Below are 60,948 nucleotides of genomic sequence, written 5' to 3'. Positions count from 1 at the left end.
CAATAGCCACGTGAATAAAAGCACGGGATCATCCAGAGACAGTACATTTAGATGTGAAAGCAGCTCACACCAGAACAATTCAGTGGGGCAGCACCGCATTCAAGGAGCGGCCGGAGGGGAGCATCTGCGCGGGATCTGGCTGCAGGCAGCGTCCTGGTCTGAAAAGGGCTCTGAGCTGCTGGATGCGGGGCTGCCTGCAGCCCTGCTAATCACCTCCAGGCAGCAGGGCTCGGGTTGTCCACAGGGTCAAAGGACCCAAGGATACTCGAGCCTCTGAGTTAAGAAGGGGACAAAGTTTGGGGAGTGGTGGTGGCTATCTTTCAGAAGGAATGAGCACACGGACAAAGACTTATTTGCAAACCTGACAATCGCAGAGCCCAGGGATGGTCATCTGACATTTCCTAAGGGCAGCCAAAGGACTAACACAACGCACAAGGGCTTGGTTCTTTGACCCCAGAGGCCAGCTGACCACGAAAATGACAACTGGCTGAGGCAGCCTGCTGGCTGGCTGGCTGCTTTTGAGCGCACAGCCAGTTGCTGAGATCCCGTCTCAGTGACAGACCCCGTAGAAGGGCACCCTGCACTTGTTCTGAGGCCCACAGCGAGCCAGCTGAGGGCCCTCTTGACTTCTTCGGGTGATCACTGCGCTTTCTCCGCAGCCTGGGAGAAGTGCATGCGCCCTCTTCAGCTATGAGGCCGACAGCACCTAGGGCCTTATCATGACTACGAGACTTTTGAAGATGGGGGCTCTTTGGGGGAGACTGGCAATCACATCATGCTCTTGGGGGAGGGGGGCTGTCATTAAACAAATAAGTCCTCCTCTGAATGAACAGCTCTGCCGCATCCTGCCTTCACGCAGTAGGGAAGTGTTAGGAACTAAAATGTCTCAGCCTCCATTCACCCGGTGAATGTGTCTCGTCTCTGGTGCAGTAGACAATGACTGCTGATAGATGGACCATATGGCCCTTGGACTCCAGCCTGCTTGCCTGGGGTGGGTGCAGAGCAGAGACCAGCTCTTCCTCCACCGAAGAGGGCATGGCCCTCTCCTTTGGAGGCAACTGCCTATGAGAGGGAGGTACATCTGCACGTAGGCAAAGAGCAGCTTGCTACCACGGGACACAGGTTGTCCCAGATATCATGAAAAATACCCCAGTGGCACAAGGTTGGCCAACTTGGGCTGAACCCAACCAAGAGGTCATAAAAATGAATTGGTCCAAGCTGTCAGAGGGCTGAGGTACAGGGAAGTTAAGCTTTTCGGGGTAGCAGAGAGTCCCATTAAACCTTTGGGGGTACAAATGTGGTGACATTGTGCAGGCCTGGTTGTGGTGGCCCCCAAATTTCCAAGCCCCCAATAACTTCCTATTCTAGCCCCCCATGGAACAGATGTCCCAAGCTTTTCAGAAGATCCCAGTCCCCCGGAGAGGTCTGGCCTCGGCCTCCAATCAGCAGCAGGGCAGGGTGAGGGGCGCCGAGGCGGGGTGACTCTGCGTGGCCAGCTCAGCCCCTGCCTAGGATCCAGAGAGGAAGAGAAACAAAGCCATTACACCACCGCCAGGGGAGGGGGTCAGGGACCAGGAGAGCAGGGCCCCTCCCTCACGCCCTCCCACTGTTCTCCCACCCCATATCCCCATCCAGACACCACGCCTTTGCTGAGGCTGTCAGGCCAAGTCTAAAGGCAGAGCTCCTTGCCCCGAGAAGCCAACCTGTGGTCGTGCTGGCCACCGTGCTCTTTGCAGACCTTCGTGGTAGGCTACAGACCCAGCCCCCACGGGACACACGTTGGAGGGACTCTCGTGAAGAGAGAACACGTGGGCTACTTCAGCCGGAGCTCTGACTGTGCCAAGAAGCTGGCATCGCAGTTGGGAGCTATGTGGCTTCTGAGGAGCCCTGCCACTCGTTCTGTCGCAATCCATTCTGAAATGAGTCATCGTAGCAGAAATCGGGGGTTGTCATGTGATGAATTCTTCCCTCTCAGAGCTGTGTCTCTCGAATGTTAAAATGTGCATGTGAGTCCCCGAGTAAAACTGACGACACTGATCCAGCAGGTGTGGGGTGGAGCCTGAGAGTCTACTGGTCCTTATCACGTCCAGGTAGTACAGAGTGCAGGAACCAGCATGCTGATACGATTCCACCTGTATTCCCTTGTCCTTGAAGAAGCCGAAGGCTATTTTATACCACGGGCTGCAATAACTTTAGAAACAGGCAGGTCATTTGTTAGAAGAAAAAGCCCACTGAATTCTAAGTTATCTCCAACATTACTTCTTTCCAATAGATAGGATGAATCCCAGGGGAATCATAGCCCAGTATGGTCGAATAAATCTCTTCCTGAGGTCTTGAGGTGCACACAACTCCCATGGGGGTTCCCATGCCTTCTATAGTGTTCTTCCCAACTTCCCCAGAAGGTGGCAGAAGACAACCAGCCACATCAAGGACACCCCAAGTCACCCAGGAACTTGCTTTTGCAAATCTGCCTCTGGACTTGCAAGGCAATGGGGCCAAGGCTTGAGGGTGGGAGAGTGTGTAGGGTGGAGGGTGGGGTGTGGGGCAGCAGCACAATCCACAATACAAAACAAAACAAAAAGAAATCCAGAAGCCTTCTGATAGGTTAGAACAACTCAATGATTTTATTTCCCCATTCTCCACGCACACAGAAAAACACATTTCAAGTACAATGATATTCACCTGATAGAGACCAGAATGCCTCAAGGACTTAGGTTCCTGTCTTTCAACAGCCTCTCTTTCTTGGCTTTCTCCCCCAGCTCGGGGCCACTCAACCTGGTGGTGCTCAGCCCACCTTCCTGCTCTGGCTCCTGCTCCCTCCCCTCTCTCCCCCCTGCAAAGGGCAAAGCTCCAGAGCAGTCTTTTGGTTTTGCCACGGACAGCAAAACCGGGCTCTCTCAGAATGAGGTGTTCTTGGTACTTCCACAGTAACCCAGTTCACCAGGAATTCAAGAGCAAAGAGCTCGGCATGCGCAAATGCTGGTCACAGAGCTCCTATCAGAGAGCTCTGGGGAAAACATGCTTTCACCAACTCTTTGCATCAATTTTGGAAGACAAGTTTCCCTTTGCATCTTTCATTTGTTAGCTTAGGAGTAAGTCCGAAGGCCTGGCAGGCTAAAAGCCAAACCAAACCAGCAATAGGATCCAGTGGAATGCTCCAATCCCTAACCGGGAAAGCTGAAAGATATAGAATGTTCCGGAATGAACAGCAAGACTCACGCCCTGTCTAGGAGAGGGCTGCAGGAGACAGCTCAGACAGAAGTAACCACTTCAAGCTGTGAACGAGCATTCCATTCCCCCAGCTGAGTTCATGAAGTGCCATACAAGAAAAGTACAGTGTTCATCTGTTACAAAATCATGAGGATGTGCTCTGGAGGTGCATTAAAAATCACAACGCCACTTATTAAAACGAATGTCTACTGGCAAGCCAGTGTTTGCAAACATGTGGAGTGCTTAGTTCCTTTCTACAGAGAGTTACAACAAGGTGCTCACACCACAGGGCGGTACCAGTAGATTACCATCGGAAGACACGCAGAGTCCGTCAGTCAGCCAACAGAGTCCCGTCAGTCACTTGGCAAAAAGTCAATAAACAGATTCATGGAGGTCTGTGTCAATCAGCATAAAGACCTTACTAGAGTGTTAGACAGTCCGCATCCAGACACTACTCACTACTAAACATATAGATATGACTTATGATCATCTTTGGAACACTCAAGAATCTAAATTAGATCCCTGGGCATACTTCTGACATCTGTGTCATCAATAGGATATATTACAGATCTGTTGTGCCAATTTTGTAACCTGTCTTAATTGTCAGGTATATATATTAAAGATTCAGATGCAAACCAATCAAAATGCATACTGGGAAATCTGGGAGAGTTATCAAATATCTTGACAATAAACCCGGTGTGGCTGGAGAAGCTTGGCAGAAGACAAGGCCAATGAAACGCAGACACAGTTCCCTCGATTACAAGGTCCTTTCCCCTTATCATTTGGTTATCCAAGCACCAATGTCTTCTCTACCGTTCAGACCTCCTGTTCACAGGAAAACCAGAAGACACATTCCTAAGCAGTTGTATCTCTTGGCTCCCCAAAGCAACCATGCTCTGAAGACACTGCAGAGAGACATACTCAGAAATTCACAGGAGCAATTCAGCCATTCAGACCAAGTACAACTATAATGTACACACACACACAAATAAACAAATCCAGAAACAGTGACACAGGAGAGACACCCTAGCAGGACGCATGTTTTCAAAACATTTTCTCTTATCTTGCTTTCCAGTCTAATGCAAAACCATCCCTTAAGCAGAAGCATACAGTTAACAGGAATGAATCCACTTGGGAGGGTAGGGACCCGGAGAGGAAAGGGCTTCTCTAAGGGGCTTGAAAGTCCTCCTCCCAATCTGCCCCCTGACTTCCTCCTTCTGCTTCCAGGCAAGGGAAAAGAGTGTGGTGATTTTCCTTGCCTGTCCTCGTCATACACCAGCAGTGTCACTGCCAACATCGTCACCAGATTCTCCTGTGATCCAACTTAAAGTCTCAGCAAAGGGTGCTCTGCATCCACCCTTCCTCTGGGGGACTGTGATAGGGGCACAATCACAGTCGGGTGTATGTACTTGCAGTTGAAGGGGGGAAATGGGGAGAGAGGGCAGGGGGGGAAAGCTGGGAAGGGGATTTCTTCAGGACGTGGAGTTCACAGCCATTCCGTTCTACATCCCCTTGACTTGTCCCTGACGAACCTTCTCTGAAGTACTCGCCTTTCTAAGAACTGAAGATGCTGAAACTCGAGCTGTTGATGAATTCCGGTTTTCTCAAGACTGGTGGCACCACACATCACTAGGAGTTGGCATGGCCTCGATGGCAGCAAGCTGGGTTTGGGTTTGGGTTTGGGTGACACAGCGGTGACAGGCTTGACTACTAACAGGTGAGTGGCTCAAACACACCCAAATGGGTTGTGCAGGTGAAAGACCTACATCTGGGTTGTGCAGGTGAAAGACCTACATCTGCAAAGCACACTGGAGGGGGCAGTTCTGCTCTGCCACATGGGGTGTTGTGAGTCCACAGCACCCAACAATCAGAACGGCAGTAGCACCTTCGGAGGAGCTTGGAACCCCCTCGGAAGTTGCTGGAGGGGCAGGAGGGTAAACTAGCACAGAGGGAGGAAAATAATCAGCAAGCTGAGAGCCAAAAGCAACCTCTCCATCCGTGGCCCCTGACACTGGAGTTATAACAGGGGAACACAGTGCTAGGGTTGGAAAATCCTCCCCACTCACTTCAAAGAAGGACATCCTAACTCCAAGGTCCTTGGATTAGATATGCCTCTTCTCTTTGATTGACTCTCAGTTCCTCTCACCTGACAGCAGAGATAGGACCACACCCATTTGGGCTAATGAGGTAACTAGCTAATGAGAGCTGGTGAAGGTAGCCTTCAATGAGGGGGCCCACTTAGAGCTCACTCTGGACCATTCCCATCTCCTGCCTCACAGTCTCCCGGCCTTAGGACACAGACGGCAGCAAACCAAATCGCACTCCACTCCAACATCAGCAATTACCGGCTCAGCATGCTGCTCTTTTGCAAACATTCCCGTGTTATAAATGGCAAGCCCTGTGTCTAAACTATCCTCCCCTCTGGGAAAGGTGATTTCTTTAAACCACCCCCCCAACACCCCTAGCCAGCCCTATAGACCCACAAACAGGGGCTCTCAGGGCACCTTTTATAATGGTTAAATCAAAATACCAGATCACTTTATGCTCGGGCACAACCTGAGGTAGTCTAGGTAAGCCAGCTTTGGAAACAGGTTGAGTTGTCTGACTCAGGGTCTAAGAGTCAAGACCACAAGGCCAGTGCCAGCTGGCTGAGGGGAGGCCCTTTCTCAACCTGTAGGCTTCACCCCAGCAGTTCTCCCCAGGCCGCTTTCAGCCCCCAGTTATTTTCAAGACAGTGATTTGTTCAACAGCATATGGCAATGTTGGGGTGAAGAGGAAACCAGAACAGCCCTCTCAAGCCCAACAGGCAACCTTGTAAGGAAGTATGTCATTGAACAGAGGGCTTGGTCCAAAATCACATTCCAGAGAACTGTCCTTGGAGAACAACTGTGAATCCCGAATTCCTAGATTGATGTTTTGTCCAAGTAACTATAATTCCAAATTTGTTCCACACGAGTTCATAAAGTGCACTTCCCAGCCTGGGCTGTGAATCTGACATCAGGCAGGTAACTTACACGCATGTCCACATTGTACAAGCAGAGATTCTGAGTCAGTACTAAGACAGGGAGACACAGACATGGGCATGGTTCAGAAGTTCCACAGATGATCCTAACAGGTGTTCTTAGAGGAGAACCACTACTAAAGGTCCTCTATCAGAAACAAAACCCAAACCAAACCAAACCACCAACCAACCAAACCCTACTTTTAGAAAAATAGTTGGCATATATTAAGTTACCTCTGAAAAATAAATGTCTAATTTCAGGGTAGGGGGATCACCTCTCTCTATAGAAACCATGGGGGAAGGAAAACAGTGGTTGGTGTAAGATATCAAAATAATAACAATTTATAATATATCAATGGGTCACCGGGGGGGGGGGGAATAAAGGGAGCTGATACCGAGGGCTCGATAGATAGTAAATGTCTAGCAAAGAATGATGGCAACACATGTATAAATATGCTCAACACAACTAATGTATGGATTGTTATAAGAGCTGTAAGAGCCCCCAATAAAATGATCTTTTGATAAAATAAAAAAGAATTTCCCCTCTCCCCCACCAATCAGTCACACACTGCACACACAGTGACAGGGAGAGCTTAAGCCATTGCAGGCTCCTCAGGGGTTAACAATCCTTGCTTTATAAATGACTTGTTTCACTTCATAAAGAAAATAAAAGGATGGGGCTTCACACCCAGGGGCTAAAGGAGGAAGGAATCAATACAAATGGTTGAAAACTAGATTCCAAAGGGTCTCAAGACTTCCCTGGGAAATCAAAATGGTGGCATTTTCCCGAGGAACAAAGAAACAGAGAGACTAACCCAGTGAGAAACCGAGTGTGCTGTATTTGGTTCCTCTTTTTAAATTTCACTTTAAGAAAAAGGACTATGCCGAAAATCACAGGAAGATGATCAAACAGCTTTAGGGAACACTTCTTTTAAGGCCTTTTTCCTGGAGCAATTTGCACATCAGTGGTGACCCTGGCCCTCCCTCCTTCCTGACTATGGCCTCTGGCCTGGCGTGGCCTGGCCTGGCATGGCAGGGGAAATGCTGTGCGTGGCCAGGAAGCTGGGAGCCGCTGGGGAGAAGGTCCCTGTGCAGGAGCCTGGCAGAGCAGAAGCCGCCGCCATCCTTTCCCTGCCCACAGCGACAGCACTCAGAAGGGTTTATGCCAAGCTCCTCAGAGACACCAGACGTCCCCACCAACTCAGAGTCAGCTGCACCTAAGAAGCAAGAACCTCACTTGCATGCACCAGAACATGCCATCCATGGTCTGTCGCCTTGGAGGCCCCTGCTAGAGGAGAGGGGAGAGACGAGAGAGACTCCCGGTCTGCTGCTGAGTGTACTGACTGGAATTCTAGCCCTCTTCTTGCCAAGCACAGGCTCACGCCCCAATGTCATGCAGGACACCGCACCATCAAAGGGCAGATGCACAACGAGGGAGTGGGGGTGGGTGGGTGAGGGGTGGACAACGGGCAGGCGGGGCTGAGAGTACAACACACATTAGAGAGACAGAGTAAAGTGAGGGGGCAGGAGCTTGCATGGGCTCCTCCCCCCACCCCACTTCACCCACACAAGACATTCATGAGCGTGGCCACAGGAAATGGAGAGATGAATCCAGGGGACGGGACAGGTTTAGCCTCCGCCCTACTCGTGCCAATCAGCCCCTGAGAACATATCCCTCTTTTGCTCCTCCACGGAGCCTGCCCCTCTGCCCTAAGCTGCCTGCAGGTAGGGAGATGCTTGCAGCTGGAGAATTCTAAAGTTGGTCTGAAGACACACAGCCTCTGGGGTGAGGGGGTGGGGGGCGGGCGCTGGGTGTTCAAGGACTCCGTGGTGATTAGTGAGGAGGACAGGAGGGGCACCCAGGGTTACACCACCGGAATGCTGACTGGGCTCTTCGGCTGGTCAGCCCCTTCTTGCACATCCAGGGCACGGAGCGGGCTGAGGGGCTTGAGGGGCCGGCTCCCAACACTGTAATTTCTCGGGCGCCTTATTGTGTCCGCACTGGACAGCGGTGTGAAGCTGTTCCTTCTCATCCTTACAGGGGTTTGGTTCTCGGGGAAGTTGTTCTGATCGGAAACGGAGGGACACCACACAAAGTTCACTCGTAAGGGTTACACCGCGCTGCCGAGCACAGCTGCACCCTACCTTCCTGCCCCTCTGCAGATAGAGACCCTCTGACCACACGGCCCCGGCTTCCCGCCCCGGGGGAGCTGAGATGCTTGGAGAGGAAGGAGCTCCGGAGGATCCAAAATGGAAAATCCCCCAAAGACAGGAAGGGCTTCATCGTTAGACCACAGGGGTCACCAGAGACCTCTTCACCCCACTATACAGGCTCGGCTGGACTCTGCTACCTACTGGAGAGCTTCGGGATGGGTGTGTGGGGGGGGGCGGAGGGCAGGGTTTGCATTTCACTTTAGTCAAATGCTTTCCATATTTAAGTGACTGTCCAGGAGCCAACTCTCAAGGTGAGAGCACTCATGAAAGAGTAACTCATTAAAAATCATCAGGCTGACGTCGCTTCCTCTCGGAAGCAAACAGACTACAAGGACGTTAGCTCTGGATCTGGTTTTCCTTCTTTCTCTCTCTCTTTTTTAACTTAAAAGAACCCCCCTGGTCTCTCAATGCCAAAAGGTAACAGACTCAAGGTGGCAAGGGGCCTGGCATGTTCGCTGGTGGGTGCACACTTACAGAGGGCTTGTCACGGTGAGTGTTCACAGCTTCCACATTAAGTTTAATGGTTTCCATCTTGCACCCTGAGGAGAGAGAAGGGGCCTTGATGGGGAGGGGGAAAAAAAGCCTGCAGAAATATTGTTTCCTTTTGGCATGGGCCAGAGCCCACTGCTGTGGAAGTAACTCCCACTCCACAGACCCATTTAGAGTCGATCTGCTCTACCGGGTCACACTGACTGTATGTCTTTACAGGAGCGGACAGCCTCGTCTTTCTCCTGTGGGGGTGATGGTGGATTTAAACCAGCGACCTTGCAGCTGGCATCCCAATGCCTACCCCACTGAGCCCCCAGGGTCTATAAAAGTAACAATGCCTTCCCAAGAACATACATACATGCATGCATTCATCCGTTCAAAAGGAAGACACCGGCGAGACTTCCCAGGCACAGAGAAATGCTGGAGTTAAGCTTCCAGACAAACTTCAGAGAACACTCAAAGGTCCTGCCCCAGCTCCATGACCACCTCCCACCCCAAGCCCCCGGAGTTACCGTAGGCCACTGGAGTGAGTTTGAAGATGGTGTGGAGAGGGCACCTCAAGTACGGGAGCTCATCTGAAAGCAGAGAGGCGAGGTGGTCAGAGGAGCCACTGGGTTTTGCGGAGGGAGGTCGGGTTGTGGGAATGAGTATCTCAGGTGCTCCGAAGGGGTTTTCTCCCTCACCCCTCCCCAGACACCATGCAAAATTGTACAACTCACCCTCTTCCCTCCAAACCCAACAGAGCTTAACAAGGCCACCCAAGAAGTCACCCTACCGGTTATGTGCTTCAGACAGGAACTAAGTCTATGCTAGGCCCTTCCACGCGGGAAAAATAAGACTAAGCACTCCAGCCACGGTGGCCTTGCTGTAGGGACAGTGACTCGTCTGGGTACAAGGGAGCCCACGCTGGCTAATCTGCTGGCTGGCTTCCCCAGCAACTGTGTTCCATAGGAAAGGGAAGAGAAGGCAGCAGTACTTCCCCACCTAGGTCAACCTCCCTCCAGCACCCTCTGGCTGAATCCCAAGAATGCTGGTGCTTCTAACCACTCCCTCGTCATGGCCAAAGGCACAAGGCGGGAATGCCCATCCCCTTTTCTCATGCTGCCAGGCCGATCCACTTGATGGCGGCCCTTTAGCCAGTCCCCGGGAGCTGCAACTGCAGCCCCCCTCCGTTGTTGACTCCAGAACCAGCTGAGTTAAATTCAGCAAGTGGCTGACTCTGAGGCTGCCAGGAACCCCAGGGCACACCATTCTGACCATAAGAGGGGAAGGGCTGGTGGCCACTGGTCCTGGTGACCCCAGGGCCTCTCCTCTCTCCCCAGGCATGCCTCTCTCCCCTCAGCTCTGCCTTCCCATGGCACCTGCGTTCTTATCCAGGAAGTAGGCCAGGAGGCAGCGCATGACAGCCTGGTGGGAGATGACGAGGACGTTGCCCTGGCGCTCCAGCTCCATGATGACCGGCTCCAGCCGCTGCACCAGGTCCTGGTACGACTGTGGGGGCAAGTGGGGCAGGCTGGGAGGATGCGGGCTGACACTGGCAGCAGCGAGGCCATGGCTAGGCCCCACCATGAAGAGGTCATTCTGCCCTCTGTCCAGCTGGCTTTCCTCCCAGACGCTCAGCAACTGTGTGTTCCTTGCTAACTCCCCCCAGCCGGCCAGCTCTTGAGAATACTCAAGACCTCTCAAAAGCAAGATTCCAACTGAGCAAACCACGGGCCAGACTTTCTGGTGCCCCAGGCGCTAGACCCAATACCCCCTGCCCCACAAACAAGGCCCTGAGATAATCCTTCAGCTGTGACCCACAGCTATCCTTGGAAAAGTCTTCTTTATAGCAAGTAACAGTTTGGCTTATTAGCAAACTACGCCTGCCATAAGCCCCATGCCCTTTGAAAGAACGCCCTGTGTGTGATAAAGTCAGCAATAGCAGCTGGTGGAGGACAGGGGTACTGGTTGAATGCCTGCAGGGCTGTGGAATTGTGTGTGCAGAATGGCATGTTTTCAATGTATGCGCCCTCACCAAAATATATCCACGCATCCACGCATACATACACAAGAAAAACACATGCACGCACTACAACAGCAGCAAAGGAGAGAAAAAAGAACTCCAGATTGTTCCTCGCACAGATTTATAGGCAGTGTGGGGCCATGAGAGGTCCCGGCATCTCCCCTGGCCTGTCGCCATTCTGCTCTATAGACCTTTGCCTTGCGGATCCTCAGGAGCGTGCATGAAGCCACACGGCGACCAGGGAATAACGGACCTAAAAGGTGGCAGGGGGAGGACTGCTATCTCATACATCGACTCGCAGCGTGGACGGGTGCGAGCTAGCAGCAGTGGAGGCCCAGGTAAAAGAACTGCGATGGCAGCGCCCCGCTGTGGATGTCATTAAAGCTACCGATTGGGACCCTTCCAGGTGGCTAGGTGGCACGTTCTCCGTGGTTTAGGTATGGAAATATCTTAAAATGATATGCGCTAACTTGAAAAGCTCCTACTGCTTCTCCCACACGTCCTCACCGACACTCCTCCACCTGTTCCTGGGAGATCACAGATGGATGATGCCAACTATGCAGGGTGAAGGGCAAGATGAGATGAAGGCCGAAGGACAAACTACATGCCCCCTACGACAGCCTTCCCTAGACCCTAGACCCCTGACTACCCTCAATCTTCCTCCTCAATTAAGGTCCAGTCCTCAACGAGGGGTGGGGCAAAGGCACCGGGTGAGGGCCGTCTCACCTCCCCTCCGGGGTACCGGTACAGGTATTTCTCTTGATCTCGCAGTGCAAACTCCTCGGGGTACTGCTCCTCGATCTCGGCGTAGCTCATCTCCTCGCACACGCCCTGCAGGGGGTCCCCAGGAGCTTGAAGAGGGAGACAGTCAGCACCGGCCCCACCCAAAGAAGGGCCAAGCCGGCAGTGAACCACGCCAGCCTAGCTCTCAGTACCAAGCACCGTGTGGGCTGGGTCCTCTCGCACATGACCACCGACCGGCAGGAGAAGTGCCCAGGGCTCAAAGGGTGAGGGTCACTACAGAGAAGAGAGGACTCAGAGCCTACATGTCACTGTCTCCCACTACTGTGGAGAACCCTAAGGCCCAGAAAAGCCCATGGGATCAAGAGAGGAGGAGGCCAGGGGCAGACAAGGGAAGGAGGGGGAAGTGAAGGGGCTGGAGACTTGTTGGAGGAGGAAATAAAAAGGAAGAGAGAAGAGAAAAGGAAAGCCCTGCCCTTATGTCCGAGGACAGGGAAAGCCAAGAGAAACCTTAGAATGGGCTTTTCCAGAAAGGCGGGCCCAAATAGAAACGTAAAGGCCTGAGCACGTAATTTTCCCTTCCCCAGGAAGAAACTTAAAAGTCCAGCGAGTCCTTGTAGCTTCACCGCACTACTTAGGCACCAGAGGGAGGCGAGGAAAACTGGATTAGAGGCCATCCTTGCTTGGCACAGGTACTAGAAGGAAGCCGGAAGCCCCACTGTGGGTGTAATTGTCTGGACTTCTTCCCGCAGGGCCTAAAGTGGCCTGAGATTCAAACTTACAGTGCGGTGGTTTGGATCTTTTAGATAAGTTGCCCAGACTGTGCTGCTGTGCGCGTTCTGGCCTGACGGGGGAGCTCTGACTTGCTTTGCAGCCCGCGGGGCAGAGGTCCTACTCACAGCGTCGATCTCATTCAGAATCTTCCACTGCTCATAGGTCACCCCCAGGGACTCCGCAGTCTGGATTGTCCTCTTCAATTGGCTCGTCCACACTTTGAGCTCCACGATCTCCTGCTCTTCGAGAAACTTCCTTAGTGCCTGGGCAAACTGGGGTTTAAAGATATGTGTCTTAAAAGAAAGAACACGCGTGCGTGTTACTGCTAACCCTGCCCATAAAGGAAAATATGTATGGCCACAATCAAAATCTGTCCGGTGCTCCAGAGTTATGATCAACCCAAGAAGAAACGAACTTCAACTGGAGCGCCCTTGTACCGTGCTGAGGACCCATGACGTGCCCAGTAAATGCCCAGTTGGTGAATGGTCCCAGCCCAAATGGCTCCAACTTGCCCAGTTTTCAGTATAGAGCTGGTATCAGTGAGCAAGGAAACATCTGTAGCATTTGTTTGACTACCTCAGGCCACAGGCAGCAGCTATCACATACAATGGGCTTGATGGATCAAAGAGATGACCTCAGCCATGCCCTCTGACCCCTAAGCCTACTGGCTAACTTCTCCAAGACAAAGACCAGACTGGGCTTTCTGTTCCCAGAAAGTTCGTCTCAGAAACCCGCAGGGGGCACTTCTACCCTGTTCTGTAAGGTTGTATTGAGTCAGCATTAACCTAACAGTAGGGAGTTTGGGTAATGACTCACCTGCTTTCCTCGCACGGAGAGGCCAGAGTCACCCCCGATCTTCCCCAAGAGATTGAACTCACTCTCGCCATGCCGGCAGAGGTAAATGGTTCGAGGCTGGACGTGGATATTCATGAGGTAGTAGACGATCTTGCTCTGGATGTAGTCTTGGACCCGGTTCACCAGAAATCGCTGGCCCACATTTATCACCTTGATGAAAGAAAGATCCCTGAGAAAAGCAGAGGGGGACAGATATAAGAAAGAGACCCTATGTCTGAAATGCTATAGGCTGCTGTTCGCCAAGTCTGACTCATGTCGGCCCCAGCTGTGCCCCATGGGGCTTGTGGGCTGCGAGCGTTCAGAAGCACATCACTGTGCCTGGCTTCTGAGGTGCCCCTGGCTGAGTTCAAACCGCCAACCACTTGGCGAGCAGCTGAGAGCTTTAGCCACTTGCACCACTTCCGTTCCACTCCACTATTCCTCCTGGTCTGGGGATATGACTTGGAGGGGAAAGGATTTCTGCTGTTCCTCACAGGCTCATCCCAGTTCTGCCTCCTCGCCTGTCATGCCCAACCCACATTTCCAGAAATGTAAGAAATGAATTCTTCCTCAAGACTATAATTATGTCCAATCTCCTGACCTTCTAATAAGTCAGCGCTATAGAATCAGTGCCAATACGGGGTCATGCAACCTAGGTAAATACGACATGGAGAATCCCTGCTTCTTGTCAGAGGCTAGACAAGATTTGTGCCCAAAGAGTCTGCTGAGCCCCAAATCTGTTGGCTTGCACAGCTCCCCTCTGAGGTAGCCAAGGTCTGGCCCAAACCTGCACCACCAGCAGTGAGACGAGGGGAGGGGAGAAATGGCAGAGCCACGGAAAGATGGGGTGCATCCAATCGAGCCCTGCTCAGGGGGACTTTGGGCACACTATTTACTTGGTGGCCATCACTGACTTTTTCCCGTGAAAAGAATAGAAACGCTTACTAACAAAAATACCCAGGGCGAGAGTGGAGGCAGATAGAATAATCCGAAAAACCTGAGACCAAAGATAGCCTCTGTAGCCACTTCGACACACATGCAGATTCTTCTAGTGATTCTCTACACGGGATGTTGAGCAATAGGAAGGTTGGCCTTTTATGCAATCCCCAGGGAAGTGTTGATCAACCTCTATATTAAGACAGCATTTCCACCCACGAAGTGCCGGGCAATGCACTTGAAGGAACTGAGAGGCTCAGACCATGGCAGCTGCCGTGCCCCATGCCTGTCCCGCAGGGCTGCTTCTTCATCCGATCTGTTTCCTGGACTCTCTTACAGGGCCACATTCTCAGACGTTTCCAGGCGCGGGTCATCTTCCCTCGGCATGGGCTCTGTGCTTTGTGATGGTGTCAGACCTCACACACAGCAAGCTCATCGGGACTCTGCACCGCACCGATGGCTTGCAGTGATGAAGACATTTCTCAAAGCCATGTGCATTCTTAAGGCCATCACATGATATAAATACAGTACATGTAATATATATGATAGGCTAGGTTATGTGACATAATGTATATTACACGTATAAACACGTATATTTATATAATCTTTGTATATGTATACAGAAAATTTTACATTATCAGCCCCCAAATGGTGACACGTCCCTGAGGGGTGCCCTACAGCCCCTTAGTACAGAACTCCTGGCTCTTGGTAGATGGGAACGTGGTCCCCCAGGGACATATTTGGCAATGTCTGGGGATGTTTCTGGTTGTCTGATGGGCAGACGCCAGAGATGGCGATGTAGGCACAGGATGGCTTCTCACAAGAAGGAATTCTCCTTGTTCACGATGTCCAAGACAAAGACCTCGGAAAAAAATCTTTCAGGAGGAGAAAAAGATAGAACTGAAAAACTAAACACTCCAATATCCAGTAGACTCGGCAACCCACGCAGAAATCACAGATCCTCTGGTGTTATTCCTCTTGGACAGTACAGCCACGACTTGGTCTGGCCTCCCAGTGGAAGCCTGAGGCCAGAGGGCTAAGAACCTTTCAGAGCACGGCCGGAGACCTTACTTGTCGTAGCTGTCTGGGTCCAGAGGCTGATAGGTGACTTTGTAACATTCGATTCTTTTCAGGAAGTCTTCCATCACATTATCCCTGTTCCTTTCTGGGTAGTCAGGACTGGACACCTTCACCTCCTGAAATCATGAGAACAGCAGGGCCTCACCTGAGGTCTGCCCTTAAAAGCCCTCCTGCAAATAGCCACTGCTAAAAAACAAGACGTCCATAAAAGTGGCCTTTCACTGGAGGACTGGTGGTTCCCTTTCATCAAGCACCCCCTCCCAGCCTGTGACCCTGGTAACCAGGATGTGAAAGACAAGTGGGCATCACCATGTGCTTTCCCTTGGCTGGAGAGAGCCAGTCATGCCACGAAAGCTACTGCCGGGCCCCCAGCCCCTTTAGGTCCACAAAGGGGCCAGAAAGGGATTCGACTGGCCCTCGTCACCATTCAGAGGAGGGGGCTTCACCGGATCCATGCCTGACTCAAACCAGATGTCTCTTCCCTAGATGACCCCATGTTCCCAACTTGCTCACACGTGACCGCCAGGAGACTATGCACAGATGTGCCCCCTCAACACCAAACATCCCATCAAATGGGGGCGCTCCTACCCCATTGCCCCACCAGACTTGAGTTCCTCAACGGAGACAGTGTTCATCTGAACATTAGGCAAGGGCTGGGTAGATGTGCATCCTACCTGGTGGCCTTGACAGATTAAAGAGTCTAATCTATTCTAAGGGCATACCTCCCTACCAGGGGCATAGCTACTGAAAACAGCTCTGATGAGACTGCCCATTGCCCAAACCACCAACCCTCCCCGCAACTCTCCCATCCCACCCAGGCACGCTCGTGGCATATTTTCATTAGTCCTTTCAAGCTGAAAGTACCAGGTTATACCCTGGGCTTGCTAACTGCAAGGTCAGCAGTTCAGAACCACCAGCCTCTTCGTTCTTGGGGAGAAAGATGAGGCTTTCTACTCCCAAAAAGATTTCGTCTTGGAAACTCACAGGGGCAGTTCTATCCTGTCCTTCAGGGTCACGATGAGTCAGAATCAACTCTGTGGCAGTAAGTAAGACCATAATATCTGCTCAAAAATACAGCCCAAGCTCAGGAAACATTGACTCAGCACATCCTGGCATTCCGTGGCCACCACAAGGGAGCGTCCCCTGCTTCCGCTTAGGAAAACTGGTCTGTGACAGGCTCTGTTGTCTTTTCCTTTTTCTCAGTTTCTTCTCAGCAGGCAGGCACGATCACCCAGACTGCCTTAACCAACGAAGGTGCCAAAGGACCACTGTAACTAGCTGAATGATCCCTCCCCGCTGAGGCTGGGAAGTGGGATGGAGAGCTGAAACCCTTGAAGCTGCGCCCTATCTGCCAGGACTTAGATATCTCTCCGCTCGCCACCCACCCAGCCCCCAGGACGTGAGGCCAGGACTTGGGTCTCCATGTCACAGTTAACTTATTCTCCAAACCATCGGTTTCCTCTCCCACGGCAAGAGTATGTTCATGTAGACAGAAAAGATCGGTCAGACATTTCTATGTCTTTCTCTCATTGCCCAGTTGTCTGCTCCCTCCCTGGCCGCCACCGCTGCTACCGCCACCATCGCCAACATAGGGTGCAAAGGATAACAAGGGGCTGGCATGTGGGGGTGTCACCCACCAGAATGTTGGCAGCAATGACATCAGGGTCGTCACAGACAGACTCCACAAAGAATACCTGGGCCAGGAGAGAGAAAGCAGAGACACGTGAGCCAACAATGAACAGGTGTGGCTGGCGACTGACGCACATGCTCCGCAGCGACCCTGCCTCAGCCAGCACGTCGCCCCTGATCTCCTTCACGAAGGTGGACTTTTAAGTCTCATCATTTTTAAATCACTCTTGCCCCCACAGTCTCAGACACACAGGCTCAGGGCCAGTGAGGGGACCTGAAAGACAGTGCTCCAGCCTGGGGTGCGTGCCCCAAGAGAAGAAAATCAGAGAGCCACTCACCTCCTCCCACCGTCCTCACTCCTCACCGCCACTCCCCCTGCGGCCCCAGCGGGAGAGTTAGATCCTACCTTGAAGGAATTTTCCTTTGCAAAATTCAGGATCATGTCCCTCCTTTCCCGGGTGGTATTGGTGGCATCAAACACCTGGGAAGATGGCACATGGGGTAGACAGGTGGGAGCGAGAGATGGGAGCCCACCCGGGCTCACCCAAGCGGGGTCTGAGCAACCACACTGCTGACAGGGTGGGGACGGAGCAGAGGTAGCTGTGCTGGTGCTCACCGCAATCTGCCCACTCTCCTCGGTGAGATATGCCTTCACATCCTGCAACGCCACCACAGCACACTGTCTGCCAGGAGAGGGAGGAAATCAGCCGGACCAGACAGCCAGATCACGCTGGGCCACAACCAGAGTGCTCCAGGACTTACATCGCTTCCCACTGGGCAAAATGTTTTCTGCCCACACTTCTCAGCTCCTCCCCTATTTTACATCCTCCACTGCCCCAATGCAATATGGTTTCACTCTTTAGACTTAGCCCACAGACCCCCTCTGAGCCCATTCTCCTCCCCACCTGAGCCCCAGGAGACCTGCCTGTCACCTAACTCCCACTTCAAGTCCCCAGGAGATGTTTACCGAAAGGAAAATTAAGCCCTGCCACATGAGTCCCGGGGTCCAACTATCCACCTGATGGCCAAGGAAGCCCCAGGGATCAGGCCCGGACAAGACGCTTACTTGCGTATCTTCATGGCCTCTTCATTGTCGTGCCGGAAGAAGTCATAGGATTTATAGGACTTGACTGCTTCACGCCGATACACCCCGAGATTAAACACTGCAAAAGAAACCCAGCCCCTTCATGAACGAACCGATACAATAAAACCTCGTGGCCTAATGCCTGGGTGGAGAGAGAGAGAGAGAGGTGGAGGTGGTGGAGGTGGTATGTGGTGGAGGTGGTATGTGGTGGTGGTGGTGATGGTGGTAGCGGCGGAGGCGGAGGTGGTGGTGGTGGCGGTGGTGGAGGTAGAGGTGGTGGTGGTGGTGCTGGTGGTGGTGGTGCTGGTGGTGCTGGTGGTGGTGGTGGTGGTGGTGGTGGTGGTGGTGGTGGTGGTGATGGTGGTAGCGGCGGAGGTGGTGGTGGTGGCGGTGGTATGTGGTGATGGTGGAGGTGGTGGTGGTGGTGGTGGTGCTGGTGGTGGTGGTGCTGGTGGTGGTGCTGGTGGTGGTATGTGGTAGTGGTGGTGATGGTGGTAGCGGCGGAGGCGGAGGTGGTGGTGGTGGCGGTGGTAGTGGCAGGGGGAAGCCTATTGCTATGTTGGGTAGAAGAGCAGATTCAGAGCCTCGTCAGTCGGGTTCCAGCCCTGATTTACGGGACCTTGCACAACTCTTAAACGGCCTTAAACGGCACAAGACTTCAAGTCCCTTGCCAACTATTTCAAGAGGGTGTTGGTAGCATCGGACAAGATGATGCACAGTCAAGTACTCTGAGAGTTCACATCCCCGTAGTCACTTGGTTATTAACATTCCTACTGAAGATATTCCCTCAAGACTAGCCCAGCCTGCCCAGACCAGGAGAAAACCTGCCTGGGGACAGGGAATCGATACGGCAAGTCAGAAAACCAGCCTGCTGCCCCACAGAGAGGTCTTGGCGCTCAGAGGTCTGTACAGCCCAGCCAGTGACCCTTGCCCATCCCAAGGAGTGGCTCGCACCTACCTTTGGTGGGCACCCCAATCCAGTTGAGGTAGCGTGTGAGTTTCTTGGACACATACGTCTTCCCCCGGGCTGGCAAGCCAATCATCACGATGAGAGTAGGCGAGTTGGTCATGTAGGAGGCCCAGGCTAAGGAGAAATGCAAGAGAGCTAGGTGACGAGAGGCTGAGGAAGGCGCTTGCCCTGGGCCAGGAAGGACAGTCCGTGCTGCTTTTAGTCTCCACCCAGCCTCGGGCTCCTTGAAGACAAATGGGAGAGAGACTGGGTAGACTTTCCTGAAACGGAGTCAAAGGGTCATACAGACTCTTTCAGCATGCCCAAGCCAAGATATCTCTTTCCCGTGTGCCTGAGATCAGAATGATCCAACGCAGAAAGATGGGAGACTAGAAAGCAAGCACCCATCTTTAGTGGTAGGCTGAAGGAGGGGCTGGCACCTGGCAGGTCAGCGCATCACTGAGTGGACCCTACAAGTCCTTTCCCACCTGAGGACCTCGGCCATCCCTTCACATCCATGGGAAGAATTAGCTTGTCCATTGCAAAAACAGTCTTGCCTCCATTTCTTTGGCTCTTGCACTAAGGTCTGAACTCCTCCTTAAGTCAGAATTTCTCAAACACAGTGGGAGATGATGGGGGGTTCTACTCCTGTAAAGAGTGACCGTCTTGGGAAGCCAAGGGGACACTTCTGCCCTGTCCTGCAGGGCAGCTGTGAGTCGGTGTCAACTCAGCGGCAGGGAGTGCTGTCCTGAGTGAATAGGCCAGAGATGCTAACAGACTCTGGAGCTGGTCCTCAGGGCATCCCAGCAGAGGACGAATCACAGCCAAGAGGGTAGTCATCTCAGTGGCCCTCGTGAAGGCAAGGCACTGACCAGCAGGAATGCCATGCCCTGCCTTTCTTCTGCCCACTTGCTGCAGGAATGCTCACTTATGGAGAGCGATCTCAAACTCTCACTCTGCCATCTAACCGGACCCAACTCATAGCCACCCTTGAGGGCCAGGCAGAAATGCCCCCTGGAGTTTTCTGAGGCCATAGTCCTTTATGGGAGTTAGAAGCTTCCTCTTTCTCCCAAGGAAAAAAAGTGTTTGGGTGAAGTACAGTACTCAGAGGCAGCAAGAGTCCCCCTGGGGGTCAAGGAAGGGTAAATGGAAAGACTGGGTGGGGGGAGGGGGGAGTACACAGGGGAAAAAGGACTTGACTTTTAGTCTTATGTCCATTATGTACACGGAAAATTCTGTTTCAGCTGGAGCATCCTTCTCCCCTCCCCCTAAGTACTTGGATGGTAACAAACATAAGGCACTTTTCCTCCCTGTGCAAATGGGGAAGTGGGGGTAGAGCAAACATCCTCTGCAGTCTCAACAGGCTTGAATGCTGGTCTCTAACCGCCTCCCAGGCAGACACTGCAGGGGATCAGGCTTCAGACAGAAGGTTCCTGAGTATGCACTTTTTCCAGCTCTCTGTCACCCAGCAAGCCCTGGCTCATTACCTGCTCCTTGGTCCACATCTTCCAGCCCATTAGGGAGCGCCCCCCACCCCTACCCCCAACCAAGAGGTCTTTTACTCTCCCCAAAGCTTCAAATCAATTGTTCTTGGGACCTCCGCAGGGCAGGGGACCAGCTGTTCCCTGTTTACCAGGCTGGATAGAAAGTACTGGGAACAAAAGAGAACAACCTGGACCATGGAGCAGGGTTGAGTGCCCAGCAAGCACAAGCTAAGGAATTAGCAGGTCAGCCTGTGCTTGCCTTGTTCCCTGGGCACTCTGTCCCTGTCAGCGTTTGTAATTCTGAGGAGGCTTAGGTTCCAGAGAGAAAGGTGCAGTGGGGTTGGGAGAGGGGCTGACGGCAGCCATCCCTAGGAGGAGAATCTTGGATGTCATGAAAAACAGTGAATTGTCATTGGGTAATCGAACACTGCACAAAGGACTCTCTTCCCATGGTGCCCTCTAGCTACACCTGACCAGCCTGTGTCTATCACACATGCGCGCGCGCACACACACACACATCAATATCTATCATGCACACACACCTATGCCCCCACCTGTATCCACCTCTCTCTCTCTCAAACACACACACAGGTGGACCTCTGCCACCTCTATCTCTCTCTCTCTCTCTCTCTCTCTCTCACACACACACACACACACACACACACACACACACACACACATACAACCTGCCCCACTTTAGTACAAATCGCACATACATCTGCCTCATCTGTGCCCTCCACACACCTATCCCCATCTGTGCTCAACACCCCCAGCCCCACCCCCACTCCTATCTGTCACAACCAGCACTTCTCATGTGGAACTTCTTATTTGGAAATTCTGGGGCAAAAAAACTAAGCGACATCTTCCTATCTCAAGTTACCACATCAGCAGAACCAGGAACATTCTGTCTTGCCTGTGACAAACACAAATCTCACCACTACTTTACTTTGAATAAATAATCTGCTCCACTGATTAACTTCAGAGACAATGTAACAGTGGTTCTCAACCTTCCTAATGCCACCACCCCTTAATACAGTTCCTCATGCTGTGGTGACCCCCAACCATAAAAAATTTTTTGTTGCTACTTCAACACTGTAATTATGCTACTGTTATGAATCAGCTGACCCTTGTGAAAGGGTCATTAGACCCCCAAAGGGGTTGCGACCCACAGGTTGAGAACCATTGATGTAACACCTCTCTAGAGACACAATAGAAAACTGCCAATCTTGAGATTATTTGAAATTCAACCCCAAGAATTTAAGCTTTGTCCATTGTCCCACAGTGAAAAATCAGGGTCAAGCCTCAGACCAGACTCCTAGTGTCATGCCTGCCCATCCAATCCCAGTCATTGGCTCGTGTGCCTAGTGCACTCGAGTAGACACAGCCATGGTGCTCTAATTCTGAAGATTGGTCTAGGAGGGTAGTGATTTGATGCACAGCCATCTCTCTTTCTCTATTTCTAGCTAGGTTACAGATTTGGAAATGGTCTGTATGTCATTAGTAGCATCTTTATTCGTCAGAAGTCATAAGGCTGCCAGCCATGTCCTGTGATTTGGCGGGCAGGCATGAAATAACCAGGCTCACAAGAATGCGACTCTGTGCAACGATGAAGCACACAACTTTCATCTAGTTCTTTAAGGCTTCCTCCTCCACCCCTCCCCCCACTATCATGATCACAATTCTACCTTACAAATCCGGCTAGACCAGAGGATGCACACTGATACAGATAGGAACTGGAAACACGGGGAATCCAGGACAGATGAACCCCTCAGGACCAGTGGTGAGAGTGGCGATACTGGGAGGATCGAGGAAGGGTGGGGTAGAAAGGGGGAACCTATTACAACCTATATCTACATATAACCTCCTCCCTGGGGGATGGACAACAGAAAAGTGTGTGAAGGGAGACTTCAGACAGTGTGAGACATGACAAAACAATAATAGTATATAAATTATCAAGGGCTCATGAGGGAGGGTTGGGGAGAAAGGGGGGAAATGAGGAACTGATACCAAGGGCTCAAGTAGAAAGAAAAAGTTTTGAGAATGATGAGGGCAACAAATGTGCTTGACACAATGGATGGATGGATGGATGGATGGATGGATGGATGGATGGATGGATGGTGATAAGAGTTGTACAAGCCCCCAATAAAATGATTTTAAAGAAAAATAGAATGCAACCCAATCCCGAGGGTGTTGGCCAAGCAGCATGCTGGAGTGAATGATGTCCTTTCCATCAAGCCTTTTGAAATATTAAAAACAGTTCCTGATGCAGATCTTTGGGGTGGGGCAAATTAGCAGTACTGATCAATGGTTCAAACACATCTATGTTTTCTCTTTACTGATTCTGCAGGGAAAGTTGCCACCACCAGTGTGTGCCAGGGTATGTTCCAGGATGCCCACTGAGACATGGGCTACAAGAGTGGAATGCTGGTAACAACTCAGATGTCCCCCAGGGGAAGGTTTGTCGAGCCACACAACTCAACAGGCTGCGGAATGAGGTCAGTCTGTGTTGGTTGGCATAGAAAAGATACTGGCAAGGGAGTAGAAGATGGAAAGAGCAGGCGAGAAATGGTGGCAGAACGGAATGCAAACAATATGAATGCATTTTCATTATGGATATACATTAAGATGGTTGAAAGATTCAAGACTTCAGAGAGCCAGGAAAGAGTGTGAGTTGTTTTTTGTTTGGTTCTTGTTGTTGTTGTTGTTGGTTTTACTATATATCTCGCTATAGTTTTTACATACTTTTAAAAACACTAATATGGGTTAAGTTCCAAATATGTGTGGGAATTCTAGCCGCTATAGCTGTGGACACAGTCCTGTTTGGAAATCTGGTTTCCTGAGTCATGTTAATTATATCTTATCTAAGTAAGGTGGGCTCTAAATCTAATCAGAACTATAAAAAAAAGGAGATAAGATACAGACACACACAGGGAAGACAGGTGTCACGTGAAGGTGGTCTAGAAACTAAAGAACCAAGAAATACTCCTGACAAGGAAATGACACAGCCAACCCTGAATCAGACCTCCAGCCTCCGGAATTAGAAGAGGATTTCTTTTGTTTAAACCCACCCCTCTGTGGGATTTCTGCTATACCAGCACCAAAATTTGGGACCAGAGAGTGTAGGCACCATGCTAACAGATCCTTAGAATGTAGAATTTGGGCGTTGGGGAGAGGTGGGTGCTAGATGATACTGCCCGAGGTTGTATTGAAGAGACTGCCAATAGAACAAGGGCTGCAAGGTGGATTCTGAGGGCTCAGCAAGAACTCAGGGGTGGGTGACGTTTCCATGACCACACAGTATGTTGCCAGGATGGTGGATGTTAAACATGCTCCTGGTGAGGCTTAAAAGGGGAATCCTTTTTATACACTGACAAAGAAATTGTCCGAATCATACTCCAATGCTCTGTGGAGGGTGAAACACTTTCAAGTGAATAATTTGTCTCAGGAGATTTCAAAGTGAAATCTTGATTCTTTGCTGCATATGATAAAATGCAGGAAGAAAGTCATTCTAGATTTGGTGATAAACAGTGTAAAGTCAAACCAGAACTTCAATATTTGGAAACAAACAAACAGTTGTACAAACTGAGAACGCATAGCCTGGAACTTCACTGGAGTATAGCTCAGAGAGACTCAGAACAGAAAGAGCGGGTTACATGTGGAGCTGTTAGCCATAGGGTCAGCTGTTCAAAACCACCAGCCACACCCAGGAGGAAAGATGAGGCTTTCTACGACTATAGAGATTTAGTCTCAGAAACTCTGGAGGACAGTTCTACTCTGGCCTATTGGGTCTCTGTAGTCAGAAGCAAGTCGGAGGCTGTGAGTCTGGTTGCACACTCATTTGCTAACGCGATTCTGCCTGTGACGGATGATAAATTGTATCAACTGACTGTGACTGATGTATAGTGTGGTGTCAGCGGAGAGAGGGAGGGATGGAGGGGAGGAAAATGAAGGAAAGCCATTCCTCCCCTGGAAATGCAGCTTAGACGCTGATGTGACTTTTAGCCTCCAGGACTGAGAGAGAATCGCTTCTGTTCTTTTGAAGCCAGGAACTGGTGGCCTTTCTTTCTTTGTGCAGACTTTGTATGTGAATCCGGTGGGGTTGACGGATCAGGTCATCATGTTGACAGTCAACAACTGGTTGACCAAACCTCCCACGGGCTCGGCCCGTCCCTCCCCACCCCCCTTTTATATCACTCATGGCATGTCCATGACAGCGGACACAAAGGCCACACACCACTGATTCTCTAACACAGGAAAAGTACATGTGGGAAACAGTCTGCTTCTTGCAAAATTCAAAATATTCTTTAAAAGGAGGGAGGGAAGAAGGAAGCAGCAAAGAAAAAAATCAAATCACTGTGAATGAGGGGGAGTATGGAGTGAGGTCCCAAAGCCCATGTGTAGACAACTGGACATCTCCTTATGGAAGGGTCACGGGGAGGAGATGAGCCAGTCAGGGTGCAGTGTAGCAATGATGAAACATACAACTTTGCTCTAGTTCTTTAATGCTCCCTACACACACACACACACTATCATGACCCCAATTCTACCTTACAAGTCTGGCTAGATGAGAGAATGTACACTGGTACAGATATGTACTGGAAACACAGGGAATCTAAGGCGGATGATCCCCTCAGGACCAGCGGTGATACAGGGAGGGTGGAGGGTGGATGGGGTAGAAAGGGGGAACCGATTACAAGGATCTACATGTAACCTCCTCCCTGGGGGATGGACAAGAGAAAAGTGGGTGAAGGGAAACGTCAGACAGTGTAATACATGACAATATATATAATAATAATAATATATAATTTATCAAGGGTTCATAAGGGAGGGGCGGGGAGGGAGGGGAAAATGAGGAGCTGATACCAAGGGCTCAAGTAGAAAAAAATGTTTTAAGAATGATGAGGGCAAGAAATGTACAAATGTGCTTGACACAATGGATGGAATGTATGGATTGTGATAAGAGTTATATGAGCCCGCAATAAAATGATTTCAAAATAAAAAGAAAATCTATACCATCAGTCCCCTCCTCCACTCTGAATTTCCCAGGACTCTGAAACCACTCATCTGAGTCCCCCTCTAAAGGGACCTTTGTCAGTCCCCACTGCCCTCCTCCTCGAACCGCTCTGGCCCAGTCATGTTCCTTGGAGGTTAGAGGTCTGGGCTCCCTGAAGTCATTTCTTGGGCCCTGAAGTCCTAGCCCAGTCACTTCTCAGAGTGGGAGTTAGCCAAGACAGGGGTAATTAGTAGCCAGGGGATAATGGCAGAGCTATTAATAAAGCAACTCTTGGTGTGAGCACTAAGGAAACAGGACATTTGCCAAGGTACAGGTAAATATAAAACAAAACAAACCCAATAAAATCTTACTGCACTGTCCCCCTTGGCTATGGTCATAACAGAGCCATGGTCCAGTCCCTGGGGCAAATGAATAGCCCTCTCACTGCTGCTGAGTTGATTCCAACCCCTACCGACCTTCTAGCGCACGGCAGAACTGCTCCAGGGGCTCTGGGGGCTGTAAACCTTGCCAGAGCAGGCTTTCTCATCATGATCTCCAGGGGCTTTGGGGTCGGAGTCTGGCACTCGACCCACCATGCCACCAGAGCTCTTGAAGCAGCCAGACCCAAGTCACTGTCTGCAGTCGATTCCAACCTGCGAGTGACCTCCAGGACGGAGCAGAACTGGCCTCGAGGAGGAGAAACTCTTTACGGGAGTAGAGAGCCTCATCTTTCTCCTTATGGGAAGGTAACTCACGTCCTCCAGGCCAAAAAATGGTCAAAGAGGAAGGAAGGTAGGTAGGGGAGAACCTCAGGGGAGAGAGAATAAAACAAAGCTAGAAAGTCTGACAATGGGGGCTGCAGCGGAGCAGGGACCCTCATGACGATCAGCATGCCTTTCTCCCCTGGTTCTCTGCCCTCTTTTGGATAAGGTGGCCCAGTAACCAGTTCACTTTGCTCTGAGAGGCATTTTCTACCCACCAATATGATGGTAAAATACTGGAAAATGAGAATGAATGACCCTTTACATGGGAATGAACATTCTTTACTGGAGAAACAAAACAAACAAATAAAAAAGCTTCACTAGGCTCTTTTAAATAGTGAGCACCGATCACAGCTTCACGTATAAATCAGCTTATAGACACTGCTTCAGGAATAAACATTACATGCAGCTAGAGACACCTGTGAGAAATAACACACATTAGCTATGTGCTCCATCTCCATTCAGTCATTCAATGCTCATTTTCTTACATAGGTAGGTCGTATTAGTATGTAGGAAAGAACACGTTGAGGCACGGAGAGGACAAACAACCTGTTAAAGGGCCCCCACTGATGAGCAGGAGAGCCGAGATTCAAAGCCAGGCAGTGTGATTCCACAGAGAGCGCTCAAACATCGTGCCCTCCTAGCTTCGCTTCCATGGCACACGTGCCCTTGATTCCTGGCAGAGAGAGGGCACGCTAATCATAGAGAAGCAGCAACCCCAGGATCACATCCAAACCAGCTGCCTCTGCTACAGTCCAAACTCCAACAGGCTACACTGGTGCTAGGTGAAGGGAGATGGTCATGAGTCACAAGACTGACAAGGGCATGACTTCAAGGTCCAGGTTCTGGGGAAGACTTTTTTGAAGGTGAGACATTTCCGGGTCTCATGCTGGTAGTGGTTAAGGGTTGGGCTGCTAATGATAAATCGGGAGTAGAAAATCACCAGCCACTCAGTGAGAGAAATATGGAGCTTTCTACTCCTGTAAAGAGTTATAGACTCGAAAACCCACAGGGGTATTTCTACCCTGTCCTATGGGGTGACCATGAGTTGGCATCGACTTTTGGGTTTGGAGGTATATACAGCCACTGAAGTGAGGAGAACTGACTGTCGAGGTTCCAAAGATGGAACGAGACAATCTGGTAGCATTCCTTGAAGTTCCTGGAGACACTAACTGAGGACCAGGCGCCCGGAATCCTTTGGATTGGGCTATGAAGCCTATACTGCTGCTTAGGATGCAGGTCCAAGGGGGAGATGGGGAATGTTGCTTCATCTCCCGGCAAACCCTTATGCTGTCTCTGTCTAAAACATTGACCTGAAAATGCTCATCCGGGACCAGGGCCCCGGGGGAAAAAGCTGCAGGAAAAACAGTCTGCACAGAGCGAAACTAAACCCACGAGAGAGAAAAGTGCCCGGGACACCAAGAGAAGTCAAATGCCAGCGCTGATTCCCTTGGGGCCTCCAGGAATGAGGGCAGGCCAGGAAGCACTGGCTCTAACAGTTGGTTCTGCAGGGTGCAGCACCCTCCCAAAATTTAGCCCAGGACACAAAGGGAAACAGGTAACAGTTCCAAAATTAAAATCCAAACTATGAGTTGATGCTTCCTGATGGAGCCCCCATGTGTTATGGAGTAGAACTACTCCATCAGGAATTCTTACAGAAGCAGTACTGGGTAGTGAGTTAGAACGACTTTAGGTTAGTAACTGACAGCAAACCGTTAGCACCACCTGTTAACATTGCCAGTCCCAAGTAATTCCTGCACCCGGCCACTGCTGTGCTCCTTGTGTGTACACTAGTGCTTGCCCTCCCTTCCCACAGCAAGCAAGTGTGCAGCTACCCCCTGGAGAACACGATTCGGTTACAGAAAGCAGTAAAACACCAGCTGAGCGACTTCAGCAGTACAGCCTCCACTGCACTCGACATTGTTTCTGGACAGTTTCTCCCTGGAGAGTGTCAATTCCCCTATCAAAGGATTCTGTCTCCTTTCCACCAAGCAGCAGAGTCTAGGATTACAACTACACAGAATACTCAGAAGAAAACCCTGGGGGAGAGCAGCCCCTCCTTATTGCCAGAACTCACAACATTTTTTCTCAGACGTTCGGAGATTTGGAGTTTTGGTTTCATAGCTGGTGTTCTGTCCCGAAGAAGAGGCAAAATCCAGGGACATAGCAGCTCTTCAGGAGACGTCTGGAAGGGCAAAATGAATGTGAGACAGGACCAGTCCATGGAGAAAAGTCCTGTAGGACAGAAACCTCTGAGAGCTGAGTCATTTTTTTCTGGGTCTCGAACATTTCCCACCATTGACAGCGTGTCCTCCATAGTCTTACCACTTTTCAGTTGCTCATTTTAGTGGGAAAGGATTGAGTTTTCCTTCTCTGGCAGGTTTCTGCCTTACATGGGTACCGACCGGCTTTCGCAGGTTTTACTGTGTGAGTGAAAGAACTCTGTGGAGAGTCAATCGGGCCTTTTTCTCCCACTCAGCATCAATGAATGAATGAGCTTTTTGGCTACAGACTAAGTCATGGACATCCCCAGCACTATGCTTCCTCAGCTACAGAGTTGTTCTAAGTCCTTGCATTTATATGCAGATTTAAGAATGTACTCCCACATAAACTAGCTCCTTCAATGCTTCCAACAATGCGACAAGGCCCCACGATCATATCTGTCCGTTTTACAGGTTGAAAAATCGAGGTTAGCTGACATTAAGTGGCTAGCCCTTGCTCCTTGCTGACCCACATTTCAAAGTTTTGATCATCTGGGAGGCTAGTCGGGGCCAGGAAGGGATAGATGAAGTGCATGTCCAAAAGAGTCATTCCAACCCAATGGTAAGACTCAGCCAGCCCTGAAGGGGGGAAAAAAATTAAATGAGAAATGTTGTGCGGGGTGGGGGTGGGGGATCTCGACCCGTTCCAAGCAGGAAAAACGGTGACGGCTGTAGCACATCCCCATTTCCCAGGCATTCGGAACCTCCTGCGTTCTTACCCTCAAGCCCTGCCCTGCACCCTGTCCACAGCTATCCCTTGAGTCGCACACTACAGGAAGACTACGAAGGGGAAAACGACTTCCACAAGGTCACCTGCAGATCAGGGGTAAATCCTGACTGGACTAGAGGGGAGAGGCACCCCAAGCTCACTCCGCAAGCCCAGACAACAAAGGAACTCGCGAGGAAGGAAGGCGTTATTGCATCAAGGACCTTGCACGAGCTCTGTCGCTCCACGCACCACACAAATCCTCAGCTCAGGAGACAGCTGCCGCGCCGGGTCCCTAAAGGTGCGCCCTCCAGGCGGTGCCCCGGGGCCTGAACTTCCCAAGACGGCGTGGCACCGTCCCTCTGCACCTCACCCCACCCATCCAGTCCTTCCTTCCCAGTAGCTGCGCAGCTGCCGCTCACCCTAAGATCTCTCTCAGCAGCAGCCCCGGCGCTTCCCCGGGTGACGCGGCAGACGGGCTGACAGACTGGCCCAGGGCCCGGCAGGCTAATCCCGGGCAAGTCACGTGCCTCTGCCTCGCTCCGCCCATCCCCGCGTAGACCCTCACCTGGAGAAACGCATCGGCCAATCACGAAACTGAAGGCTCGGGGGGGGCGGGGCTCAAATCTGAATCCCCGACTTTAGCTTCAGCTCAGGGCGCAACAATGAAAGGGGAACCCGCACAGGTTAACAAGTTTCGCACCGGTGTAATGGTTGGTTGCATCGTTGCCTGGCAACTAAAAGGCTGGGGGCGGAGTTAATAAAATGTTTTACTTGTCTGCAAAGTCTCGCGAGAATAGACTATTAAGTATCTGTCTTGAGAAGACTTGACCTCTGGTGAGGTGAGAATGTTGCAAAGATTAACGCTTTTATGCCTGAATCCCAAGCGGGACCTTGTTAAACAGATATATTAGAACCTGATTGTAGAAAGTGCTTTCCTAGGGTAAGCTACCACGATACTTGAGCTGATACATTGTAGCAGTGTTTAGATCTGCCTCATAGCTCAGATACTGTAACCTAAGAAAATGTATTAGCCCCGCTGCTGGAAACAATAATATCCCTGGATCCAGACACACACTCCAGTGTCTTCTAACCAGCTTCTGCCACAAGATACTGTTACTATCGCCTGGTAGAACCAAGGAAGTAAAGTGTTTCAAAACTGAGAGGGGAAAGTGTGAAAGACGCAAACGTTTCTTGTAACTTATTCAGCGGTGCAGGCTTTTGCAAATGACAGGACGTGGCTAATTCCAACAGAGTGTCGTTGCCAATACTGTTAGCTGCCGCAGGTTCCGGCGACACTTGATTTTATTGATAAGCCCGCCCTAGGCATGGTGAGATTTGCAGCTGTAGGTCAGGGAAAAGAGAAGAGTGAGACTTGATTTCTTGGAAAAGAGATCATTTGGGGGTGGTTTTACTCTTCCTCCACCTGGAAACGAGGAGGCCTGGCGGCGTCATAGTTATTCGTTGGACTGACAACCGTGAGGTCGGCGGTTGGAAACCACCACCAAGCCACAGGAGAAAGGCGGGGCTTTCTACTCCTGCAAAGTTACGGTCTCAGAAGCCCACCCCGACCATTCTAACTCTGCTCCATGGGAGCACTATGCGTCGGAATGGACTCGCTGGCAGTGAATTTTCACCTAGAAATTAAGTCATCCTTCAAAATCGTGCCACCTATCAGAGTACCATCAGCCCAGCATTAACCTAAACATAATGTGTGTAATTAGCCTCACTCTTGCCACGTTTGCCTTGCTCTTCCCGTCCCCCTCCGGCTCTCCACCTCCCCACGTGGAATTTTTATAGTTCTCTGTAGTGCTCAAAGACATAATATATATTGTGTGTGACCAGCCGGACAATTCTGGCTGGAGCGGGAGAGAAGACGTCAAAGAAGTGTGCTTGTGTATGCATCATAAATGTTATCGCAACTGTCTCGTCTGTTAGGGTCAGCATTTACATCTGGTGATGAGCTTGTGACTGAAGTAAAGGAAAGCACCTGGGGAAATGGGAATGTCAAGGAAATAAACTTTATATGTTCGGTTCACAAGTGGGATTCCTGCCTGGCTGCCATATTCCCCACGGATTTTACTTTCTAATAAGACGTCCATTTTTGTCTAACTTGGAGTTAAAGAATCTGGCTCTGCTGCTCCAGGCACGAAGTCTTTACGAGGGGGTCATATGAGCTCAAATAGCGTGCCCTCTTCGAGGCTTTTTCCCAGTGTGCGTCTACCGGCCTTTCCTGTATGTGGATGAGAGTCTGTTTAACCATTCCGCGTGTATCGAGCACTTTTATTTCTTAGGAACGTCCCAGGCCTTAAGAGATACAAAGTTGTAAAACAAAAATCCCATAATCTAGCATTTTCGGGTTCCTTTGAATTCATTGGGTATGTGCCCCCCGAGACTTCACCCCCTCCACCTACTTCAGGAGTACTGAAGGCAGGTAAAGGAATTCTTATTGCTTTGCCCAAGGTACTGAAGGCTGATGGGATCCTCTCAGTCCTCCTCCTCCTTCCACCACCTGGATGTAGCAAGTGCCCGCCGCCCAGTTGCTGACCTCATACTGTGCTTTCTGATGTGGCACATGCACGTTTTCAAGCCCCACAGAGAGGGAGAGGTCAGTTGTCCGGCCCTCCCTCCATCTCAGTGAGTCAATGTTTGGTGCAGCCACACTGGTCACGAGCATCTGTTTGTTTTTTTTGTTTTTTTGACAGCTCCTTTGACTGTCGGGCCATTCTTGGCATTCCTTTGCGCTCTGAACGATGACTGTTTCTCTCGCTGTGGCTTGGGTGTAGTTTGGATGCCCGATTTAATAATTTCCGACATCGCTGAGTGCAAGGTTACATTCCAATTGATTTGATTCAGGACCTCCTCTCCGCCCTCTTCCCCTGAGCATATATGGTGCCGACGCGGAGGGCATCTCACTCGCAGAGTAGGTGGCAAGATCTTGAGAAACTCGGATGCGGCTTCACCCTGTGGCTCTTGAGAATCGGTGGTGGTGGTCAGGGGGAAACGGTCACTTTAAGGGAACCCCGTTCTAGCCCAGCGCGGGGAGGGCCCGAAGCCGCCCGCTAGTATCGCGAGGATTGTGATTACAAACTTCGCGATGTTCGGCCCGGCGAAGGGTGGCCATTTTGGAGTCCGTCCGGCGGCGGGTTGCCCCGGCGGCGACTCCCAACTAGCATCCGGGACCAAAGGTGGCCCCGCAGGTGCCGGGCCTGTGGGCGGCCGGGCAGACACGATGTGGCGGCTCCGCTGCAAGGCCAAGGATGGCACTCATGTCTTGCAGGGGTTGTCCAGCCGGACCCGCGTGCGCGAGCTCCAGGGCCAAATCGCCGCCATCACCGGGATCGCCCCCGGCGGACAGCGGATCCTCGTCGGCTACCCTCCGGAGTGCCTGGACCTTAGCAACGGGGATACCGTTCTGGAAGACCTGCCCGTCCAATCAGGTGAGAGGGGCCGGGGCGGCCGCGGGGACGGTGAAAGACCGCGCCCGGCAGGTGACTGGGGGCCTGGAGGGCCCGCGGAGAATGGAGCGGAGAGCAGGCGTGCCAGCCGAGGCCGGGGCTGGTGTTCAACGGGAACCTCGTCTTTACAAACGGCTCAAAGGGACCGGGAGGGCACAGCCCCTGGCAGAAGCCCAGAGCCGTAGAGCCCTCCCTGCCCACCCCGTTCTCCTCTTGGGCCCACGGGCATCAGCTCGCCTCCCCGTTGTTTCCCTCGGTGTTGACCACACTGTAGGAAAGGCGGAGCGCTCCGTGGCCCTACGGTCTTTGGACCGTAGGGCCGAAGGGCTCAGTCCGTGGACCCTGCTTTCCTGGCTGCTTTTTGCAATTACCTTCATATACGCTTAGTTGTGTAGGTGGGTGCATGTTTAGAGTTAGCTTTTAAGTATCCAGTGAAGGACCTTTCAAGTTCAAGCCAGCATTCAAACCTGATTAGCAACTTTGGGAATGACACGCTTTGAGCTGTCAACGCCAAAGACTTGGTAAACACGGGAGTTGGCGTGTTTACGTTTATTTTTTTTTTAAGGTAGAGAACCCCCTGGTGGCCTGTTCTAAGCTGAACACTTTCTGGCAGGTTTGGGCTTTTTTAGATGCAGGCTTGTGCTTTTGAAATGTATCGTTTGCTGTGTAAACAGGCAAACCCCGAGACTGCCATTGAGTGGGTTGCGACTCATAGTGACCCTCTAGGACAGGGTAGAACTGCCCCCCTAACTCTCGGGGACCAGAGAGCCGCATCTTCCTCCTGAGGAGTGATAGTGGCGGTTTCCGACTGCCAGTCTCGCAGTTAATTGCCTAGCCCACTACAGGGCTCTGCAGTATGTCTGTCATTCAGTGCCTTCACCAAATTGGAAGCAACTGGAAGTGAGTTGCTATTTGCTTGATTTTCGCGTTTATGAGATTTCAGAGAACCACCACAACAAGAAGTGTCACTGGTCACTTAACAGCTCTCTATTCGCCTTCCCAACCTCAGCGGATACTTCTATTCCTTCTGTTTGTGATTTACAGACTTGTAGGAATTCCAGGTGCATTTTCTCTGCACTTAAGGATGTCTTCCTTTTTTTTCTTTCTTTAAACAGGAGACATGCTGATCGTTGAAGAAGACCAAAGTAGGCACAGATCTTCACCTGCATTTGCAAAACCCGGTGCTCCCAGTTATTACAGGGAAATGTTGCCCATGCTCACCAGAACTGCAGTCCCCGCAGACAACTCTTGCCTCTTTACCAGTGTGTATTATGTCGTTGAAGGAGGAGTCTTGAATCCAGCCTGTGCCCCTGAGATGAGACGCTTCATAGCACAGATTGTAGCCAGTGACCCCGAGTTCTACAGTGAGGCGATCCTTGGAAAGACAAACGAAGAGTACTGTGACTGGATCCAAAGGGATGATACTTGGGGAGGAGCTATCGAGATATCAATTTTGTCCAAGTATTATCAATGTGAGATCTGTGTCGTGGACACACAGACAGTAAGAATCGATCGTTTCGGGGAAGATGCTGGATATACCAAAAGAGTCCTGCTGATTTATGATGGCATCCACTATGATCCACTGCAGCGGAACTTCCCTGACCCGGACACCCCCCCGCTGACCATTTTCTCTTCCAATGATGATATTGTTCTCGTGCAAGCACTGGAATTGGCAGATGAGGCAAGGAAAAAGAGACTGTTTACTGATGTGAACCGCTTCACCCTGAGATGTATGGTGTGTCAGAAGGGATTGACCGGACAAGCAGAAGCAAGGGACCACGCCAAGGAGACGGGCCATACCAACTTTGGAGAAGTGTGACCGATGCTTGGCAAGGGCTGAAGCCTACTACCTCACAGATCCAGAAGGTTCTGGGTATTCCAATAAGCTAAGCATAACCCTAAAGAACAAAAGGACACCGTGCTTGAAACCACCATTTTAACTTAAAACCACCAAGGCACTGAAATTCCTTGTTAAGATTAAAATTAGTGTGCAAGTTTACAGATGTGTGTCTACAGTGGTGATACCCTCTTCCTGCTGCGGTGACAGAATGGGTGGCGCTTGCGCCCTAGCAGCACTACCCTGAAGATTGAAGTTTAGTATTATAGCCGAGCCCCCCACAGCATTAACTTGTAGAAGAAAATGACGCCGCCTGCTGGTAATGCAGAAGGCTTCACGCGAGGCCACTGGACTTGGACCCCCGCGGTGTCACCAGTAATTGAATCCTTTTAATAACTGAGTTGTTAGTTTCTAAATTATGAATTGATTGCTCAAACGAAGATAACTCAGAGTTGGCCAAGCTGATTTTATATTACAATTTGGTAGACTTTATAAATGTGTAGTTTCCCTACTCCAAGTACATATCAAGCAATTTTTACTGAGATGGATCTATTTCTTAAGAATATGACCTAAAAACAGGAACTGAGAGTACCCTGTTTAGGATTTCTCGTGTATAAAAGTCGAATGTATGAGGGAAAAGGTGCCTGAAGCAGTTGACAGAAGCTTTAAGAGAGCGCTGGGCCTCATGTTTTAATGCACTTCGTGGTTTGGTCTTTGTTACGCTGGATGGCATTTTCCAGTTAAGCAGGGTACCGCGTCTTCCAAATCCTGGGGTTAAAAAAAAGGATGCATATCTTAATTACTAATGCTGTGATTTCATGTTTGTACTTGAGAATATTTTGCTTACCTGAGCAGTATTTGTTTTCTGTTAGCCTGACCCTTCCACGAATGCTCTTGACTGGTTTCACATTTCTGCACATTGGCTTAGCAGGAGTCACTTACTTTGCCTTTGGGAGAGTGTCAAGTCATTGGGATGATCATGTTGAATGAATTCCTTTTGCTTCCAGTCTATGGAAGTTTGAAAATCCTTGCCTTACTCTGCTTTCTCAGAATCCTGCTGCTGCTTAGTATTCCGTGTGCTGCCCTCTGCTTGCTGGGCTGGTCCGCAGGGTGGTCACCCTCTGCCACTGAGCTTCACCACGAGCTTCCAATCGTTTTCTACCTCTTTTCCTAGTGCTTTGTAAGATCAGGGATGCGAAATTTAGAACTGTCGTGTACTTCTCGCCCGATGTGAAGAGGGTTAATGTGAAATTTTGTTAGCTTGGGCTTGGTTGGTTTTTTGTTTTGTTTTAAGTATCTCGCTCGGAAAACTCATGGTATACTTTAAAGCACTTATCTCTTTCAGTGTATCTTCTCAGCAGATGTTTCAAAAGTAAGGCTACGTTCTTTCACTTGAAGGTGGCCCTGTGAAATTAAGTAACCTGTACACCATTTGAGGGGAAATGACCTGTAAGGAACAATTCACAATGTATGCTTGAAGCCACCAGATGACAAGTACCTGTCTAGCTGGGTTAGGCCTTTTCTGAAGTTACAATGGCCAGGGCAACTTAAAAATGTTCCCTTTTCAGTTTTACTGAGCCTTAAAAACCCTTGAGCTTAAAATGCTCGCTGTTTGGCAATCATGTAGGAGGGGTTTCAAAAAGTTCGGGGGGAAATGGAATGAAAAACATAATGGAATTTTCCCACAAATTACTTGAAAGCGCCCCCTTGGACAAATGATCATGATTGAAAGTCCCTTCACACCTGTCTGTCATCTGGTCTAGATATGTTGTACATCTTTTATTTCTTGTAGAAAATATTTAAAACTGTAAACTTAAGACTGTATCACTGGATAACAGTCATCAAATTAAGCTTTATACATCATTCAGAAAACTTGCTTTCCTTTCTTAGTACTTCAGGAGCCAAAGTTGACGTTTGCTTACTGAAATTTTAGATCTAAAAGTTTACTCATGCAACAAATATTTATTGAGTAATTTATAATATGCAGGTATGTGTTGGTGTGGTTCTTAACATCCATTTCTGTCACTTTAATATTGACTCTGTTTTATTTATAGTGTTTTAATTTAACAAATGGAAAGAAATAGGATACTGATGTTTTACACAATTAAACCTTTCCATATGAAGTGGGGTTTTTTTGTTTACATATTTAAGCTCAATACTTTAGTTACAAGTGTCAAATATTTATTCACAGGATTTTGTTTTACGGGGCTTTCCCTGTTTTATAGCTTTTCTGTTACCAAATTGGACACTGATTGATACTCAGGCAAATTGGTGTCCATAAAGTCTTTACGAACTGATCATCTGAAATTCAGCACCGGTAGTTTGGTGTTCTTATCATGGGATATTCAAAATGAGGCACTGTTCATAGACCAATTGATTTAGTTATTGAGAATTAAGAATGTAAATGTTCATTCTAAATTCAAACTGGTGCCCCTTGTATAAAGAATTCTTTTTTACTTTGTTTATTAGACTTGTCTGGAAATTAATTAATTGGGAGTGATACTAATCCCGTGAAATTTGAAAATCTCTCTGGATTGAGTACTTGCTGCAGGATGAAAAGTAGTTCTCGAATTTGCTCTTGGATAGAAGGGGACCTTTCTTCCCTGTCAGTGGATTTTAGACTAGCGTACACAAATCTTTTAGTACATATGAACAGTTTACATTAATGACAATGCATGAAGACTGCCTTCCCAGCTCCCTCTTCCTTGATCACCTTTGGATCTAAAGATTGGGGGGGGTGCCATATTTCTGATGCCTCAAGTCTGTTTTGGCTTCCCTTCACGGTCACGGTGATTTCTCGATGACTCCCAGAGTGAGAACTGGCAGCTCAGGGGGTGGTAGCCCTGCAAGGGAGACTGCTGGAGCTTGCTGGTGAGAGTGGCTGTGGTCCTGCCACGCGATCCTTCCCAGAAGTCTCAGCGGAATCATTAGGAACGGATAGCTTTGCTTCTCTTCCTCGATGTTGCCCCCAAGTGCCCGGCCCTAAATGCTTAGCTAGCTTGCTCTTCTATCCTGTGTGTGGATTGAAACATGGTTAGAATAGGTTCTTCTCGCTAATATAGTTTTCTGTGTCTTTTTGAAGAAGAAAACCATTTGCGGTGTATGCAATATTAAGTAACAGTGATATTTTTTTCCTTACAAATCAGGTGGCCTTCCGAAACTTTTCCCGTGTAATTAAAATAATCATGTTCTTTCCTATATTGAGACACAAATTTGTTATTCTTTGCAGCACTTTTCAAAAAGGCTGCAAAAGTTTACATGCTTGCCTTCTCCAGGGATTCGTGGAGGACACTGAAATCAAACTGGCGAGCTGCTGCAAATTAAGCCCTTCATCCTCGCTTGTCCCCGTGTACATTGTTCCCAGTGGCGCAGCATTCGGGTACCGTGATGACTCCCATTTCAGTAATTGTAGGCGCATGCTCGGCCCTGGCATTCAAAATGGTACTGTAATATGACTGTCTTCCTTCAGGGTACAGTACAGTATTTGAATTTGTTATTGTAGCACAAATACAACCCTCACAACTTCTAGAAGAGTAAATTCTTCACGTGGCATTTACTTCAAAGCAAGCTAGCTTTAAGGGGACCAGCTTTTTAGTCTGAGGTCTTGAAGGCGACAGGTACAGGTGACATCATTTGTTGATTTGAGAATAAGCTAGTTTATTACCTGTAAGGAAGCCTTCATATTAACATACATACTTCACATTTCATCCAACTCACAAAGAATGGAAAACTTTTCTGAAGTGTTCAATTTTTTCCCTTCTCCAAAAATCAGCTAAGATTTTGGTTACAGTGTTGTGAACATTTGATTTAGGAAAAAAGATACAACACTGGTAAGTAAATATTTAGCGTGCTGATTTGAGTCTGAATTCAAAGTCTTTAGAGGAGGTTGGAGAACACTCCCAGGATATATTTGGGGCAGAGGGTGGGAAGTGCAGGAGGGTGAAGTATCATGGAAGGAAAAATTGGTCATGAATTAAGTTTTTGAGGAAAAATTTCAAGCAATGCCTGTGTGTCATCTCAACTTTCTCCCCATTTCTTGGCCGAAAATGTAGCAGGGCTATTAAGTGGAAAAGTCTTGTTACTAAAAGTAGAAGACCATGAGTATTAGGCATTTTGCTATTGTGTCTTTTTATATTTACATTTTTTAAAAATTAAAAACATAAGTCTAGGGGCTTAGGGATAGTTACGATTGGATTAAGTAGGGTAAATAGACAAGGTGGACTTCAGAAAGGTTAGATTCTGTCAGGAGGATGTGCGCTGCCTCTATAACTGGCATAGGATAGGTAGATGTAGCCTGCAGTTGGTTAGGCACCAGGGGGCCCCATGGTCAGCTCACCAGTTTACCTTGGTGCTATAATGGACTTGAGCTGGTCACAGCCTGAGGGGATGTCGTTCTTTAAAAATATGAGTTCAACTTCAGATACATAGTAGAGTACACTTTGTGAAAGCGCAGAGAAGGCCATTGGTCTGTATTCTGTGTAAGTGCTGTAGATGCAAACAGTTCCTGGAGCAAGAAGGGAACCACAGTGAAAGTGGACCAGAACTTGTAACAATTACTGGGGAGAACAAATCAGGCCAGTATTCTTGGGCCTGGGATTTTGTGTGTGAGCTTCCTTCATGAAGAGGGACAGGATTTTTTGAAGAATGCTCGTCTGCCAATTTGCAGCCCTGCTGCCACCTGGGAGAAGTCAAGTGTCCTCTTGTACCATTCTATGAGTTTGCCATTGTCATTAATACATTGATTTTATTTATGAGGTGTGTGGTTTTAAACTTCTAAATGCTGTACGAAGTGATTTGTTTTGATGGAATAAACGAAGTGAAAATGTTTGTCATTTGTGCATATGTGGGAATGAGGGCGGAGGGCTGCTGCGCTTAAGTCAACATATTTAATAACCCACAGCTTTGACTTGTTTACCAGATTCGGCCACATTAAGCCACAAAAAAACATGCCTACTACTACGGGTGGAAATCCTACTCAAATCTCACTCCAACCCACACTCATGCGATCCAATCAGTTCTGACTGTAGGGCGGTGGAGGATTGCCCTAATGGGTTTTACAGGTTGTAAGTGTTTGTGTTTTGCCCTGCGGTGTGGCTTGTGGTTTTGAAGGACCATCCTTGCAGTTCCCAGCCCGCAAGTAACCCAATCCAGAAGCTGAAGTGCTTCCCCTTCCTGCCAGCAGAGGGCCTGTGACGTTCTTGGCAGTGACTAGATTTCCCCCTGCGGAATCCACTCTTGAGAGGTGTAATGCAATGTGTTTTGTTGACTCGTCAAAGCTAAGGATTCCCTTTCATTTGTAATCATCTGGTGCCTGTTTGGAATTAGATCTGTTTGAAAACTAACATCTCCAGAAGAATTTTATGTTTGACAGTGCCAACATTTAAATACTGCAAAGCAATATTGGGATTATTTAAAACAGCCAGAATTTGAGATCTCTATAAACAAAATCATTTATCCTTCTCAATAGGAAAAAAATTCACAGGAATTCAATGTCAAATCAAGGAAAGGAAAGGAACTATTGTATTGCTCTTAAAGTCAACAAAATCCAACATGCCAAGCCAAACGACATATCTAATGAGTCTTTTAGGCTGTATGGTGGTAGCTATTGAACAACTTTAGCTCTAAACAGTACTTCTCAAAGTGGAGTGATGCTGTTGCCTGAACTCACTGCCATCCAGTCTACCCAGACTCATAGCGACCCTGTAAGACCAGGTAGATCTGCCCCTGTGGGTTTCTGAGATTTGGCTAGCGTAGGAAGCCCTGGACTTGTTAAAATGCTGATTCTCAAGAAAGTCAGAAATTGATGAGGTGCAATGTGCTGTTTGGTAGGTGATGTGATGCCCTTAGAGAATGACTGCTGAGAATGATGAATGAATCAGGGTCAACTAGGACGTGTGCTGGCCTGTAATCAGTTCTGTGTCCTGGAGAGAACTGATAGACATGCAATTCAGTTTCACCTGATCCTTTAAAAAGCCCCAGGAGTGCAACAGTAAAAAGCAATCGGCTGCTAACTGGAAGGGCAGAAGTCTGAATCCACTCAGAGACACCACCTGGTTGGGGTGCCTTACTCAGTAAAGATCCCAATCCCAGCCTGAACAACCATCCTGTGAGGTAATTCTAGGTCACTCGGGTAGTTCTTGAGTAGACCACCATCTAGAAAGAACCTAACAATGTTAAAACAGTCACTAAATTGACCTGTCGCATAAATCCAGAGAATAGAGTTCAGGTTAAGAGACTGGAAGGAAAGACGAAGATTACGTGCTCAAAGGTGAAGCCCTTCCCTTCTAACAGCGATTACATGACTCCAGGCTGAGGAGAAGCCTGGTTTTACCAAAGTTTATTTGCAAAGTCCTAGCAATAATACTTGAATGAAATCTGCAAGCCAACAAGACCCTATGACTTGGGCTGCAGAAATCACAAGATGAATGTTTTTTTTCCTACATTAAAGTTGGTTCATGTACCTTACTTTTATGCCATTGAGAGTTTGAATGCTGTTTCGCACATAAAATGGTGAAAAAGCAAAGGTCTGAAAACTACCAGGATAGCCAAGGAGCAAGATACTCAGCTGGCAAAGCGCTCTCCGGTTGGCATAATGGCCAAATTAAGAACTTGGGAGGTGATACATGAAAGAGGAATTGGGTGATTCTCAGAGGCGGGAAAAGAAAAGAGCTCAGACCCATAAGCGAGTGAATACTGAAAAATATCATGGACCATAAAACCCTAAAAGAAAAGATCCTTTGGTTACAAAGCTAGAGGACTGTGTTGTAGGTCCTGCTCTGTCCTTTTGAGAAATAGAGCCAGAAGTTGTGGGGCTCGTTAACATTTGAACTACGCCCTCCAAAAATAGGTGTTGGAGACCAACGTGCGGTCAAAAGTCTAGGTGTATCTTTGACTCCTCCCCAAATTTGACCACTAATAGCCAGAGCTTCCCTAATACCAACCAACCCGCACACATTCTGTATGTCCCACTAGTATTATATACTGAACCCACATAAAAGCTGAATTTTCAACACCAGATTTTTTAAAGTATTTTACAAAAAGTGCCAGGTTTTGAGCCTGCTGACATAGCTTCAGCACCGCTTCATGAATTCCCTCTTATTTTTTAAAGTGGACCTTCTAGTGTATTCGTTTATATTAAAGTGCAGTTGCAAACCACAATTTATAATACATTTCAAACCAAAGTGCAATATAGCACAGATGAAACATCATCCTATAGTTCCTGAATGCCTCCCCCCCCACCACACCCCCACTATCATGACCCAGTTCTACCTTACAAAACTGACTGGTCTGGAGAATAACACATTGGTACAGATAAGAGCTCTTGACACATGGAATTCAGAACAGATACACCCCTCAGGAACTGTAGTGGGAGTCGCGATAATCATGAGGTAGGGGGATGGTCAGAGGGGGAAGAGGGAACAAAGGGGAACCCATCACAAGGTTGACTATATAGCTTCCTCCCGCCTCCGAAGGGACAAAAAACATGTGGGTGAAGGGTTACAACGGACAGTGTAAGAAATAATAACATATCATTCATGGATTCACGAGGGTGGGGGAGGGAGGAGAAAAAAGAGGAGCTTATACCAAGGGCTCAAGTAGGAAATGTTTTGGAAATGATGATGACAACATGTATAAATACGACTTGACACAATGGATGCCTGGAATGTTCAAAGGGCTGTAAGAGCCCCAATGAAATGATTTACCGTGTATTATGTACCCAGCAGTTCAACTTCTGCTGGGAATGCCATGACTGCGTCTTGTGCGCACTCTGGCTTCACTAGTGGCATTTTGTCTGCATGGTGGCATTGCACTCACACACGGCAACTAGGCAGAAGCCATGTGAGCACTTCCTAATGTCCTGTGCAGGCGCCTGGGCGCAGGGGCTGTTCTTGCCCAGGTGATTAGCATCCTGTGGTGTTAAAATTTAAAAATCAGAGAAAGGAGTCCAAACCCATTGCTGTTCCTGGGTGCACTGTAGTTCTATTTGGAATGACTGTTTTCACTGTTATGTTAATGAAGCCATACGGAGGCGCCTGGTATCCTGAAACTAATCACCTCTGAGGGATATAAAGAACATTAGTCAATGAGATGAAAAGCATAAATTGGGGGAACTTGATGCCACAAGAAGATTGTCAATGATCCAATGATTGCCGACTACTGGAAGTTGGAATACAGAGCCTTGGTGGTGCAGTGGTTACGGAACTGGGTTGCTAACCGCAAGGCCAGCATTTTGAAACCACCAGGCAGTTGAGAGAGAGAGAGAGAGAGAGAGAGAGAGAGAGGCTTTCTACTCCCATAAAGCGTTAAAGTCTTAAAAACCTGCGGTGCCGTTCTACTCTATCCTACGGGGTTGCCAGGAGACAGAATTGACTCAAATGGCGGTGAGTTTGGTTTTAGGGGTTATTTTGGCAGTTGAAATAGACCAAGAAAGGTTTCCACTGGAGCCACACTCAGAATCGCAACTTCTAGTCAACCGAGCTATACATTTCTACCTTCTAGGGCACCCACTTGAGATTTTTCCATTACGACCCCACAAGGACACTAAGATGGGCCCGCTCACATTTTGGAAATACACATTTCAAATGTTGGTCGAGAAATGGCTAGATAATTGCACAAAGAATCGCTTCCCTAAAAGAAAGCATGTGGTATTTGCCCTCCACTTTACCATCTGTGTTTGAAACGAGACAATCACTCATACACTTGAGTTTTTCCCATAGCACTGTAAGCTGTGTTCAGTATCACAGCAGTTTCTGTGGCATTTTTCCCAAGCAGGAAACAAAACTTCACAGCTGCACGCTGTTCTCTTAAATCAGCCATCACAAAAAACGAGGCTTGAGTGAAAGTGCTTGTAAAAAAATTCACTGTGACCAGAGAGAACCTTCCCAGGTGACAGCACTGGGTGCACTAACTCACAGCGAGTTGCTGAATGCAATGCGCTCCCTTTATATACTATGAAAAGTGCGTACTATGAAAGCGCCACCCAGCAGAGCTTTTTTCCGTTTCTGTTTTTTTGGGGGGAGGTACCCCCTCATATATTTTTCCCTTGGAAATTAAAATACTGGGGATGAAGTAAACTATTTAAAACATGCACATTTCGTTCCTACATAGCGTGGTTGATCGTACGTTCATCAGCATTTATTTATAATTGTCCAAAAGAAAAAGATACTTTTACCAAGGAACGAGGTTAGAAATGAAGATTTCTACCACAGATTATTTCAGTCTCATGGGGATATTTATACTGCGTTAAATAAAAAATGTATACTTTATCATGGGGTAGAAATCCATTTTAGCATCTATTTTATGGGATGTTGTGATAGTTAGGGGTTATGTCAAAGAGACATTCCTGCTTAGGGGTGGAGTCAAGCCTGTCGATCAATTTGCAGCCTGACGACATCTCTTTGATGGAAGCCTTTTGCATCAGAGGGGGAGTCCAAGGAGAGTGGAATTCTCTCTCTTGCATCGCATTCCTCCATCTCATGTTGCGTTGCCCCTGCTGCTGGGGCTTCAGCCGGTTACGGGCGGTGGATTCATTCTGCCATTTGGACTTCAGCATCCACTCACCTGTGCCCCTTCTGTGTTTGCTGTCTGCTTCCTCATCCTGGCCTGGGTCCTTGATCTTCGGTGGCTTCCTGTTCATCAGCTCTCAGGCCTTAGGAGAAGACTGGATTTACCTGTTCCTACAACTGCATGAGCCATTTCTTCAGTACACAACACACACAAGTGTCACTGGTTGTGTTTCTCTAGAGAACCCAACCTGACAGGTGTTTCCCATCATTTGTGCATCCTATTAGGGACAGTACTTTAGAGCTCTTCGATTTGAAGACTGCCTTCTACGATGGCTTCACTACTTGGCAGCAGGGTGATAATTCTTTCTCTGACAAATGTTGTTGGGTTGGTCTACTTCTCCCAGGGTTTGACTCTCATGGACGAAACTGACTAAATAGAGTCCTTAAACCTACAAAATGCAGGAACAGACTGAACTATGTTGACTGTCTGCCAAAGCGATCCTTCCCATGATATCCATCCTTTAATCGCCAGATTTGTTTCTCTTCCTCTCACACAGTCATAATGTCTGAGAAATGACCTTGAGTTTGTCTAGGAGAAGCCAGGCTCATCTTGCTTCTCCTTCACCAGCTCACAGAAGTGTGTCCCACCTTCCTGAGGCACGCCACCGGGGTCTAAATAGAAGCCCCCAAAGAGGTAAGTGTAGGAGGCCACAGCAGCAGGTTGGCCAGGTGGGCTCTGCTTCAGCAAAACAATTCTGAGGGGACATTGGTCCAAGATTTAGAGCTTAACCACACACAGGAAAACAGTGGTGTCAGCTGGTTCTAGATGTGGGACAGCTGGGAGGTTGTAGGACGATTCAAGACCAGAAATGGGAAGTCCCCAGGTCTGGTCCATCCAGACACTGTTAAAGCAAGAAACAGCCACCAGCCTGCCTGCCAGGCATGCTTCCACCTCAGATGAACTAATTAAGTAATCGGCCTCGCATGAATTGTTCAACAGTTTTCTCTAATTGAACACATCCTTTCTGGACTTCTACTTCTTCCAAGATACACGTGTCAAATACCTCAAGGACTACAAAGATGTTAATTGATTCCGTGAGCAGTTTTGAATGCAAACATTGTACCAAGGACGGCACTTTGAGCTAGGTTAACATTCGGGTAGAAAAAAAGAACAACAGCAGTGTGATAAAGGAATAAAAATACAGTTGCTATGAAAAGAATAATGGTGAAGGAGCCTAAATATAATAGGTGAGCCTAGGGAGGAGGCCTTTTTGAGACAGTGACATTTAAGCTGCAACCTAGGCCATGAATAAGAATGAGTTGAGTGAGGAAGAAGAGCCATCCAAGTAGGGGTGCTAGCATTTGTAAGCCTGGCATCACAGGAGGAAATGAGCTATGTTCCAGGCCAGGCTGGCCAGAGTGTGGCAAGCAGGGTAAGAGGGGGGTGAGAGGGAAGCCGAGAAACAGGCAAGGACGCCGATTTGGAGCATCTGTAAATTACCTTAAGCACTTACACCACTTCCTACTTACCACGCTCCACCTGCCTATTCAAGGAGCCCTGGGGCACAAGGGTTATGTGTTGGGCTTCAACCTGCAAGGTCAGCAGTTTGAAACCACCAGTCTCACGGAGGGAGGCAGGCAGGCCTTCAGAAGCTCACGGGGCCAGTTCTACCCTATCCCCTCGGCTCGCTGTGAGTCGGCATCCACTTGATGGCAGTGAGTTTGGTTTGGGTTTTGTTGGCATGGTGCGGAACACTGATGGTGTAATGAGGTCTGTGTTCGCTGTTAACCACAGGTCAGTCGTTTGAAACCACCAGCAACTTGCTCAGAGAAAGATGAGGCATCCTATTCGGTAATCCACAGGGGGCAGTTTGACCCTGTCCTCTGAGTCAGAATGGACTCCCTCGCGGTGAGTTTAATTTGGGGTTTTTGATGCCATAGTGGATTACGCCCTGGGCTCTAATACAAGTCCAGCAGTTTGCACTAGTGGGGAGATGCCAGTAATTGATGGAGACATCAATTGTGTCAAGCTTGCTGCTCGAATGACTGCTTTAAGTACATATATAACAAGTATATATAGCAATTACCAAATTGTTATAACATATATAACAATTACCAAAGGGTAATTTGTTATTTCTTTTTCTTTCTTCTTTGGTAAATCTTAATGTCATATTTAAATAAGAACAATAAAAGAAATATACAAAATGAGATTATAAGAAAGAGATTTAACATATCAAAGAAAAATATTACATAATAAGTAACCAAAACTAATCAAACTGTATTTCCACGTTGCTTCTTGATTGGTATCGTCGATTGCAGTGTTCTCTGCTTTTCTGTGCACATCCCGGGCTGTGTGGCCTCTCCTTCGCCACCTCTGCCCTGCAGGAATAGGATTCCGCTCCGCTACCCCACTTGACAGCAGTCACTGGGTTTCATAGATTAAAAATGGTTAGGTGACTTCTCTGAACAAATTATATTCATCTTTTAAAAAGCCTTTTTTGTTTCTGCTGAACTTACAGCAATTGTTCTGATCATTCTTTTAGCTCTTGGAACACTTTCAGGAATTGCATAATTCACTTACAATGTCTCATAGAATTTGGGGTGTAGAACAAAGCTGAAATGAATGACAGCGTGTCACCCTCTGATTGTTTGGTATTTTTTCTCACAACGTTCTATGTTTGTATTTTATGAAAAGCATAACAGGTGTTTTTTTTCTTTCTTTTAAAAAAAAATTTTTTTAAACGTTTTATTAGGGGCTCATACAACTCTTATCACAGTCCATACATATACATACATCAATTGTATAAAGCACATCTGTACATTCTTTGCCCTAATCATTTTCTTTTCTTTCTTTCTTTTTTTCCCCCTTTTCTTTTTTTTACATTTTATTAGGGGCTCATACAACTCTTATCACAATCCATACATATACATACATCAATTGTATAAAGCACATCCATACATTCCCCGCCCCAATCATTCTCAAAGCATTTGCTCTCCACTTAAGCCCTTTGCATCAGGTCCTCTTTTTTTTTCCCCCTCCCTCCCCGCTCCCCCCTCCCTCATGTGCCCTTGTTAATTTATACATCGTTATTTTGTCATATCTTGCCCTATCCGGAGTCTCCCTTCCCCCCCTTCTCTGCCGTCCCTCTCCCAGGGAGGAGGTCACATGTGGATCCCTGTAATCAGTTCCCCCTTTCCAACCCACTCACCCTACACTCTCCCAGCATCGCCCCTCACACCCTTGGTCCTGAAGGTATCATCCACCCTGGATTCCCTGTGCCTCCAGCCCTCATATGCACCAGGGTACAACCTCTGCCCTATCCAGCCCTGCAAGGTAGAATTCGGATCATGGTAGTTGGAGGGAGGAAGCATCCAGAATCTGGGGGAAAGCTGTGCTCTTCGTCGGTACTACCTTGCACCCTGACTGACCCATCTCCTCTCCTAAACCCCTCTATGAGGGGATCTCCAGTGGCCGACACTTGGGCCTTGGGTCTCTACTCTGCACTTCCCCCTTCATTCAATGTGGTATATATATACACACACACATATTCTTTTTTTTTTTTTGCATGATGCCTTATACCTTGTCCATTTGGCACCTCGTGATCGCACTGGCTGGTGTGCTTCTTCCATGTGGGGTTTTTTGCTTCTGAGCTAGATGGCCACTTGTTTATCTTCAAGCCTTTAAGACCCCAGACATTATCTCTTTTGATAGCCGGGCACCATCGGCTTTCTTCGCCACATTTACTTATGCACCCATTTGTCTTCAGCGATCCTATCATGGAGGTGTGCAGCCAATGATATGATGATTTTTTGTTCTTTGATGCCTGATAACTGATCCCTTTAGGATCACTCGCTCACTCAGGCTGGTGTGTTCTTCGTGGACTTTGTTGCTTCTGAGCTAGATGGCCCCTTGTTTATCTTCAAGCCTTTAAGACCCCACTCACTATCTCTTTTGATAGCCGGGCACCATCAGCTTTCTTTACCACATTTACTTGTTCACCCACGTTGGCTTCAGCAGTTGTGTCAGGAGAGTGAGCATCATAGAATACCAATTTAATAAACGAAAGTATTCATGCATTGAGGGAGTGCTTGAGTAGAGGCCCAAGGTCCTTCCGCCACCTTAATATTAAACCTATAAATGTAGACAATTAGATCTATTTCCCCATCCTCATATATATGTTTGCATGTACACATCTTTGTCTAGACCTCCATAAATGCCCCTTGACTCCCAGCTCCTTCCTCCCTCTCCCTTGACTTTCCTCCTGCCCCACCACCATGCTCCGTCCCCACCTGGGCTACAGCTATACCTCTTCTCTACGCAACCTTACCCTTGATCGTTCCCCATCAGGCCTGCCACTCCCCCCTCACTACCATTTTGGGTCCCATGTTGTTCCCTTGTCCCTGTGTTTATTAACACCACTTCCTTACCCTCCTCCCCCTCCCCCACCCGGATCTGTCTGTCCCCCGCATAACAGGTTTTATTAGACGAATAAATACTACAAACAGTTCCACTTACTTTTCTACCTATGGACTGAATGAACACGACTATGGGTGCTTAGAATATGCTGTTTCACAGATGAATGTCGAAAAGAGTCTGCCCACCTTAGCGAGAACCCTGATTACAGGGCCATTGTAACAACCTGTTCGCCAAACCCAACAAAAAACTAGGTTGGAACCGGCAGAATCCCACCACTGCTTTGAACCCCCAGGAGCTTCCCAGTAGGGAGATGAGGCTGTCTGCATTCAAAGATTTCAGCCTCGGATCCGCAGAAAGAAGAGGTCAGCCCTGCCCTACAGAGTTACTCTGAGTTAGAATCAACTCCATGGCAGTGAACTTGGCTTATGTTTCTTGCATTTGCTTATTGTAAGAATCCTGGGGCCATAGTGGCTAAAGCACTTGACTGTTAACCCACAGATTGATGGTTGAGCCCACCAGCCAGGAGTACAATGAGGCAGTCTGCTTCAGTAGAGATTCACAGCCTCCCTGACACCCTCCGGAGCAGACCCTCATGGTTCTGCACTGCCACTCCTAGTTGAAAGTGACTGAAGGGCTTTGGATTTCTTTGCCGTTTTATTTCTTTATCTTTTTTTTCAAGTTGTTCTAGCTTTTTTTTTTGATAATTGGTGAAAGTTTTTTTTTAAACAATTTATTAGGGACTCATACAACTCTTATCACAATCCATACATATACATTCATCAATTGTATAAAGCGCAACCATACCTTCCCTGCCCCAATCATTCTCAAAGCATTTGCTCTCCACTTAAGCCCTTTGTATCAGGTCCTCTTTTTATTTTCCCCTCCCTCCCCACTCCCCCCTCCCTCATGTGCCCTTGTTAATTTATACATCGTTATTTTGTCATATCATGCCCTATCCGGAGTCTCCCTCCCCACCCCCCTTCTCTGCCGTCCCTCTCCCAGGGAGGAGGTCACATGTATATCCTTGTAATCAGTTCCCCCTTTGCAACCCACTCACCCTCCACTCTCCCAGCATCGCCCCTCACACCCTGGGTCCTGAAGGTATCATCCACCCTGGATTTGTATTTGTGACCAGTTCATATGGCCCCTGAGGGGAGGGACCAGTTTTGTCTTTTATTATCTTTGTATTCCCAGTAATAGAGCAGTGGGCACAGAGTAGACATTCTTATATGTCTGAATGTATCACCGTATGAATGAAATGAGTCAATGTGCCCGGGAACAGCGTTCTCTCTGGAGAGCAGCGCATTTTTAAGGAAGGCCTCTCTTTTATGTTCATCAGAGTTTACTGAAACTGGGTGATTATAATTTACTGGATGTTTTGAAAATATGTATTATGTAATTGTCATAATAAATCTATGAGCTAGGTATTAGTATCAATATATCTTTATAGATATTAATGAGCACTAGAATTGCCCGGACAGCAAGCAATGAGTGTCATGGATGTAGATAACTTTCTCAAGGACACACTAGGCAGCTAGTGGCTTGTACTAGGCAAATGTGGAGAGAGGAGGATGGATGTAAGATAGCTCTTGGAAATAGGATCCCCAGGACTTGGTAATGAGGCCATGATAGAAAGAGAATAGTCTCAGATTTATTACTCCAGCAAGGAGTGATAGAAGAGCTCTTTACTGACTCATGGAAGACAGAGGAGAAGCAGATTAGGCATATAAACAAAAGAAGACACTAAAGTAGTTAAGTTTCAAATGTCTGTGAAGCATCTAAAACTGTAAGAAATTTCATCAGCATGTCTGGAGTTCAAAAGATTTGCCTAAAATCCTGAAATTTGAATGTGTTGGCATAAAGATAATAATGAAAAGCTATGTGGATGGAAAAGATCAACTGCAGAGAGGGTGATGGAAAGGCAAGAAGTCTGGGCACCAAACTCCAAGGAAGCTCTGAACATTTAGACCTCAGGTAAAGGGGAAAGAACCATCTTTTAGAAATGAGATAAAGCAGGGGAGCCAGTACAGGTAAGGGAAAATGCAGAAACAATCAGAAGTGCAAGAGACTCTCTTGCCATGAAATCCAAGAGGAAATCATTGTTAAGAAACTAGTCGTCACCAGCTCTGCCGGCTGTGAAGGAGGCCTGGTGGTGTCGTGGCTGCGCACTGGGCTGTGATCCAGCAGCTGCTCTGCGGGAGCAAGACGGGGCTTCCTGTTCCCATCAAAACACTTACAGTCTCAGAAACCCACCGGAGGGCCGCGCTAAGTCAGCACTGACTCGATGGCAGTGAGTTAGGCTTTGGCTTATTTGGGCTATTAGGGAAAGACTAAGTTCGAGTAGAACTTAAATAAGGCCATAGTGTTTAGCATTGTAGAGAATGTTGCTGGCCTTCCCAAGAGCTGTTTCAGGAAGCTGCTGAAGAAGGCCCGGGTGGATGTGGGTTGAAGCATAAATAGGAAGGCTGGTTAAGGAAAGCAAATTGAACATGGTCGCTCCCACTCTCCCAAACTGAAGTAAAATAATAGTACTAGAATTTTGAAAGGCATGAGCCCTCGGGAGAAAGGGGATGGGGAAGTGAAAATAGTTAGCAAGCATTTGGATAAGGAAAGCAATGGACTTGGGAGGCTTTTAAAAAGCTGAAGCCTTTTGAGATAGAAGAGCCAATCAAAAGGATTGGCTCTTGTCTCAAAAGTTTGCAGATCCATGATCTAGACAAAGGGATGTCACTTACTAAGAAGCAACTAATCACCGTGAGTGAATAAAGAAAACACAAAGTGAATACCATTGAAAAAGTAGGGGTGAGAAATGTTGGAAAATAAAACTGGAGAAAAGTAGACACCAGGCTCTGCTTGGCTCTAGAGTCATGTTAAGCTCTATCTATCTTAAAGCTCTACGTATCGATATATCTGTGTATCTATCTATCTATCTTGTTATCTATCTTAAAGTAGTGGAAAATCTTAAAAGTATTTTTCAACACAATATTCTTTACCTCATTCTTTAATCATATAAAAAAAGAATGATTTGAATTCTTGCAAACTGTATATTTCCTGACTATAAGAGTACTTCAAAGTTCATGTAAAAATTCATTGTCTTACAACTCTATTTTTCACAAACTTTTTGAAATTCCCCTAATATTTTAGTAAACTAGTTTTTAAGAAACAACAACAACAAGCTGAAGCCTAAGCCAGAAACCGTGTTTTCTGTTGCCCCCAACATTCAAGAATTGGTGGTATGAGCCCCTTTGGAAACAGAAGTGGGAAGACATCCGAATGAGTGGTCGAAAGTGTGGCTCTCCTCTACACTCCACTCAGAAACTCAGGGATGTGCACCTTCCTTTCTCCAAAGAGAATAAAACATACAGTCTCTATATTAAACTAAGGATCAGGTGAAAATGTACATACTTAATGCTGAGATCTCCAGCATTAATGCTGGCTGCCAGGATTCTCTTCTTGCAAGACTCTAGAAGACCCTGTGCTAAGGAGTCTTCTTTGAGGATTCCAACCAGGCCAGCAAAGCACCACTAAAGATTTCCCAACCAAATGATCCTGAACTCTACGGTGAAGTTCACAGACAAATCAGTCAACCATCTAGGTCGGTCACCTTTTTGTTGCTCGGTCATTACTTTGAACAGAATTATTAGACATTTCAAGAAGTCCTTAAATAAGAAGCACCAAGCCAACACAGAGAGAAAAGTAACTTGTCAAAAACCAGGACTGTGCCACACTCAAATCGAAAAAACAAACTCCTGGCCTTGGTGCTTCTCTGGACCTGCGGAGACCACCTCCTGTTACAGACTAGAACTGCTGCACAGGTTTTCTTGCCTGTGAGCTTTGTGAAACCAGATTGCCAGGCTGTTCTTCTGTGGTGCCTCTACGTGAGTTCGAACTATCAACCTTCTGGGTCACTGCTCAGCACAAACCATTAGTGTGCCAGCCACCTCGGATGGTTCACGACATGCTTTGTATTGTGGTTTGCCGTCGAGTCAATGTAGACTCATAGTTAGAGACTTCAGATTTTTGTCCTGAATGCTATATTAAAAAAATAAAAATATTTTAAGGAGAAGAATGACAACTCAGATGTACATCTATAAAGTGGAAGCTATGCGAGAAATGATTTCCAGTATCTCTTCCCCCTCTAATAGCCTCCCTCAAGTGCACTGCCATAGCATTGATTCCCACCACAGCACCGGGAACTGCCCCTGTGGGTTTCTGAGACTGTACATCTTGATGGAATGAGACGGCCTCCCCTTTCTCCCTTGGGGGCTGGTCCCTTCAAAATGTGTACCTTGCAGTTATAACTGCTATGCGAGCAGAGCTCCTTCTAATAGTCCAGATCAATACCAAACACACTGCCATTGATGCGATGTTGACTTCTATTTATCTTATAGAACTGGATAGAACTGGCCCTGAGTTTTTGAAACCAACATATCACAGGAGTAGAAAGCCCGGTCTTTCTTCTGCACAGCAGGTTAAAGGTTTCAAAGTGCGGACCTTGCAGGTACCAGCCCCACTTGCAACCACTACGCCGCCAAGGCTCCTTCAGAGAGCCCAGGACCCTACACATCATGACATCCTGAAGCAGGGTAGTGAGGTTGCTGTGTTGGACACACACAGGAGCGCTGCCTCACCAGGGACATGGGAGGAGCTGAGAAATGCTGAGCCTGGGGGAGAGCCCTGTGGGGTAAATGTAGCTGGGATGGGGCTATGAGAGACAATGGGATGAACGGGTGTGGACACGATGAACTCTATTTTGAACATGTTCAGATGGGATAGCCCTTCACAAAAGCTCTCTGGTGCTAATAGATGGCACCAATCTTCAATGTGCCATTAACACTGGCAAGAAGTGGACTGTGGAATCTTCCAAAAGTCCGTGGTAAGTGGGCCAGGGAAAATAAACAAATGAATAAAGCACCCCTGCCAACAAAGAAAACACAAGACAAAAGTGCTCCCAAGAACTGTTTAATGATTACCGGTAAATCATTTCAGAACTTCTGTAACCAAATCCCCGTAATTCCACCTTTTAATGCCCATCTAGTTATTTTAGATTCACCACTAACATCACCTTGGTGAGGATTTTCAATCCATCTGAAGTCTTCACTTGGCCTATCAATGCCATGATTTATTACCAAATTATGATTTCTTTCTTCTGAATCCTCCTCTAGCTATATTCTTTTTGAAGCAAAGTTTTAGTTCCCTCGTCTGGACTTCGGGCACAAGCCCCTTCGATCCCTTCCTATTTCAGCAGCACCAGCGGCATACCGCAGGCACTCAGGGTGCTGTTAGGGATGGTGATGGCAGAGTCAAAGCAACTTCATTCATCTTCCAGAGAAGACACACACTGAGAGGCTCTGACTGTCATGAAGGAATATGCATTTGAACAACTAGAACAGGGATTCATAACTATTTTGTGGAATGTCCGAAGAGGACATTTTGACCAATGACTGGGCTCCCTTGGGTAGGGGACAGGAGGGCCTTCAGTGGGGTCCTTGTCCTGAGACTGGAAACCATAAACCAGTCTCAGAGAGTCCAGGCATGATTGCAGCACCTTAGTCTCAAGGAGGGAGAGGAGGGAGTGAACAGGTGAGGCAGATAAACTGCGTTGTAATTACATTTCACAGAAGCAGGTCATCAAACAGGAATTCATGTACAAAGAGCAGAGATGCACACTCCTCCCCAGAGGATGCCCACATCTACCGTGGAGCCGTGTTCCTTCAGGTATTTCTGATTACCGGATTCCTCTCTTTCCACCAGGCTCAGGCTCTTCCCAATCCCATGGGGGCACTTCTCATCCTAGAGGGTCACTAGGAATTGAAATCGGCTCCAGGCAGTGAGCTTGACGCCTTGTTCCCAAGTCTCCTGCAACCAGAGAGACTCAGCATTGGTCCAAGTCTAAATCAATACTAAGAATAACCCCAGGGCACTAATTAAAGATGAAAAGGACAGAAATGATCTAATTCAGGGCAGTGGCTGATTTCAGCTGGTACTATACTTTATGTAAATGTAAATAACACAATCCAGTCATCTACATTTGAACCACACCTCTCCACGCCAGGTATTTTCTCAACAGTGCTATGCTATTCCCCTGCCCCACCCCCTCCCTAAATGTGGCTGTAAAACATTAACATAGCACACTTCTGAAGATACCTGGGAGGACGGGAGGAAGCAGGCAGGAAAGGGAGAGCTGGTGACCTGCGCTGTAATGTTGGTGTTTTATTTCTTGCGTGCTAGGTATAGGGGTGCTCATTATATTGGTGTAATTTGAGAATAGTTCGTGGTTTTCAAAAAGACATCTAAAAGGGAAGAGTGGAACAGATTGTTTTATCTATCTATTCACTTCCACCTTAGAAAAGTAAACATCATTACTATTGGGGGTTAAATTACTTGCCCGAGATCATGTAGCTATGAATATGTTTTATCATCAGATGACGTACTATCGCAATTTTACTAGAAACTGAAAAACTGTACTTGTTCAGAAACAAGACTGTGTCTGCTAGCTATGAGCTCAATGCTCATAAGCCAATTCTTTTTAGCAAATGTTCAAATTCCACACGGAGGATGCGGGATCAACTTCCGGGGCTCCACTCACCTATGGGTGTAATTCCGCTTACATTGAACTTTTGTTTTGGGGAGGTCCTTCCTGTTGGGATAGTGTTATGATATCACACGATTGAATAACAGCTCTGGAAAGAGATTATTGCCCTGAAATGCTCCGTCAGCTAGCTCTATTATTCATACACTGGCTCATCCTAGCCTTCCTTGTCCTGCCCCACCTCGTCTATACCTTGGGCACCAGGATTGCTGCAGTTCTTATTTCCTACTCAAATATGATCCCAGAGAGAGAGCAAGCGCGAGAGAGATGATGATGAACATTCAAGGTCATCTTGTTATAAAATGTATTAAAAGCTATACGTAAGACGTGAGAGGGGTTAAGAATGAGTCTGAGGGTTAGAATTTCAGGCCATCAAGTTGAGTTTTACTCATTAGCCCAAGTAGAGGTGCCCATAGGTGTTTCTAGGCTTTAACCTGCATGGACGCAGCTCTGTTGACCAAGCGATTAAAGCAGTTGGCTGGTAACCGAAAGGTCAATAGTTTGAAACCACCACTCTACCAGCTGATCTGAGAGCAAAAGGCTCTGGAGAGAAAGATGTGGCAGTCCGATTCCAGAAAGGTTATTGCTGTGAGATGCCATTGAGTTTGTTTGGACTCAGAGCAACCTCATGCATGAATCACTCCCGTCCCGTGGCGTCCTCAAAACTGTTGCTCTATTTGAGCCCATTGTTACGGCCACTATGGCAACCCATCTCCTCGATAGACTTCCTCTTTCTCAAGAGCTTTCTATTTCACCAAGCGTGGTGTCCTCCTGCAGGGAGGACATTGAAAGACCACGGCGTGGGTCAGGCACGTTAGTCCTAAGAATGACATCTTTGCTTTTAAACACTTTTAAAGAAATGGGTTTTTGTAGATTCGTGCCAAATGTCCTCTGACTCCTTGACTGCTATTTCCATGGTGTTGATTGCAGATCCCAGTCAAATGAAACCCGTGACACCTTCAGTATTTATTTTGTTTATCATGATGTTGCTTATTGGTCATTGTGAAAGATTTTGTGTACCTGTGTTTACTTGACAATGCAAAGGTATTCAATGGTGTAGACAATAAATTATGCATAACTAGCAAAAAGTTGGAATTCCAAAACACTTAATTCTGCTCATGTAGAATCTCTCCATAAACTAAGAGTCAGGCATCCAGACAGAGCAAGGGCACACTGCATGTTTTAAAATCAGGAAAGGTGTCTGTCAGGATTGTATCCTTTCTTTTTTTGTGTGTGTGTGCCTTTTTTTTAATAAACATTTTATTAGGGCCTCTTACAACTCTTATCACAATCCATACATACATCAACTGTGTAAAGCACATCTGTACATTCTTTGCCCTCATCATTTTCAAAGCATTTGCTCTCTACTTAAGCCCTTTGCATCAGGTTCTCTTTCCCCCCCGCCCTCCCTGCTCCCTCCTCCCTCATGAGCCCTTGATAATTTATAAATTATTATTTTGTCATATCTTGCCCTGTCTGACATCACCCTTAACCCCTTTTTCTGTTGTCCATCCCCCAGGGAGGAGGTCACATGTAGATCCTTGTAATCGGTTGCCCCTTTCCAACCCACTCTCCCTCTACCCTCCCAGCATCACCCCTCACACCCCTGGTCCTGAAGGTATCATCTGCCCTGGATTCCCTGTGTCTCCAGCGCCTATCTGCACCAGTGTACATACATCCTTTGCTCTATCCAGACTTTCAAGGTAGAATTTGGATCATGATTGGGGGAGGAGGGTGAGGAAGCATTTAGGAACTAGAGGAAAGCTGTATTCTTCATTGGTGCTACATCGCACCCTGATTGACTCATCTCCTCCCCTAGATCCCTCTGTAAGGGGATCTCCAGTGGTTGACAAATGGGCTTTGGGTCTCCACTCTGCACTTCCCCCTTCATTCACTATAGTAAGATTTTTTTTGTTCTGATGATGTCTTATACCTGATCCCTTCGACACCTTGGTATCACACAGGCTGGTGTGCTTCTTCCATGTGGGCTTTGTTGCTTCTGAGCTAGATGGCTGCTTGTTTACCTTCAAGCCTTTAAGACCCCAGATGCTATCTCTTTTGATAGCCGGGCACCATCAGCTTTCTTTACCACATTTGCTGATGCACCCGTTTGTCCTCGGCGATCGTAGGATTGTATCCTTTCACCAGACTTATTCAATCGAGCAAAGAGCCCAAGGACCTGGACCCTCTGAAGAAGAGCACATTGGAATTAGAGGAAGGCTCATTAACAGCCTTCAGCATGCATGTTACACAGCTTTGCTTGCTGATAGTGAAGAGGAGTTGAAGCGTTTATCGACGAAGACCAAAGAATTCAGTGTGGATTACCTCTTCATATAAACAAACCAAATGAAGACCACAGAAGAATCAGTGCATTTGAATGGAGAAGAATATTGAAAATGCCATGGACTACTAAAAGAAAAAAACAGTCTTTCTTGGGAAAAGTATAACCAGAGTGCTCCTTAGAGGGAAAGATGGCGAGACTTTGCCTTACCTACTTTGCACATGTCAGGAGAGATCAGTCTCTGGGGAAGGACATCGTATTTGGTAGAGAGGCGGTGAAGGAGACAAAGGCCTTCAAGGAGATGGATTGACACTGTGGCTGCAACAACGCAACGATAGGCTCAGGCGTTGGAACAATTGTGATGATGGTACAGGACCCGGCAGTGTTTTGTACTGTTCTGCATGGGGTCACGATGGGTCGGGACAGACTTGATAGTACCTAACAACAACAATACCATAAGCAAGCAAAGATCCTCCTTAAAGATGAAAATTCAGCCAAACACCATCGAGTGGATTTGACTCATCCTGTAGGGCAGAGTAGCCGTGGGAACCCTGCAGGGCAGGTCTACTCTGGCCTACGTGGTTGCTATGCATTGGAATCGAGTTGACGGCAAACGGTTTGGTTTTGGATCTTTACAGCAGCTGGCTGGCTACCAGGTCTTTAACCAGTGGAACTGGTAACTGGGTTTCCATGACCAGCGTCGGGGTAGCAGCTGAGCACTAACGCATGTGCCATTCTAATTCTTAGAGTTACACCTGAAAAGGATCTTTGTTCTTCACGCTTCAGTTTCTCCAAACAGGCGCCGCGGATTGGCATCATGCTGAAGCATGGCAAGCTCGATGCCAGGCTACTTGAATTTAAATGCCTGCCCTACGCCACTTGCTCGTTACGTGATCTTGGGCATTATCTAACCTGTCTATGCCTCCCTTTCCTCTCCCATAAGATATAGAAAACAATAGCGCCTCCTTTTCAAAGTTAATATTGTTAATATTAAAAGTTAAAGATGAACTGAAATGATACCTGAAAATGCTTAGGACAACCACCGGCACAAGAGTAAGAAGGTAATAATTTTTAGAAATTATTGCATATCTTAATTTGAATTTTTTTTCTTCCTGCTGCTTGAATGCAAGTGAGTAAAGTACCCTTAAATGTTGGTGTCAAGTATCCTCTGCACTGAGGAACAACCAGCTGCCAGGCCAGAATCTTATCTCAGAAGAGTAATGAACTCTTATTTAGGAAAGGCGGCTGATCCCTGGAGGAGATTGCTTCTGGAAAGCAGTATAGTTCTTCCACCTCAAGGAGACTGAGGACCTCCCTCGTCCCCTGAGGTGGCTTAACCACAGGTGCCAAAAATCTGTCCACGGAAGTAGACGGGAGTTGCTAAACTGGTTGGTTGCTAATTGTGCTTTTATTTCATAATTTCATTGCCACCTTCTACGAATAGCTAAAAGGGACCAGCCATCCAAATGACAGGGTGTGTGCCCCTCCCTTGTGGCTGCCAGTCACTTCATCATTAGGGCAGACACCCTGGGAGGAAGAAATAGTTCCATTTCCTCAAGCAGGACATGGGCAAGGGGAGGGGGTCAAAGAGACTGAGCCCAGGCCTTTGCAGCGTAGGACACAATTCCCCAGTAGAGTTGCTAGAATTGGGGCTGAAAGTGGATATGTGAGAATCGAAAAGCAGAGCTTGGCCACAAAGGATTGTAAGTTGGGGGGTTCAGGAGAATTCTTAGTTCTTGGGGAGGAAGAAAAAGAAAAAGGAAACCATTTTAGAGGGGAAACCAAGGACCAACCAGGCTCACAGACAAGCATACTGCCTGAGTACTCCTTTAAATAGCAACAAATAAATATGTTTTTGCTTGTCCTCTTCCTGCCAAGCCTCTTATCTTCCAGACTTCGTCCTAACCTGTCCCTCAGGGCCCCAGCCTGTTTTTTTGAGTCCTGTATTGGCTCCAAGGAAGGAGAGGGCGAGAGACGATTGGTTCAGCGAGAGCAGGCCTAGCCTGCCCATCCCTCTCCCGGAGCCTCAGAGGAACAGCTGGAATGAGAGCAGGGAGGGGAGGCGGGGATTGGCTGAGAGGCAGTGGCAGGGCGGAGTGAGGCATTGCCGAGGCATTTACCTGTCTAGGTAAGTCAGGAGGAGGTCAAAAGAAGAAAACAGTAGGAGGCAGAGGAAGCAGTCTCTGTGTCCGTCTGGGCCCTTTGAAATAAAAGGGCTGTTCCATTCTTCTCTTCAGTCGCTCACCCTGTACAGGTGAGTCAATCACTAATGATCGTTTATTCTGTAGCAGCATGAGACAGGGTCGGAGGCAAGTAAGAGGTCCAGCATGTGGGAGTCCCTTTACCCCACCAGCCAGGGAGGATCCTCTCCACCCATCCAGTCCTTCAGTTTAGGGTGGGATTGAGGTGTGCTGGGACCTTCACGAGGTTGCCATGTTCTTTTGGAGAGTAGGTCAGGTCATATCATTTTCAGTTGCTGATTTCTGTTGGATATGTCGTGCAGAGCACATAGTGGGGAGGGGGGGAGTTTGTTTGGGAAACATTCACCTCTGCCCAATTCGAATTGGGCTGTGACTTTGGAAGGGACTTGCTGCACTGGAGGGGGTCTCAGTGGAAAATGGCCCAGGTGGAGGGGAAGGAATGTCCCTGCCTTGGTCTTCCATTGCCTTTATAGCAGGAAATTCTTCCATGGCTTTTCAGCGAGATGTCTATCTTTATTTACATGAAGGGTGCAGGGTGTGTGTGTGTGTGTGTGTGTGTGTGTGTGTGTGTGTGTGTTCAGTCCCAGTAGTGCCGTAATGAACTCTGCGGGCAGGTGCGTAAGGTGTGGGCTGTGCTGGTGGGTCTTGAGGGCCGTGTGCTTTAGGCATGTTCGGAGAACTCCACCTCGGACCGCCAGCTCCTATGGGAAAGCTCACGGAAGATCGAGTAGCAAAAGTGGGTTTATTTGGGTTCAACTCAACTTTCCAACTTTGCCTGTTCATGGATCTAGAGGCTGGCAAACAGAAAGTTCCCTGGCTGCTGGAGCCTCACCCACATGCCTATACTGCAGCAACATGTTAGGTCTAGTTGGAGTTGTGAGCGGATCCCGGGCCAAGCCGGGTGGCAAATTCCAAAGAGAAGAGAAGTGGTCTCCTTCAGTTGGTTGCACGTGTGGTGGATTTCTCTGTACAAGGAAGCTGGAGGCCAAGGTCCTGTTGGAGTAGAAAGCCAGCTGTCTGTTATCCACCTTGGGGTGAACTAATGTTCCTCCTCTCTTCTCCTCCCGCTGTGGGGAAGAGGAAGAGGGAGGACCCCGTGCTGGTTTCCAGGCACACACGGGGTCTGCGTGAATATTTGGAGTTACCACTCCTGGCAACTAGGAGCTACAGGCATTAGCTTACTTGGGCGACACCAGAGAGCCAGCCCCCACCCTCACTGTGAGGGCTGTCGGAGAGGGGACTTGGTCATCGCCGGGATGATCTGCAGTTCCTACCAACGCTCTGCACAGGGCATTCCTACCCCCTCTCGCCTCAAACCTACTAGTCAAGCAGGAGATTCTAACGATGTCTAGACACCCACAGAGTTGTGCTCATGTGCATGTGTGGCAGTGGGACACAGGCTGCTTCCCTGGTGTCTCTCATGAGATATTCTTCTGGGTAGTCAGTGGAAAGCCGATACCTGGTCAGAAGGAAATAGGAAACAGCTTTCACTCCTGGGCGAGAGA

General features: G+C 48.1%; 2 protein-coding genes across 4 annotated transcripts; one reads left to right on the top strand and one right to left on the bottom strand.

Moving 5' to 3' along the window:
• Positions 1-2,607: 2,607 nt before the first annotated feature.
• On the bottom strand, positions 2,608-29,872 carry PFKFB2 (6-phosphofructo-2-kinase/fructose-2,6-biphosphatase 2). Of its 3 annotated transcripts, none has more exons than XM_075529640.1 (15): positions 29,720-29,872; positions 28,262-28,369; positions 18,956-19,081; positions 17,980-18,076; positions 17,530-17,596; positions 17,320-17,394; positions 16,922-16,978; positions 15,276-15,400; positions 13,251-13,458; positions 12,560-12,706; positions 11,646-11,750; positions 10,276-10,405; positions 9,427-9,489; positions 8,900-8,964; positions 2,608-8,277 (listed from the first exon to the last, which is right to left on the bottom strand). In XM_075529640.1, exons 2-15 carry the CDS (start codon positions 28,347-28,349, stop codon positions 8,077-8,079), a joined length of 1,554 nt encoding a protein of 517 aa, XP_075385755.1. In that variant the 5' UTR covers positions 28,350-28,369; positions 29,720-29,872; the 3' UTR covers positions 2,608-8,076. The 3 variants fall into 3 exon arrangements, with proteins under 3 accessions (XP_075385755.1, XP_075385746.1, XP_075385766.1); XM_075529631.1 differs by lacking the exon at positions 29,720-29,872 and adding an exon at positions 29,574-29,678; XM_075529651.1 differs by lacking the exon at positions 29,720-29,872 and adding an exon at positions 29,376-29,518.
• Positions 29,873-32,143: 2,271 nt separating this feature from the next.
• On the top strand, positions 32,144-39,262 carry YOD1 (YOD1 deubiquitinase). The gene is made up of 2 exons (XM_075529619.1): positions 32,144-32,591; positions 33,725-39,262. The coding sequence occupies exons 1-2, from the start codon at positions 32,249-32,251 to the stop codon at positions 34,426-34,428; spliced, it is 1,047 nt and encodes a 348-aa protein (XP_075385734.1). The 5' UTR covers positions 32,144-32,248; the 3' UTR covers positions 34,429-39,262.
• Positions 39,263-60,948: the final 21,686 nt, after the last annotated feature.

Source organism: Tenrec ecaudatus, chromosome 1 (assembly GCF_050624435.1).
Source record: "Tenrec ecaudatus isolate mTenEca1 chromosome 1, mTenEca1.hap1, whole genome shotgun sequence".
NCBI lineage: Eukaryota > Metazoa > Chordata > Mammalia > Afrosoricida > Tenrecidae > Tenrec > Tenrec ecaudatus.
This window is presented reverse-complemented; position numbering and strand designations above follow the sequence as displayed.

Bases quoted from the DNA above. Each gene is read 5' to 3' on its own strand.
- PFKFB2 (XM_075529640.1), bottom strand. From the start codon at position 28,349: ATGTCCCTGGATTTTGCCTCTTCTTCGGGACAGAACACCAGCTATGAA. The intron at 15,401-16,921 runs GTGGGTGACACC...TCATGATTTCAG, and splicing joins TCATTGCTGCCAACATTCTG to GAGGTGAAGGTGTCCAGTCC. The intron at 8,278-8,899 runs GTAAGTGTGCAC...GTTTCCGATCAG, and splicing joins CTCACCGTGACAAGCCCTCT to AACAACTTCCCCGAGAACCA.
- YOD1 (XM_075529619.1), top strand. From the start codon at position 32,249: ATGTTCGGCCCGGCGAAGGGTGGCCATTTTGGAGTCCGTCCGGCGGCG. The intron at 32,592-33,724 runs GTGAGAGGGGCC...TTCTTTAAACAG, and splicing joins AGACCTGCCCGTCCAATCAG to GAGACATGCTGATCGTTGAA.